The sequence below is a fragment of the Lacerta agilis genome, chromosome 10 (assembly GCF_009819535.1).
Source record: "Lacerta agilis isolate rLacAgi1 chromosome 10, rLacAgi1.pri, whole genome shotgun sequence".
NCBI classification, from domain to species: domain Eukaryota; kingdom Metazoa; phylum Chordata; class Lepidosauria; order Squamata; family Lacertidae; genus Lacerta; species Lacerta agilis.
This window is the reverse complement of record NC_046321.1, coordinates 14,038,149-14,110,237: the sequence shown is the minus strand read 5'-3', so window position 1 is coordinate 14,110,237 and position 72,089 is coordinate 14,038,149. Positions and strand designations below refer to the sequence as shown.

Sequence of the window (72,089 nt, the reverse complement as noted above, 5' to 3'; positions counted from 1 at the left end):
AACACCCGCCTGCTGTGCGTTCTCAGAAGGAGGTAATTGAGGGCCTGAATTTGAAAAATGACGAGGGTCCTCACCAGCTAAATCAGGGCTTGTAGGAACAGAATAGCGCTTTTGCAGGGACCGTTTGAACTAATGACTGCTTTCAAACAAACAATTTAACATCAGCACTTGAAATGATTCCACCAATATTTCCCCTCCAACCCATTTACAATTAAAATTCAAATAGGTTCAGGAATCATTAGCTGTTTACGGAAAAGAAAGAATCTTAAATTAAATATTTTTTTTTGCTTTGTCAACAAGCCAGGTAACCAAAGAGACCCTCAATTTCTTTTAATTGCAGGGGGGGGGGAGAATAAAAAAGTTTTAATACTCCAGGTGGATAAAATAATGAAACAACCACTATGCATTTGGGTGCCATTATTACACACAAAAACAAGGTGCTCTCTCCATTCCCCAAGATATTTCTTTCTAATCCCATAAAAGCATCTGTCTTTGATTTCAAGTGGAATACCTGCTGTGGAGGTTGCAATGCAAATCCAATTTGTGTGTAACAAAACCAAATGGGTTGAAATGAACTCTGCATTCTAAAGATGTTTTTGTTTAATCATTCCCTTCCCTTGCCTTTTATAATGAATGCATAATCAAGTTATACTTCAAGGGGGGGAAATAAGGGAAGTGAAAGGGAGGAAATGGAATGATGAGGTGGGGAGGTGGAAACGATATCTTAGTGAGTATCTGCTACTGGTGATTGTTGCTACTGTCTAGGAAGGAAGGAAGGAAGGAAGGAAGGAAGGAAGGAAGGAAGGAAACGGAAGAACATCAGAGCACAGAGTTGTGTGTCATTTAGAAAGATCTAATAAGAGCAGCAGTTTCTTTGAAACATGGTACAATTTTAGGGAGAGGAGGAGTAAGGTGTAAGAGTAAGTAGCCATATCACTGATGGTGTCACTGAAGGATGCTTGGTCCTCAGGGTTTCGTTCATCAGCTCTCCAGCATCCCATAGCTTGAGACTCAAGAGATGGGTGGTGTCATGTGCAGGAGGGAGGCCAGACGACAGAAGCGTGCAGGGTTCCTGCGTCTCTTGGCTCCCACCCTCAAGACAAAGAACGTGGACTCTCAGCTCAAGGAAACCCAATAGCTGTGTTCAGGAAATCAGTGCGTGGTCTTGGAATATTCACACTCTGGAAAAATAAGGGCAAAAATTGATAGAGTTGTCCATCACTAGAACTTTCTCAAATAAGATGTGGGACCCAGGAAGCTGTCTTATATGGAACGAGATTTGCACCATTTCATTTCACTTTTAATTTGTATACCTCCATTCTAAATTACTACGTGCAAGGCGGTTTACAGCAACAAAATATGCAGCAAAGAACACACACTTTATAATAATCGGACCCAATACATAAAGTCATAATAAAACTTAACTTTAAAATGGAACGACTTAAATAAAGTAGTTACAGGTAGGTAGCCGTGTTGGTCTGCCATAGTCAAAATAAAATAAAAAATGAAAGAAATTCCTTCCAGTAGCACCTTAGAGACCAACTAAGTTTGTTCTTGGTATGAACTTTTGTGTGCATCTGAAGAATGTGTATCTGAAGAAGTGTGCATGCACACGAAAGTTCATACCAAGAACAAACTGAGTTGGTCTCTGGAAGGAATTTTTAATTTTTAATTTTGTTTTAAATAAAGTAATATTCAATAATATAATAGTACACAATAAAATTAACTCTCAAAGCACCAGCAAATAATAATTAAACAGAAATTTACTCCTAACAGTTAGAATAAATAACTACCAAACTATGATTGATAAAAATAACTGCAAGTCACAACGCATGAAACACCACAATGCATACAAAACCACATAAAAGGATCAAATTGAGAAAGAAAGATTCACAACTTATAAATGGTTGTGGGTCATGGCCCAACACTCTGGGACCCTGTTTAGGCATTGAATTCTTGTTCCCTATCTAGGCTGGTTGACTTATTTCTGCTGTTCCTGGACCCAGCAAGGCAGAGAAGATTCTTACCAAATATGTCTTGCCTTGTGCATCAGTCACCGAGACTTACATAGCACTAAGTCTCTTTTGCCCCCCCCCCCTTGGGGTGCAAAGAACCTCACCAGAGTCAACCAAACAGGTTAGCTTCCAAAGCTTGTCATTTGACCAGACAGATGACAGCATGTGCCAATTTGGAAGCTGATTTTTAGCACCACAAACTCATTCTAAATCAGCTGTCACATAGCCAGCAGGCAGAAACTTGTACCTACCAAATGTCCCTATTTTTTGATTAAAAAAAACACCATATCTCACACACCGGCGGAGGGTGGAGGGGTGGGGGCAGGGGTAGAAGGCTATTGTTTTCTCCTCTCTCTCTCTCTCTCTCTATCTCTCTCTCTCTCTCTCTCTCTCTCTCTCTCTCTCTCCAGAATTTACAGTGAAAATACAAACTGAGAGGAAATACGACGTTTCATTTAGTGGTTGCAAATATGTCTAGGCAAACAGACACACTGAAAGCCCAGCGACGGTGTGACTGGATAAAAGAGACACCCCTTGGGAAACAATGTATTGTGAAACTGAGGAACTCGGCTGTAATTAATTAAACCATGTGACCACTGGATGTCCCCACAGTTCCTCCAATGCAGTTTAGCTCTCCTTGTAGTCTTGGCAGATGGAAACCGAACGTGTTCTTTCAAAATCTGTGGACAGGCAGATGATTGAATGTCGCTGGATTTTCAGTAATCTGTAGAAATGCCGGTGCTGATATATATGGAGAACCTTGTGACCTCCGTTGCTTACTATGGAGCTCCTGCCCACACGGGCTTCCTCATTCGGTCAAGGCCGATGGCTCACAGCAGGTATCTCTTTCTGTCATTGAAGCACAAGGGGAAACCACGAATGAGAAAGCCTGGTATATTCACAAACCCACAAAGAAGCAGCCATATTGGGATGCTCGGCTCTAGCTGACAGGAGAAGTGCTCTGGCGTTTGGGCTGGAGGGATCGATTAAGCTGTCATGAAGGAGACATTCAGTGGACTACTCCAATCTGTGCATCTCAGGCTGAGTTCCTAGAAGAAAGACTGAAGGTAAAGACTAATGCACAGGGACTATTACTAAATTGAGGTCTCCTTCACATTATACAGTGGGAGCTTCTTCTCAGTAATGATGATCATGACTAGTGGTGGGTTTTTTTGGGGGGTGGTGGTGGTAAAAAATGAAGTGCCAGTATTTGTGTGCTGGTAAAAGTTCTGTGGGAGCTAGCACACTATGGCTGTTGGAGGCAGCACAAAAGCGAGTTGATGTTACTCGGTACAGTGGTACTTCTGATTGCGAACGGGATCCATTCTGGAGGCTTGTTCGCAACATGAAAAGAGCGCAACCTGAAGCGTCAAATCTGCGCATGTGCATGGTGTGATTTGGCGCTTCTGCGCATGCACGAAGCGCCAAACCTGGAAGTAACCCGTTCCGGTACTTCCGGGTTCGGCGCGTTCATATCCGGTGATGAACGCAACCGGCAGCGAACGCAACCAGAGGTATGACTGAACTGGTGTCATAGGAAATCACTTCTTCCTGTTATTAATTACGATGATGATTAAATTTATGATTTGCCCTTCACCAGCAGGCCCTAGGGCAAGTTGCAACAATTTAAAATTCAGTGCGAAAAACAAATCACAGCAACAGGAATAGTGGAGATGCGAGGGATTGAAACTGGGGGCCTTCCACATGTAGAACATCAGCTCTTGCCATGAAGCAGCAGCCATTCCTTCCCTTCCTCAGAGGCCCAACTCCTTATGACCTCCCTGACCTCAAACATGTTGCGTGGCTACATTGGTAGGACCTTCTTAGCAGTGGTGTTGGAGTAGAGGAGGTGCCTCCCTCAGGATATGTGCTTCACTCCTTCCTCTCTGTCTTTCAAGCCAACCTCTGTCAGCCTGATGCATTCCAGCCATTTTGGACCACAGCACCCAACAGCCCTAGCCAGCTCAGGCATCCATCCTGGTGTAGTGGTTAAGAGTGGCTAAGACTCGTAATCTGGGGAACCGGGTTCGTGTCTCCGCTCCTCCACATGCAGCTGCTGGGTGACCTTGGGCTAGTCATACTTCTCTGAAGTCTCTCAGCCCCACTCACCTCACAGTGGTGTTTGTTGTGGGGGAGGAAGGGAAAGGAGAATGTTAGCCGCTTTGAGACTCCTTCGGGTAGTGATAAAGCGGGATATCAAATCCAAACTCTTCTTCTTCTTCTTTCCTTCAAAAGTAGTCCAGGCCGGCAAACATCAAAATGTGAAAACAACACAATTTAAAGGGGGAAATAAAAACCATATTCAGGTTCTCCATTCCTTTGGTTTCCACCACATTCATAACTGTACTCATACCCATATTTATAATCACTTTTATATACATATTAATAAGGAAGCATTTATTAATAATCATTCCTGATCCAGACGCATTGGAATCTCTAAGTTTTTATAGTGAGAAACCTGCTACTCGAATAATCTTAATGAATATATCTAAGAAATATTGTATGATTTTCAACAAATAGATTCTTTGTCTCTCTCCAGGACTGGTGGCATCAGTCTATAATAGTGATAATAATAATAATAATAATAATAATAATAATAATAATAATAATAATAATAATTTGTACCCCGCCCATCTGGCTGGATTTCCCCAGCCACTCTTGGCGGCTTCCAACAAAAATCAGATTCAAAAATATCACACGTTAAAAACTTCCCTGAAAAGGGCTGCCTTCAGGTAAAAGGCAGCCCTATCTCCCCCAATTGTTTTCTATTCTTTTCTTTCTTCTTCTTCTCTCTCTCTCTTTTATGTTTTCTTTTCTTGTTGATAATTAAATAGCTACCAGATTATAATATCTCAATCACAAATGCTTGTTACTTGTTTCTATATATATCTAGATTGAGAATGTATAACTTATGTGTTGTTATATTGTTAAAAACTGAATAAAAATGATAAAAAAATTAAAACATATTCAGCCATCTAAAAGCAATTTTCAAAAACAATCTAGAAACTTTTAAAGACATCTAAAAAAAAACCCTTTAAAGGCTGATAAAGAAGACAATTGTACGTTTGATGCTGATGGAAACGTGGTACGTAAATGTTAAAATTATTAATAGAGCAGAATTAAAATTCAATGCTAAAACATTGTTTTTATTCATAAAATAATTGTATCAATAATGAAAATGATGATGATGATAGAAGAAGAAAAATGTATATTTCATGCTGAGACCTGAATAGTTTTTCAGAAACAAACAACTCCATCTTGTTCATCTAAACTCTCTTCTCCGCCTCTAGGTAAAAGGTAAAGGTAAAGGACCCCATGATGGTTAAGTTCAGTCAAAGGCGACTATGGGGTGTGGCGCTCATCTCGCTTCTGGGCCGAGAGAGCGGGTGTTTGTCCACAGACAGCTTTCTGGGTCATGTGGCCAGCAGGACTAAACCTCTTCTGGCACAACAGGACACTGTGACGGAAACCAGACCGCACGGAAACGCCGTTTACCTTCCCGCCACAGTGGTACCTATTGATCTACTTGCACTCGTGTCCTTTTGAACTGCAAGGTTGGCAGAAGCTGTGACAGAGCAATGGGAGTTCACCCCGTTGCGCGGATTCGAACTGCCAAGCTTCCTATCGGCAAGCCCAAGAGGCTCAGTGGTGTAGACCACAGCGCCACCCTCTAATGACTAACTGAGGGAAGGCTGATTCTAGCTGCCTACCCCTTATAATGTGCCTTTCCCCTTCGTGGTTGCTCTACTGCCCTGTCAGCCTATGACATTTGGCGCCATCTTGGACCAGGAAGTTCCAATGCTGGTGTCAGAGAGAAGAAAGAGGTTCAAGGGAATGGGCTGAGGACTGGTAGCAGCAAAGGGATGGCTTTATTTGTGCCGTGGTTGCATTTATTTTCACTGTCAAAAATCTTTTAATTGTAGCTCACTTTGGGAATCCAATAGGGTTGAAAAGTAGGCTAAAATTAACCTGAAAAGATAAGTGCATTTTTGTTAATTTCCTTATATTTATAGCTTGCCTGTCATCTACCATGTACCCCAAGGGACACACATATATGTATATGGCTGTCAGGCAGTCACCGGTGAGATCCAGACCTGCAGAGTTTCAGCAGGGTGGTGGCCCAGAGATAGGAACTTACAGACCTCCATGTATTACTGGACTAAAAAACCCATCGGTCTCAGTCTGCATGGCCAGTGGTCAAGGATGTTGGGAGTTCTAGTCTGGCAACATCTGGAGTGCCACAGTTTTCTAATTCCCGCTTCAGATAATTGTCTCGGGCCAATTGAAGCTAGAGATGGGGGAGAAATTTGAATTTCATTTCACATCTAAAAGTGAACCTACTCAATATATACATTCCAAAACAGTATGTGGACTGAGACACAGCTGTTGTTTGAAGTTTGCCCTTCCTTGAATTTTGCAACACAGTTCCGAAGCTGTGTAATGTGTACAAAAATGAATATACTAGGGTAATGTGTGCATAAGCATGCATATATTAGTGAAATCAACATACAGAAATGAATTATATTAGAGGAAACTGGTTTACCAAAAAATGTATATCTGGCAACATATTTAAAAAAGTGTGTATTAGGAGGAACTCGCGCTAAAATGCTGACGCATTTTTATGAGAATTCTGACGATCTTTCAAAAGCAAAGCTTTTGAGTTCAACAGCTTGGCGTCTAGAAGAATATTTGGTACCAAGTATCTCTGCTGTCCCACATCAGCTGCTTTGATTTACCCATCTGATGGCTATTAAATTCAACCAAGTTAAGTCAACAAGGAATTTGGTGCTAAAAATTTACGGAAGATTAGATTAGCGAGCTACAGAAAATAGATTGCCTGCTTTGTAGAAGAGAAAGAAAAAAGAGGAGAGCCCTCTGCACCTGAAATGTATTGACAGAGCCATTTTTACCTAATAAACTCAATTGGGCAGTGGAAAACATTTGGTTGCAAATTCAGCCTCAGCATAAACAGATTGCATTTTGGGTTGTGTTATTATTAGTGCAGGATGGACAGCTTGAATGTGAGGATAATTTATTCCCTGTACACTTCTAATTACAGCAAAGGAGGTTCGATCAGTGACACACTTGTCCATCTCGTTCTTTCTCGTCTTTCAGGCATGGCTGCATGCAGTTAAGGAGACAGACCAGCACAAAGCATATGAGAAACACAACTCTGTCAGGAAAGGACTGAAGTGTTACCGTTAATTATTCTGGACCATGTGCTCGTTTACAACCCATCTAACACGAGAAATTGTCTCCGAGGTGTCAAACAGCATCACTTACGTAAGTGCAGGGGGAAGCGATCACAAAATGTTTGAGTGACTGGATTTGGGTGACCTGCCAGAGACCCTCACCAGAAGCTTTGAGATTTAGCTCCCAATTTGTGTGTCTTCAAGTTCGACGCAGAATTTAAATTGGGACTCACTCTTGAAGTGTCTCTTTAAAAACACACATGCACGCACACACACGCCCAATTCACTGCTAAGAGAGAAGGGAAAGGGGAGATATCTGATTCCATTAAGATTTAAAGGCGAACCTACATAATTTCCAAAATGGGCCGATTTCTTTTTATGCAGCCACCCTTCAAAATCGGCAGCACAGTTTTCCAGTCAAGTAGCTTGCATATACTGGGGTAAATGCATATACTAGGGTAAAGGGGTGTTCTCGAAACGACTGGCATGAGTTTGGCCAAACTGTGGGAGGCAGTGGAGGATAGGGGTGCCTGGCGTGCTCTGGTCCATGGGGTCACGAAGAGTCGGACACGACTGAACGACTGAACAACAACAACAACAACAGGGTAAAGGGTGTATAAGAATGTAGATATTAGTGGAAATAACAAAAAATAGGGGGAAATTGCTTTCCAAAATGTACATATTAGGGAAAATTGCATACAAGTTTGTGCATAGGAGGAGAAATCTGCTAATGAATTTTCATGAGGATTTTAAAATATCATAAATTGGAAACACAACCTGACTGTCAAGCCAGGTGGAGAGAAGCAGGGCAGGGCCCTTCAGACTCCCAGCAGGTCAGTACTGGACCCATCTTTGTTTGGAATTCTGTCCTGCCATGTGACAGACTATTGGCAAGCTCAAGATACACGTCGATCTTCACACACTTAGTTGTCATCTCTGAGAAATGTAGAAGATAACAGGACATACTTATACGATTTCTTCAAACTTATACGACCCCTTAAAACTTAGCTGATGAAGATGACTACATCGAAACAGGGCCCTGTCCTGGTTTCTGATCCATAACTGACTTCTGACTTTTGCTCAACGATTGAAACTGAGATCTTCACATCAAACCTGACTATGGACTAACATGAACTTGTCTCTAATCAAATAGTCTCATTTCCAATACTGTAACAGATTATTATGTTGTACATATCCCTGTGAGTTTGAGTTTGCAATCTCTGTTTGAATTTGTAATCTCTGTCTGAATATATGTATTTGAATGGATTCGTTTTTGTTATAATTTACTATTGATTTGCGAGTAGGGACTACTCCCACTATTGAAACTTATATTGGCCAGAGTTCTTGGTGTGTTTTTTTCTTGGTGCATTTAATAACAAGATCTCCTGGGTTCCAGGCAGGGACCTAATGTGGAGATGCCAGGGTTTGAACCAGAAACCTTCTGCATGCAAAGCAAGCAACTGCTCTGCCAATGAGAAACAGCCTTGCCCTGAACTACCCAGGTAAGTAGCCGTGTTGGTCTGACACAGTCGAAATAATTAAAAATAATTAAACATCTAAAAAATTTAAAAATAGTCCAGTAGCACTTTTAGAGACCAACTAAGTTTGTTCTAGGTATGAGCTTTCGTGTGCATGCACACTTCTTCAGATGCTCTGAAACAGAAGTCCCCAGACCCTTATATATAGTGGGAAGGTGGGGTGGGGTATTTCTCAGAAGGGTAGTAGGAGATGGGTGATTAGCTCAATGGGTATGGTAAACCTGTTGACGATTGTTAACGACTGCAATTAATCCTACAGGAAAAAGCAAGGGATAGTATGCAGATGACCAAAAATAGCTTTAGCTTGTGTAATGAGATATGAATTCAATATCTCTATTCAGTCCAGGTCATTATCAACCGCGCATGCACACGAAAGCTCATACCTAGAACAAACTTAGTTGGTCTCTAAGGTGCTACTAGACTATTTTTTAATTATTTCGACTGAACTACCTAGTCATTGCACTTCCATTGTAACTACAAAAGGACTTGCCATTTCTTCCTGCGTACATTCTGCAATGTTCTGTTCACACCAATGGGCACAGCGTAACTTCCGACTATAATCCTTGTGATGACTGATAATATTATGACCCCTTTATTTTATATCATTTAAGAAATGAACCTTTTAATTATTTCTAAAACAGTTTTCCAGCTTTTTTTTTTTTAATTAAAGAGATGCACTGCTAAAACACAATGCTGCTTCAATGTGCCTGCATTATGGCTCCACATTGCTACGACACCACCCTGCATTAATGCTGTGGCGTTATGTTGTTATAATGCAGAGCCTCTCTTTCTTCATTAAAGAAAATTATAACTGGGGAATTAAAGGATTGATAATTAATTCAATGCCAGATTAAAAATAATTAATTAAAAGATAATTAGCAGATTGGTTAAGGAACAGTAATGGGGTCATAAAATGGTGCTAACTCCAAATTATAATGAACGTGTGCTCAGTTCCGTAGATTTGTCACTGCCTACATGACAGGCACATAGAAAGTTGCCTTATATTGCCTCAGTATTGTCTGCAGTGGCAATGGCTCTCCAGGATTTCAGACAGAGATTTCCCCCAGTTCTACTTACATACGCTGGGAATAGAATCTGGGACCTTCTGCATGCAAAGCAGATGCTCTAGTGCTGAGCTATGGCCCTCAGCTATGGAATGATGGAGGTCTGAGCTCTGAATGATAGGGCTACCAGTGGCTACCAGCCATGATGGCTATGTTCTTTCTTCACTGTTGGAGGCTGTTGCCCTCAGGTCTTGACTTTGGGCTTCCCGGAGACATTTGACTGGACACTGTGAGAACAGGATGCTGGACTAGATGGGCCTTTGTTTGTCCCTCATATCAAGACCTTGACATTTTACATATATGGAAGAGGAGCTCTGAAGGCATTCGCAGCTATGGAGATTGTGCTGCTCTTACATTCTTCTGAAAAGCTTTTTGGTCTAAGAAAAGGCCAAAACACTGAGTCTCCAAAGCACCCTAGGTACAGAATAGAAGTCACACCAGGTAATGTAGTACGCAGCAACATTCTTCTCAGTGGTATCATGCTACAGTTATTTTCCAGTTGCCACCCATGGGATGCCAATGCCCGGGGCCGAGCTGAGGGTGGTGGATGGGAGGGAGGGAAATAGACAAGAGTATGCATGGACATTCAACTGCGTAACAGCATCTGTGTCACCCAGCAGATCACAGTCGCAGAGATCAGAGAAGTCATTCCGTTGTCCAGAGAGGTCAGTTCCTGGTTTGCATGGAAAAGCCATATTCAACGACGCCCAGCAACGGAAGCATGCAGCTGTATTGAGGCAGCACTGGGTGTTGAAATTTTGCACCCCTAACAATTTTGCATCTGGGGCAACCGCCCCCCATGCTACACCCCTGCTGTCACCCATTCAGACTGACCTTCATGTGCTAGCGTGTACCTTCATAATGAAATAGCAAAGGCACCACAGCCTTTGTAGTGCAGCGAATCTGCTTTCTAAAAAGGAAGAGGATATTTTGCTGCAAGAAAAGGGATGGCATATCCAACTGGGAGACATGTGAAGTAACTAACATTTGAAACTGGCATTGCATAACCTCTGCAGAAATTTTGTGCGAATGAATTGGGATGAACGCTCATGAAGCAGAGAGACTTTGCTGACATGAATGTAGCCATAGCCTTGTGGAGGGAGGCAAAGGATCCTCTCCTTTTGGCCTAAGGTCATTCAGGAAGCCTCAGGTCACCTCTCCGAGCTTCCTCGGCAAACTTTCAGCAACACCAGGCGCTGTCCGCAAGCAATCCTTCCAATAAAGAGACCCATCTACCCTCTCCAAAAACAGCAGGCATCAAGAAAGCATTGCTTTCCGCTAATTGGTATGACGACGAGACTACCCTGTTCTTATTTACAAAACTACAGATTTATGTCAAGCAAAGCCAATTATGCTTAATGCTTAAACTATTGCAGGTGCTGAATGACTTTGTTGCTAGGCAGTGGAAATGAAAAATGCTCTTTTAACGCATCTCATTGCAATGGAGAGCATGTGCTCCATCATCAGTGCAAACTCAACAGATGGATAGCTTAATCCCTGCCACTGATCTCTCTGCATCTCTTCCCCCTCCCCTCATTCTACCTGAAACAATGTCCCGCATGCTTTGTCTTGCCCATAGTACCTGGGAAATGGTTCAAATTCTTTTTTTTAAAGAGCACTTCTTAATGTCATCCAGCAGATACATTTAACTCATTCAGAGTAGGTTTGGTAATTTACAGGTTTGGTTTTTTTTTAAATGAAGTTTGTTTTGATGTGCAGGCTGAAGGGGTTTAGCATCTGGTTTGTGGGTTTGGGTTGTGGTTGCTGAATAATGGCTATAACTACACTGGATTAGTGCAGGGCTGTAGCTCAGCGGTACAGCACCTGCCTGTGGATGCAGAAGCTCCAGGTTCATTCCCCGGCATCCTCAGGTAGGGCTGGAAGAGGCACCTGGAACCTTGCTATCCTCTTGGTGCAGTCCAGTACAGAGCTGATTCCCTATTTGTGTTTCCATTGCTTTCAATGTTCTAAATCTCTCTGACTGGCTCTGGGCATTACACAATGCCAATGACAGGGGAGAGGAAGCATGAGACCCTCGGTGTCAGGCTTCAGGGCACTGGCTTCCTCCCCCATGGCAGTAGATAAGCAGAACAAAGGAAAAGGAGCCTTCTTACCAGTTAGAAACTTTAATAATCACAGCGAGAGAACAAAGAACCCATCTCCTAGAAATGGTGGTGCTCCCAATTAAGTTCACTCCCCCCTCTGTCCCAATTAATATATGTCACTCCTACTTCTTGTAATCTGAGCTTGGAGCCGGCGTGTTTTCTGTTCTGCCACTTTCTGAGCTCACTGGGATTTGGGGGAAGGGGGGTTGGTGGATACTATCCAGAGACTGTGAATCTGTTAACTCTCTTTCTTCTAGTGTGTCTTCTGCTAGCCGATCCCCATCCAGTATTTCCCAGCTTCTGCCTTCTGAACTATGCCCCTCTGCAAACCACTGTTCCAAATCTATACTGTCCTCCTGCTCCTGGGAAGATTCAGGATCAGGAGGAGGGGGTGGCTCCCACCATTTTTCCCCAGTGCAACCCTCCTCAGCATGGTCCCTGACACTCGGCTACAGCCTTCTCCAACCTAGTGTCCTCCAGGTATTTTCCTCCCATCAGCCCCAGCTATGTTTCTGCTGCTTCTCATGTGCAAGTGGATGTCTTCCTCTTCCTGCTTTGCATACCATCAGCAAACACAGGTTGGAGTGGTTGCTGAGAAACATATCAGCCACTTTGGCAGATTATTAGTATTATTATTACCACTACTTCGTGCTTCCTACCCCTTCCTGCTGACTGCCCTGCCTCAGTCGCCTGGACTTTTTGCTCAACAGACACAGATTCCCAACCTTCTGGAACAGGAAACTTACACAGCATTGTGTCGCAAGAGACTTTATTATATGTAAACGTCATTTTCAGAGTGAACTCTTGCACACATGTGCACACACGGAACACGAAGTTGTAAGTATTCCTCTTGCCCACTTACAAGGCACCTGTTGGGGGGTGTCTCTGTAAAGGGAGCTAGGCATATGGAAAGCTAAGGGATTGGGGCCGAAGTCTGAATGCTCTCGCTGAGATTTCAAATGTTATCTATCTTATAAGGACATGAAAAGGAGAAACAACAATCCATTTATTGTTAAGTCAGTTCATAAACACAGACGGGAATGTATCATTAAAATCTGACAGACAATACTCTGGTGACTGACTGCGCCGTGTGACCAACCAGTCATTTTCAGAGCAAGATTTCACAGGAGAGTCTCCACGGGAGACAAAGGAGAGGGGCAATCCAGGATGCTGTCATAAAATATAAGCGATTTCTCATGCTGCAAAAGTTGCTCTTGAAGAAGACTCCCTCTGAATCCTTTGTCGTAGTCCTGCTGCAGATTAGTGTACCTGCAAAGCAAAAATCAATTAAATATCCTTTGATGATGGTGGTGGTGGTGGTGATTAATTCTTTGTACCCCACCCATCTGACTGGGTTGCCCCAGCCACTCTGGGCAGATTCTAGCATATAAAGACATTTGAACTGCAATGTAATACTGTTTGGATATACCAGCCGTGTTTAATGCCTTCAAGAGCCCAAAAGGGAAAGAGAGATGATGATGATGATCATTACTATTATTAAATTTGTACACCACCCTTCATCCAAAACTCTCAGCGTGGTTCACAACATAAAAAGACAAGATAAAAAACACCAAATACACAGTAAAAGCAAGAACAAAGCAGCATTCCTCCCTCCCACAACACATTTAAAAGGGCATTGGAGAGCCAGTGTGGTGTAGTGGTTAAGAGCGGTAGACTCGTAATCTGGGGAACCGGGTTCGCGTCTCCGCTCCTCCACATGCAGCTGCTGGGTGACCTTGGGCTAGTCACACTTCTCTGAAGTCTCTCAGCCCCACTCACCTCCCAGAGTGTTTGTTGTGGGGGAGGAAGGGAAAGGAGAATGTTAGCCGCTTTGAGACACCTTCGGGTAGTGAAAAGCGGGATATCAAATCCAAACTCTTCTTCTCTTCTTCTTCTTCAATCAGCCCAAGGCCTGGTTGAAGAGGAACATTTTCGTCTGGCACCTAAAGGTGTATAATGAAGGCGGCAGGCAAGCCTCCCTGGGGAGAGCATTCCATAAACAAGGAGCCACTGCAGAAAAGGCCCCGTTCTCATTTTGCCATCCTCCAGACCTCTTGTGGAAGAGGCACACAAAGACAGGCCTCCAATGTGTTGAACTGTCTCGTGCAGAGTCAAGCCAAAGGTCTAACCATCCCAGGATTGTGACTGACAGCTGCTCGCCTGTTAAACAAGATCCCCATCCCCACATCAGGGGCCTGTATACAAAGAAAGTCAGTATTTCTGTTTGTGTTAAGCCTATTTTGAAAGGCGTTGTTTAAGCCCATCTGATACAGCTGTGTATTCAGGGTCATTCGGCTCTGTTTCCCATCCCTGTTCACTGTAGCAGAAGAATGGGAAAGCCCCAAATCAACATAGAGCACAGCAGCTAAACCCAGCATCCTTTGCAGCAAAGGCTGTGTTTGGTGCATGAAGGACTCAATAGATTGTAGCTGAATTACCTAAAAGCATCTAAAAGACTGAATTGTATGCCCCGGGCCAGCATCTCTGCAGAGGGCTTTCCATCAGGAAGGGCCGCCACTGAAAGGGTCCTCTTTCTAGTGGCTTCTCACTTGGGAACTTGGAGAAGGCCCTCCAAGAGAGATCTCAAGCAGCCGTCTGAGAATGCAGCATCGTATGTGAATATTCATTCCGTTCAGGCTGGTCCGACAATGCGTCAAGATTCCATGTGCTTAATATGCAAGGACTTACCTGTGTGAGATGGTCCAGAAGCCTAAAGTGTTAATCATCATTAGTGAGGCCAAAAAGAAGTAAAACCGCTCAAGTTTACCCTCATTTAGAATATTTGGAAACCAGTCACCTGTTGGGGGAGAAGAAGAAGAAGAAAAAACTGTATTTAGATGAGCTCCAAGAAGCCCATCAGGAAAATAGAGGGTAGAGTGCCACACCCCTCATAGAAGCTTTGAGTTGGAAGGGACCCCGAGGGTCATCTAGTCCAACCCCCTGCAATGCAGGAATCTCAGCTAAAGCATCCATGACAGATGGCCATCCAACCTCTGTCTAAAAAATCTCCAAGGAAGGACAGTTCACCACCTCTTGTGGGAGTCTGTTTCACTGCCAAAAAGCTCTTAGTGTCAGAAAGTTTTTTTGAATGTTTAATCGGAATCTCCTTTCTTGTAATTTGAAGCCATTGGTTCAAGTCCTATTCCTGATATCAGATTTATGTCCATTTACCCTTTGGCATAGGGTTTGGCCTGTTTGTCCAATATAGAGAGCTGAAGGGCACTGCTGGCATTTGATGGCATACACAATGTTGGAAGATGAGCAATTAAATAGTCCTGAGATGGTATGTTTGATGTTGTTGTGGCCAGTAATGGTATTGTCCGGGTTTATGTGGCAGCAAAGTTGGCATCTGGGTTTATTCCAGGCTCTGGTACCAGTGTCCGTGTTGAGTGCTGCTGTTGTATTATTGTGGGTGAGGAGTTGTTTAAGATTGGGTGGCTGTCTGTAGGCGATGAAAGGAGTTAAGCTGTAAGAGCAGCTGGGCCTGTGGGGAGAGGGGTGAGATGTTTCCGCCCTTCTCTTGGACGACTGCAAACACAACTTTGTTAAGCAATTTTCTCCACTGGATCAACAAGAGTAAGCTGTCAGTTGCCAGCCGGGTGCCGGCAGAGTTTGCTCTCGCTCAGTTCCTCAGACAAAAACTGCCTTCATTTGTCAGGGAGCAGAACAACAGCACCTCCTCCTCCACTCCCCTTGTCTCACTCCTCAAAGATGCAACAGACTGAGCCGAACTCCCAGAGCTAGGTTTAAAACATATCATTTAACACTGTCAGCTGACTGAGCACCTAGGAACTATATACTTCCCCCTTTAGTAGCTTATAAACTTTAAGAGCCATCATTCATAATCAAGCAGCTTTTCATTTTACACATCCCAGCGGCTGCAAGGACTCAAGGAGAGAGTAAGTGTGTCTGACAGGAAGGAAGGGTTTTATATGGGTCCCTGTGCTACAGCTTATGGGTGGGAGGGAAATCTATTTTTGTTTGCATATTGTCACGGATTAATGAGAAACGACTTAAGTTGCACTTCTCAAACCAATATGCAAAGCGAAGCACAGCTAGACTTTGAAATTCGCACACTTCTGAACTTTGCAACACAGTTCTCCAACAACAACAAAAGGCATATACAGTGGTACCTCGGGTTACGTGCTTAATCCATTCCGGGTTACAGTACGTAACCCGAAAAGGATGTAACCCGAACAATTTGTTCAACCCCCCAAAAAAACCCCAAAACTGTGAAAAACACTCTGCGCATGCGCAAATCATGTGCGCATCGGGTTGCGCTTCTGGGTTAGCGGAGTTCGTAACCCGAAAAGTACGCAACCCGAAGCGTACGTAACCCGAGGTACAACTGTACTGCAAAAATGTGATCATTAGGAGAAATTTGCACTGATGAATGTTCAAAAGGTGCTTCTTTTTTAAAAAAGATCACTGCAGAAATGCAATATTTCCGCCCCCCCTTCCAGTACCACCTTAGAGATCAACTAAGTTTGTTATTGGTGTGAGCTTTCGTTTGCATGCACACTTCTTCAGATACACACGGGAATGCAGAGAGCTGAATTTAAGACTGCAAAAACGAGAAGCAGAGAGGAATTGAAATGGACAGATTTGCCCATCCTTAGACACAGTTCATTTTGTTGAGTTCAACAGAAAATGGCTAGAATTAGGGACCAGGGAGGAAATAGTTTGATCCACTCTTTGCTGTGGACTGACTGGATCTGACATTCTCAAAACTGCTAGTGGATCAGGAGGCAATTTCCAGTCAGATCACACTTTCCTCCAGATTTTGCAATGCATTTTTCATGCGTCAAAGTCATGCTCAAAAATACATATTTTACGTTAATGTACATGGAAGCATCAATATTTTTTTTTTGAAAAGTGAGTATATTTGATGTTAAACGAGGATATCTTATGTAAAAAGTGCACACGAAATAGATACAATGAACAGACCCAATGCACTGGAACAAACAAGACCCAACAAATTAAGCTTCAATAAGATGAAATTAGGATGGAATTAGATGCCCAGTCCATCCCAAGCTCAAGTTTAGAAATGGGAACTAGAAGCCCCAGGGCTTGGCATGTGTGGAGCAAAGTGGTAGGATCTTCACACCAAGATGTGAAGCCTGTTTGTTACAGACTCACTTTGAGCTCACAAAAAGTATTTGAAACAGTCTCAAAACGCTTATAGGAATGGGCAGCTTTATGGGTGGAAGTGAGATGCATATGCTTGGAAATGTATATCAGAAACAGACCCCAGACTCAAGTTTTGAAGGGTTTCTTAAAGTCAACCAGAGGCCAAAAATTATTGTTCATATTAACTTTGCTCTGGAAGAATCCTTGATATTTGTGGGTGTTCACATACTCCTCAATCATAGTCCTGCGGTGTGGGGACTAAGAGACGGACAAGAAAAGTGGATTCTGTTTGCCCTTATGGTGGCAAAGATACATATACTGTACTGCAAAGCTGGAATGACAAATAATCACCCATTCACTACTCAGTTGTCCAAGGATCTCACTGCCTTTTCTACATTTGAATACAAGGCTTATAATTGCTCATCTGATTTAGACATGTTTGGACATATTGACTTCCTATATTAATCTATGCATTTAAGTTAGGATTGATGGAATATTCCTCCCGTTAATGTCAGATGTTTTTAATCTGGCTTTCTCCCCCTTTCCTTCTGTTATCTAACAACAACAACAACAACAACAACAACCTTTTAAAATATTGTTTTCATTTTTAACCAATCTGGCTTTTTAGCAACCATGTAATTCCACTTTAGGAAAACGCTGGTAGCAAGGATCATTCGGAGGCTGAATGAGAGGATCGCCATCACACATAGGTATATTTTTATTTCAGAATTAACCTGTCATTGTAAATCCTATCAATGGTGTCTCACACCCAAATGAAAAACAATGTTAATCATATTCTCATTTTTTTTAAAAAAAAACCCTCCACACATTATAAAGATTTTAAACAGTAGCAGCTAACACAATACACAGCACTACACATATTATTTATGCGTAGCCCAGAGGATAGCTCAGTTGGCAGAGCATGAGACTCTTAATCTCAGGGTTGTGGGTTCGAACCCCACGTTGGGTGAAAGAGTCCTGCATTGCAGGGGGTTGGACTAGATGATCCTTATGGTCCCTTCCAGCTCTATGATTCTATGAAAAGCAATGGGGAGCCGCTTTAAACCCAGTAAAATAGAGACCACATATACCTCCTTAGGGATGGAATTCTACCGATACGGGGCCACCACAGAAAGGGCATTGTCTATAATTTGATGGATCTTTTTGGTACACCCATGCAGAGTGCTTCTGAGACTGATCTTAATGCCTGGGCAGGTTCATATGGGTGTAGCTGATCCTTCAAATAACCTGGTCCCAAACTGTCTAGGGCATTAAAGGTTACCAGCAGCACTGGAACATAGTAAGCTGCCTTATACTGACTCAGACCATTGGTTCATCTAGCTCAGTGGCTCTGCAGGTTTCAAAGAAGAGACATTCCCAGTCCTATCTGGAGAAGCTAGGGACTGAAACTGGGACCTTCTGTTTGCAAGGCAGATTCTCTACCATGGAGTTGCAACCTTTCCCTGAAATTTAAACTGGTCCCAGAAACAAGCAGGGGCCAATGTACGTACAGGGGCTGCCATACGTCCAGATTTCCCCAGACATTACTGGGATTTCAAAGGTGGAATTGATGTCTGGAGGGAATTTCCGAAAGGCGGTGCTTCATTCTGGATCTTAGGCAAGTCAAACAAAACACTGCATTTTCCTAAAAAATCTCAACAACGAAATATGGCAACCCTAAATGTACCTGGTATGCCACCTGGCCCCTACAAGCACCCAAGCAGTTGCAGTTGGTACTTTAAAGGCTGCCCCATGTACAGTGCATCCCAACAGCCTAGCATGGATGTAATCGGGGCTCTTATAACCAAGGCGAGGTGGAGTCAAAAGGAACCGGTTCAGGGCAGTTTCCTTCACTCTTAACCTCCAACCCAAACCCGAATGTACATATTTGCACTGCAACATTTTAGAAGAAAAAAAAACTTCTCTCCATAACAAGTAGCACAGGGGGATAGGTTTTGTCATGTGTCTCATTAAAATGTCAAGGGAGGTAGAAAGAGCCTTAAGAAATCCACTTCCCCAGCTTGTACTGAAAATATCACTGTCACCCGTCATCTGTTTGCACTCATCAAATTCCCAAGAAGTCTTATTTTATCATATTCACACCATCCTTCATAGATACATTTTAAAAAATGATTAACGCCACTTAAGGCAACGGGTGACTCTCTTACCAACTTTGCCAGCAAAAATGCAACTCTAGACTAACAAGATGCTACGGGGTGCAAATGAGGCTGAAATATCCTTGCCTGAAAGTTCCTTGAAATTCTGCGCCATTGTGGATCTGGAAAATTTGGGCTCCAATCCCCAAACCAGAGTGCCAGACCCGTTGGATGGACTTGGAGACTTGGCAATATGCTAGCATCCCTTCCGTAGCAGGACAACCAACATAGAGTTAACTGGAAACCTTACTGTAATGCATGGATGCATGAATTAATCTTTGGCACTGGTGGCTGGTGACCATTTGTACTGGCAGGGTGGAAGGTAGGGAGATGAATCGTAGGTGGCGCCAGAGCCAATGACATTGTAATTCTAGTTTCCCCCTCATCGTTTTCCCTGCTGAATTCTACGAGATCAAAAATGAGACCAAGGAGGAGGAAGCTTATAGGCAGTGCTATCCTCTGGACTGGTTGCAAGAAGGCAGGCAAGTGGAGGGTGGTTGGAGGTTGGTGGTGCTCCAAAAGATCAGTCTCAATTGGCCTTTGGTTTATCACTCAGCCCTGTCCTCTCCCACCAACAACAGGAGTAATGTATTTATGTTTACTATGGTTCAGGTCTGAAGCTCAACATCAAAAAAACTAAGATCATGGCCACTGGTCCCATCACCTCCTGGCAAATAGAAGGGGAAGAAATGGAGGCAGTGAGAGATTTCACTTTCTTGGGTTCCATGATCACTGCAGATGGTGACAGCAGTCACGAAATTAGAAGACGCCTGCTTCTTGGGAGAAAAGCAATGACAAACCTAGACAGCATCTTAAAAAGCAAAGACATCACCTTGCCGACAAAGGTCCGTATAGTTAAAGCTATGGTTTTCCCAGTAGTAATGTACGGAAGTGAGAGCTGGACCATAAAGAAGGCTGATCGCAGAAGAATTGATGCTTTTGAATTATGGTGCTGGAGGAGACTCTTGAGAGTCCCATGGACTGCAAGAAGATCAAACCTATCCATTCTTAAAGAAATCAGCCCTGAGTGCTCATTAGAAGGACAGATCCTGAAGTTGAGGCTCCAGTACTTTGGCCACCTCATGAGAAGAGAAGACTCCCTAGAAAAGACCCTGATGTTGGGAAAGATGGAGGACACAAGGAGAACGGGACGACAGAGGATGAGATGGTTGGACAGTGTTCTCGAAGCTACCAACATGAGTTTGGCCAAACTGCGAGAGGCAGTGAAGGATAGGCGTGCCTGGCGTGCTCTGGTCCATGGGGTCACGAAGAGTCGGACACGACTGAACAACAAATGGTTCAAGTATAAACAAAGTTAGCTGCACTGAAGATCCGCTTAAATCAATGGGACTCTTTGCTCTAGGCAGGAAAACCAAGTGTTAGACTATTCCCCAACAGATGGGTCTCCAGCCTCTGTCTGAAGACCTCCAATGTGGGAGAGCCGACCATTCCACTAGATAATTGGTGTCAGAATTGCAACAGTAGAGATATTACATGTGCAGCTCAAGGGTTAATTCTTTTAGTGTTAAAGTCAACGAGGTAGGAGGCAGGAAGATGGAGGTGTTGGTTAGAAACCAGCAGTGAAGTAATATTCACAGATGTAATATATAACCTGATTGGCTGTGTAGTTTTGTGAGAGTTTTCCCTCTGTATGTTTGGTTGAATGTCTCCTTGACATGTACAAGGTGTGAAGTAAGAAAGAGGGCTGCATTCCTTTCTGGGCAACCTTCCAGGTTCCGCATGCTAGTGGTGGGTGAGGACAGAGGCAAAAGTGGGCAGAGCAATGTATGTAAATTTTGTACACAGGTGCTCAGCACACTCCTCTCTTTGCTACACCCAGGCAAGCAAAAGGCATTATCAGAGTTCAAGGATTCATTCAAGCTGGAAGAAAAACACTCTAGGAAGGTTGCAATGTTATCCTTCCAATAACAAAGTGAGGTAGGTTAAGCTAAGAGATGGTGGCTGGCCCCTGAACACTTCATGAGCTTCATGGCCGAGTGAGGACTTGAACCCAGTTCTTCTGGGCCGAACATTTGAACAATTACAGTGTAACGGCATGGATGCACACACTGCAATAACTCAAAGCACAAATGGCTCCTCTGTCTCAAATTTATTTTCCCTCTGAAGTGCCTATAGGTATTAAGAATCCTTAATTGCATCAAAGAAAGAATGAATGAATGAAAAAGATTTTGTGACTCGACACATTTGCAGTGCAGCAAAATGGCACCACATTAACATTACTTAACATGTAACATTTGCAACACACGCCCGCTCTCGCTACGCCCACCTCAGCTGGCAGAGGATGCATTACAATTTCTTGGCACCTTGGGGAGATTTTTGACCTTAACATTTAGCAAAGAGGAGAGCAGTAAAAATGATAAATTAATTTAAAGGTAGGTGTGGAGAAGAGGGGTGAAAACAGTTGGGAGCGATCAGGTATCGGAAAGAAAAGAAGGTGAAAAGTGAGTGGGGAGTTCGACATAAATTCTCAGATATTTAAAAAGCCTGCCATAAAGTAGATTCAAAGACAACACTTCCCCCACATTTACTGATCCTTCTTGCCCCAAAAACATTTCCCCTGTTTGGGGAGGGCCATAGCTCAGAGGTAGAGCATCTGCTCTGCATGCAGATGTTCCCAGATTCAATCCCTGGCTTCCTGGGAACTCTGGAGTTGTAGCTCTTGAAGAGCAATAGGGTCCTCTCAGCACACTTAACATACTACAGTTCCCAGAATTCTTTGGGGGAAGCCATGACTGTTTAACACAGTGATGGCCAAACTCGGCCCTTCAGCTGTTTTGGGACTACAATTCCCACCATCCCTGACCACTGGTCCTGTTAGCTAAGGATGATGGGAGTTGCAATCCCAAAACAGCTGGGCGGTCAAGTTTGACCATCGCTGGTTTAACATAACACAGTGCTTTAAATGGATGGTGCAGAAGCAGCTCTTAGGACAACTAGCTGCTAGCCATGTACATAGGCCTGGTCTGATTTGGGACACTTCCCTGGCACAACTCTTACACCAGAGACAGTGTTGTTCAGTGGTCGGTCACACTGTCACACTAGCATACCCTCCAACATCCCGCTGATGAAAATCGGGGCACGACTGGGCCACTCAACACTTTTTAAATGGCCGCCCTCTGCCAACGCCTCTCTGCTTCCTCCTAAGTTACATCCACTCCCCTCAGTGACCCTACCTTCCCACTGGACAGCTCAACAGAGGGACTTCACACTCAGCTCCCTCCTCCCTCGGGGTTCACTCCTCCTCCTGCCTGCACCATCTTGCATCAGTGCTCATGTAACCACTTTGGTTTTGTCCCAACAACTGCTCGCTGGCCCTCTCTCCCACTCCACCCACATGAAGGCTGCTGGGTTTGTTTTGCATCCAGGTGAAGTTTTGACGGGAGGGGGGGGACTTCCGGAAGTGGGTGCCACTTGGGCCACGTGGCACAGAGGAGGAGAAAGAGAAGGGGGCAATGTGCAGGCCCAAGGAGAGAGCATGGCACCCACAACACATGTCTTTTGGTCCCACGCTCTGGCAGGAGCCAACTGACTTGTGTCAGAGTGCAGGAACCCGAATGGGACATCCTGGGAAAGAATCAGAAGCTGGAGTGTACAAATATCTGTTGGAAATGTAAAGAAAAGGAAGGCACTTTCTATCATATGTGGTGGAAGTGCAAGGTAATAAAAGCATTCTGGGAAACCAGGCACATCTACTGGGCATAACAGGAAGTATATCCCACATAATAAGAAAAGATTTTTTTTTTTATATGCCACAGCAGCAGCTAGAATAGTTTTAGCCAGCAAATGGAAAAGCGAGGCAATACCCTCTAAAGGAGAACGGCTTTATAAGCTAAGTGAATACACAGAGTTGGCAAAACTAACAGCAGCCACAAGATCCCAAACAAATCAAATTTTAAAACTAGAATGGAATTGTTTTAGAGAATACATGGAAAAATACTGTCCTAAAAACGTATGTTATTATGCATAGATTAAATATGTAAAGTAGATGTGAGAATATGAATATATGCCCAGTAAGTATAGATTAAGAAAGTAAGTAGGTAAAGCAAAGATGAAAATGAAATCAGGAATGGTTGTAAGAGATGAAGATTCTTAGAAATGCAATGAAATAATCAAATTAAAATTTAAGGAAGTTGAGCTGTGGTGGAGGGAGGTCACCCTGTAAGGTGTCTTGTTTGAGTTTGCAGGGACTATATGTATTATATTTGCGTTACTTGTTTTGAGGTGTATTTGTGTTATTTGTACGCATTATTTTTTCCCCTCAATAAAATTATTAATTCTAAGTGGAAAGAAAGCATTATGGGAAATGATATATAATGAACTGGAAAAAAAATCTTTAAAATAGCTTTTACCAAAAAAGCAAACAAACCAGAACCTTTTTAAATAGGAATTTTAGGTGCTGAAATCCCAAGGGAACAGAAAAGACTGTTTATGTACGCAAAGACAGCTGCTAGCCCAGAGGTGGAAAGAAGACAAAGTCCCTACCAGAGAAAAATGGCAGATTTCGGACTATGCCGAAATGGCAAAAATGACTGGAAAAATCAGGAAGATCAAAATTTTAATAAAGAATGGGAGAAATTTATAATTTACCTCGGAGATGACTGTAAACAGTTAAAATCGTTAGTGAGATCGCAGTAACACTTGTAATGTAACGAGAACTATGGATACAATGGAGATATTTAAAAAAATTGGATTATTATCAAAGATGCAGTAGAAAAGGTTTGACTATGGGACCCACAGAGGGGGAAGAGGGAAGTCCAGAGATTTGTGGGAATCTTGTACTTATGGAAGGTGTTGTGGTATGATTGTAAATTTTAATATGTAAAATCAAATAAACAAATTTGGGGGGGGAAAGAATCAGAAGCTGGAGTTAATTCTGGGGTGCCCCGTTTAAATCGGGACAGTTGAGCGGTATGCACTAGAATGAGGAAGACCCTGGTTGAAATCGTTACTCACAGAAACAAAGCTCACTGGGTGACTGTGCCAGATTCCCCCTCCTCCTCCTTCTCTCTCTCAGCCTACCCTTCCCTAGGCTGAGGAAAGGTCATAGCTCAGGGGTAACACACACACTTTGCAAACTGAAGGTCCCAGGTTCAATCCCTGGTGTCTCCTGGCAGGGCTTGGAAATCTCGAAGAGTCCCTGCCAGCGTAGACAGTTCTGACCTGATGGGCCCATGGCGTGGATACAGTATAAGGCAGATTCCTCTGTTCCTACCTCACAGGGGGTTGGTAAGATAAAACAGGAGAACCATAAATATGTTGCCCTGAGGGGGAAAAAAACGTTTAACAGTTTTCCTCCTAAATCTGTGGATGCCCAGTTTGTGGGGCTGGCTAGAGAAGCAGGTCAAATGGGTGATTCAAGAGGCAAATTGCTGGCAGCGGTTTCACAAAATTGCTTCACATTTTAAAAATAATAGTGTGTCAACAGATATTTGATACCAACAGTACCTGGTACTCTCAAAGCATCGCCTCCTCTAACATTCCACCATGTGAAAACTAGGTAAACTCTGGGTTGCCTCCTTTCCTAGTGCAACCCAACTCCCTGGAACCACTCTGGAAGATGATGTCGAAGTTCAGCATCCAGAGAGTTTAAGAGACAGTGCTCCTCTAAAAGCTATGCAACTTTAAAAAGCTGTTAGTGCTTTTTAATTTATTTCTATAAACCAGGGATGTCCAACCGGATGACTGCGATTGACAGGTCGATCCCCGGATGATTGTGGTCGAGCGTGGGATCCTTATCGCTTGTGTTGTTTAGAATCATGGCTCCGCCTCCCCTTCCCCCTCGGTCTTTTTCTGCGCCTAGTGCAGGCTTCCTCAACCTCGGCCCTCCAGATGTTTTTGGCCTACAACTCCCATGATCCCTAGCTAGCAGGACCAGTGGTCAGGGATGATGGGAATTGTAGTCTCAAAACATCTGGAGGGCCAAGGTTGAGGAAGCCTGGTCTAGTGTGAGGTCCTCTGCTGTCTGCTGTAGCGCTGCGTTCTTCTGTTAGTGGCTGTGTTGTTGGTGAGCCCCCCAAAAAAGCTCAACAACTTTGGTCTGCTCCCCTAAAAAAGCTCAACAGCCCCCCCATGGGTAGATCACTGGCAGCCCCCCCCCCCCCGGGAGTAGATCACAGTCTCTTGGGAGCTGGACATCCCTGCTATAAACCAAGAGTGAAGCTGAAAGAGATGTGCAAGGATATGCTCAAGTTGCTAAATCGCAATGTGACGGACACTTCACGTTAGAGGGAAGGGTCAAAGTTGGCAGACGATGGGTGGAAATCTCCTACGGCATAGATATGGCTACTTTAAATGTATTTACAGTGGTACCTTGGGTTACATACGCTTCAGGTTACATACGCTTCAGGTTACAGACTCCGCTAACCCAGAAATAACGCTTCAGGTTAAGAATTTTGCTTCAGGATAAGAACAGAAATTGGGAGGTCCCATTAGCTAAAGTGGTGCTTCAGGTTAAGAACAGTTTCAGGTTAAGAACGGACCTCTGGAACGAATTAAGTACTTAACCAGAGGTACCACTGTACACTTATTGAAATGTAGAAACCCTCCAGGCATCTCTATCCAGCCGCCAGGACTCTCTTCAGAAGGCCGGCCCCACTTTGCACTCTCAGGGTATCATCCTAACCGACCCCACCCCTTGCCACCCCTTCATAATATTAGCGACTTTAACATAAACCAAGTTGAAAGAGTGATCCAGCAAGCTCTTCTCGGGTTCTTAACACCACCCTTCCTCCTATACCATGGCGATGCTTAATGGATGCTCATCGTTTTTTTTAGTAAAGATCTCCACTCCACTTTTAAAGCTTGTGGTTTTACATTAAGCTGCATTTTGTTGTTGTTAAAAAAACAACCCACCTCTCAAAATACATATTTAAATGTGCATTTTGCTACATCCAAAGTACTAAGAATTGTGCTGCAATATTCAGCGATGTGCAAAACTTGCTCAGCAGCGAAGATCCAATATGCGCAGTGAGACGGGGTACCCACTGTGGTGCTCTCCAAATGTTGAAACTTTGTTGGACTTCATCCCCCATAAGCCCCAGTCAGCATCCAGGGATGGTGAACATCTGGAAGGTACTGTGCCTAAGAGGTGTAGATCAAAACCTTTCCACTTAGGAATTTGCAAACATCCTCCCTAGTTTTTAGTCTAGGGCTATTGCTACTATTTTGGACTACGTCTCCCACCAATCTAGAAGGCACCATGCTCAGGAAGGCTGGCTTAAGTTTCTCAACTTTAGCATCCCTGGTCACAGAAATGCAACTGAAATGAATTAAATTAGAACTGTCTATAATAAATGAATCCAAAATAATGTAAGAGTGGTAAAATGAATGCACCTCTCCAGACTGAATACACCTTCAGGGTAATTTTAGGTTTCGTAAGAAGAACTGAAAAAGAATGTGATTTCTGGTATTTTGTTCACCCTTAGCTCAACTCTCGGTTAAACAATTCTTTGGCAAATAGATATCCTTTGTATACATACGTGAGGGAAAAACCTGCTCTGGTATTCTAGTGTAACCTGATAATCCCTAGCTCATTTTCCAAGTGGAAGAGAAGGAAGTCCTGTATAATATATAAATAAATGCCACCCACACTAATTATTCTACCTATCAAAATAGGAATGATTCATTACATTTTGATGAATCCGGCTGCAACTTAGTGACCTGCCTTAATCACGAAAAAGAGATCAATACACTGCTGGCAGCTAGATTTTGTTATGTGCGTCTAATGGAAGTCAATAGCCAATGGGAAGAGGGCAAAAATCCCTACTGAGAGAGCAGTGCTGGGTGGGGTGGGAGAGAGGGAGAGAGAGAGAGACGCCCATCTTCACTCAGCTTAAAGGCTGTTTTACCTTGTGAGGTGGTGTAAGCAGCTTGAACAAGTAAAGCCTCCATGATGCAGCCAGCTCCATTGAAGAAAGTCAAGGCTTGCAAGGCAACTCCACGAATTCTGCCTGGCACAAACTTGTACGTAATGAAGGAACCTTTTGAAGAAGCATGAAAAGAAATAGGTAGGAAATGAATCTCTGGTTGGGGTGCAATGACGCATTATCACAACTGCATGCTGGGAGCGATATTCTATGTATTGTATTCATATCCCGCCCTTCCTCCGGAAGGGGCCCAGGGCAGCAAACAACCCCCCAATTTCAGAACAAATACCCAATGCCCAAATATTGCTTAAGGTAAATTAAGCTCCATGTACTCGGGAGGGGACAGAGGCAAAATTGCGATGCAGGGATCGTTCTGGGTGGGGGCCTTTTGTTTGCTCTTGTCAGGGCTGGAGTCAGATGCAGGTCAGCCGAAAAAGCAGAGCCAGTGAAGTTAACTTTTTATTTAAGGCAACAACCATACACTCAGCAACAGTCTCAATAGGTCTTGCCCTGTGGAGCAGTTGCCAGGACTGACTGTCCCTGCCTTCTACCCTCTTTAAGGCTCCTCCTCCGCCAGATGTTTCCCAAGCTGTCTCAAACTGCGTCTGGGCATCTCCAATCTCTGTTCCATCCTAGGCATCACTCTGCAAATCCTTGGAGACAAGTGAGGAGGGGAGCTTGTCTCGATAGGAGAGGCAGGCTCCCTGTACTCTTCAGCAGCCTCTTGTTTCCTTCTCTGCTTCAGCCTCTGAGTCAGAACTGCTACCTGTCACAGGCTCTCCCTGCTCACTAAATCCTGTTGCCCCTTCAGCATCCAACAACTACTCCCACTCTTCTCCCCTCTGATTTCTCCCTAGTGTCCCACCACCAATCCCCAGCCCCTGAGCCTTTCTTAGGGTTGCCATGCATCCAGAATTTCCGGGACATGTATGAAATATGGCAACCCTACCTTTGTCCTCTGGGGTTTCCCTTGGGGGTTCCCCGGCTGGTGCCTCCCACCACTTCTCATCATCCAGCCAGTCCCTGACAGCTCTTAACTTGGAACGTGTCCCACCATTGGCCCTTAGAAAGATCAGGAATGAGGAGCCTGCAGCCCTTTGTATGCTGTTGGACTCCAAGTCCCATCAACTTCATTCAGCATGGCCAGTTGTCAGGGATAGAGAAGCTGTAGTCCAACAGTTCCAGGAGAGCTACAGGTTCCCCTAATCCTGCGTTAAATCCATAGCATTCAAGATGGGTGCCGCTGTGTGAGACTGACCCATAGGAAAAGCCTCCAGGTCAAGCCACTGAACTATTACACTCTACTTGGGACTACCTCTGAAGATGACTCAGAAACCACAACTAATCCAGAATGTGGCAGCTAGACTGGCGACTGTGCGTGGCTGCTGAGATCTTATCATACCAATCCTAAAGGATCTACATGGACTCCTAGTATGTTTCTGAGCACGATTCAAAGTTTTGGTGCTGATCTTCAAAGCCCTAAATTGCTTTGGCCCTGTATACCTGGAGGAGCATCTCCACTCCCATTGTTCAGCCCTGACACTGAGATCTAGCTTTGAGGGCCTTCTGGCAGTTCCTTCACTGTGAGAAGTGAAGTTACAGGGAACCAGGCAGAGGACCTTCTTGGTAGTGGCACACACCCTGTGGAGCGCCTTCCCATCAGATGTCAAGGAAATAAACATCTGACTTTTAGAAAGCGTCTGAAGGCAGCCCTGTATAGGGAAGCTTTTTAATGTTTGATGTCTTAAAGGTAAAGGTAAAGGGACCCCTGACCATTAGTTCCAGTCGTGTCTGACTCTGGGGTTGCAGTGCTCATCTCGCGTTACTGGCTGAGGGAGCCGGCGTACAGCTTCCGGGTCATGTGTCCAGCATGACAAAGCCGCTTCTGGTGAACCAGAGCAGCGCATGGAAACGCCATTTACCTTCCTGCCGGAGTGGTACCTATTTATCTACTTGCACTTTGACGTGCTTTCCAACTGCTAGGTGGGCAGGAGCTGGACCGAGCAACGGGAGCTCACCCTGTCGCGGGGATTTGAACCGCCGAACTTCTGATCAGCAAGCCCTATGCTCTGTGGTTTAACCCACAGCGCCACCTGCATGTTTTACTGTGTCTTACTGTGTTTTAATTTGTTGGAAGCCGCCCAGAGTGGCTGCAGTAACCCAGTCAGATCATATAAATGACTACTACTACTACTACTACTACTACTACTACAGGGAAGGACATCTTCTTGGTCACTGAGCCCCATGGGGTGGCATCTCTGAACTTGCTTTACACTCTAGCATGGGAGGTCCTGCCTTTTTCTAAATGGATGGAAAGTCCCACTGGGGGTAGTAAATGAAGGATTTTCTCATGACCGCAAAGAACACTTGTTCGGCGAGCAGCAACCACAAGAATGACAAATTAAACTGTTTCCATGCCAGTGATGAATGAGACTGCTCAGAGAGGCTGTGGAACAGCGCCAGGGGCGAAGATTGCGACGGAAGGTGTTTTGGCAGTCCCTGTTCAAACAGATGTCATTCTGTGCTGAAGCCGGTTGCTTTTTAGGCTAGGAAACGAAACAAAAGAGTCTCCTTACAGGTGGGAGTCACCAGAGCTTCTGCCAAGCCAAGGAAGATGTATTGTGGGGCCAGATGGATGCACGGCATGGAGGAGACGAGGAGAACTTTGCCTGAAAGAGTCTGTTCCACCAAAGGGAAATGCTTCCTGTGTACCTCTAAAAACCCAGCAACCATCACAGAAAGGGTGGCAGATGCGTAACCTACAACTGGGTACAAAAAGGCACAAAGCAGGCACAGAATCATTTATAAAACTATACCTTGCTTTTGGAATTGCACCTGATATACAGGAAGACAATGAACACACTCCATTTTGTACTCTGATAAATATTAGAAACGCAGAACTGAATTTCTGCAATCCTTGATTTTCAGCCTGCAAAAGGAGGTCATTTCTCATCAAACAGGGCAACCCTAGTCACATGTCTACTTGCATGTAGGCCACCCATGGCTAGCAGGAGTGGGGCCTCATTTCTGGTTGTGTCCCAAACATCACATCTCCATGGCTAAACACCCTCTGACCTTCACCTGCCTATCTACCTATCTATGACTTTTTTTTTCATCCAGAACTCAATGGAACTGAGTTCCGGCACCACTATGATGCGTTTCAGCACCTCTGCAGCATTGCGGAATGGTGGCACGGCACTTGGGGCTGCACGAAAGAGACTGAGTGGCATGATTGGTGTGGCTCAGTGGAGGCGTAAGAAGAGAAGGTTTTTTTTTAGGGCTCTCCGGTAAAAAAAAGGGTCAACTAGTTCTGGCAACTTTTTTTCTAGAAAAAAAGCCCTGTATCTATCTGTCTAACAATTGATAACAAATACAAAACGATACAGCTTGTAGTTATTTTCTTGCATCTATTATTCCATATTCAGTCAGAGGACACAATTAACAATTGATTATTTATTATTATTATTACTATTACTATTATTATTATTAGCAATCTTCATAATTTTCTTTACAGAAAGAGGAGCTGGGACGGGGATTAAAGTAGCTTCCAGGACCCCTCTGGGAGTAGAGGCGCTGAAGCTCATAGGGATGTCCTAAATAAATTAATAATAAAATAAAATAAAATAAAATAAAATAATAATACCCATCTGCATACCCAGCCACAAACATATACAAAAACATAATAAAACATTAAACATTAAACACCTCCTCATATAGGGATGCCTTTAGATGTCTTCTAAAGGTTGTACAGTTACATATTTCCTTGGCCCAGGGGTCACTTCCATACCCTCCAATGTTTCTCTGATGAAAATAGGGCCAATGTAAGGAAAAGTGGGACATTCTAGGCTCAAATCAGAAACCAGGATGGCTTCTGTAAATTTGGGACTGTCCCTGGAAAATAGGGACACTTGGAGGGTCTGGAAGCTTAGGCTTCATTAGTTTCATAGTAGATCTACCCCTGACCCTCCGTGGGGGCTTTTGCCTGACTGGAAGGTAGAGACAGAGGTGTGTGCAAGTATGTGTACACACATACTTGCCAGTTGTACACATCCATTGCCCCACCCACATTCTCCTCTGGCTCCACCCACCACATGTATGGGGCTCCCCAATAAGGACTGTGGCCCTTGAAGGGAAGAAAGGTTCCTCACTCCTGCAGTAGCATAACCTAGATACTTGCCAGTTGTACACATCCATTGCCCCACCCACATTCTCCTCTGGCTCCACCCACCACATGTATGGGGCTCCCCAATAAGGACTGTGGCCCTTGAAGGGAAGAAAGGTTCCTCACTCCTGCAGTAACATAACCCAGATAGGGTGGTAGGACCAGATTCCTTCCATCTGAGCCACGACAGCTTGACAGAGCATCACATCTTCTCTTGAAGGTCCACAACTTTCCCCAGATTCTTCCACTTAACATACCAAAGGAAGCATTCCAGGGATAGCTTCTCTTCCTATGCCCATTAACTTCAACCTCCCAGACATTCTTTTATAAAAAGCTTTTGCGGTGCCACGCCAGATAGCTTTTGAAATGCTTAACCTTCCAAACTTTTGCAGCATCATAAGACTTCAGAACTTCCAAGCCGCAACTTGGAGAACCACCATCATTGCTATCTGAACGTTCTTTCCTATGGTTCAGTGGAGAAACTGTTTTATTTTAAAATCCCAAGAATTGCCACCTTCTGTTTCATGTGCTTCTACTTTGCACAAAGCTTTACAACAAACTTAATTAGTCCAATTCTAGTCCCATTAATACTTCCTGTCTTTTGGCACTGGCTGCACCACATGCAATTGGGGTCCTGAATTAAATGCTAGGAGAACAGGAAACATCAATTCCTAAGTGTGCATGTCTGTTTTAAACTGCAAGGCAGGATGGGAAGAGTTTCAAATTGGACGAGCAGATCAGTTGTTAAATTCAGGCAGAAATGAGGAAATTCGCATCTCTTCCCTGTGTTCACTGAATATTAGCACTGAAGTCGGAAGGGGCCAAAAGGAATCCCTTTTGTTGGAAACCTCAACCCATTATAGAGATAGGTCAGACAATGCAAGGATGAAAGTTCATGGTCCAAACCAGTGCTTGGAAGGCTCATCTTATTTGATAGGTATGGTTCTCTTTCTTAAATTTCTGTCCCACACTTCCTTCCAAAGGAGACCAGGGTGGCAAACACACAAATGACAAGGCATTTTAAAAACAATTGCAGCACAGATGCAGACTGGTGAAGATCTCTGCTTAAAAGCTTGCTGGAAGAGGAAGATCTTCACAGTAGGTGGCCGAAAAGTCAACAGAGATGGTGCCTATCTAATATTCAAGAGGAGAGAATTCCACTGTAAGCCCAATTCCTACATTGTGAACAGTGGGCCCTCCAGCATTGCAGGAGGGTCTCACCTGCAGAATGCAGTGATCAGCTGGGTATATAAGGGGTGAGATGATCTTTCAGGTATGCAGGCTCCAGGTTGTATAGGGATTTATATACCAGAATCAGCACCTTGATTCCAGCCTAAGGGCTCATCTACACTTCTGCATGTCGCACACATAGAAAGCATGGGTCCTTGAGGTTTACCGCTTGTCCCGTGCTCTCCATGCATGGGTCCAAGCATTTTCCTGTTTGCCCTGCCACTTCCCTTACTCTTTACCGCTGGATCGGAGCAAATATCAACCCATGTAAAAAAAATGACTGATGTCCGCTCATCAGGGCTGCTCGGAGTGGCTGGGGCAACACAGTCAGATGAGCGGGGTACAATGAATAAATTGTTGCTTTTGCTGCTGCTCTTGTTATTGTTCCGAGTCAGCAGCAAAGAGCGGATTTTCCCTGGGAGAAAGCAGTGGGGTGAGCAGAAGTGTGGGCAATGTTTTCAGAAGTCAGAGTTAGGTAAGTTCCTATTAAAATTCAAAGTGAATTTATCTCCCATCCCTACCTGTAAGTCAGGTCAAGGTTATCCTCAAATTGCAGACAGTGCTGGTGGAAATTGAAACTGAGTCTTTGTCCCAAGGGTCACCTTGTGATCATGCAGCAGCAGCAGGATTTGAACCAGGGACTTGGGTGCCTTTGCCACTACCCTATACTATGCATAGGCGTTTGATTGCACCTGTATTGGAGGCATTTCCCCCACCTCCAGTTCAACAGAACATTGCTTCAATTGAAATTTGCCGAATTATCGCTTTCCCCTCCATACTTCTCCTTCATAACTCAACAGAATGGGATGAGGATTCTTTCGTGTAACAACCTTGGTCAACAGCGCAGTTGAAGACTAGGAAGCAGGCCACAAATAGAATCCTATTCTCACTCCCAAAGCACACAGCTGTGCCTAAATATTCAGAAGGTTCCAAATTGGAGCAAATATATTCGGCGCTTTAGGCAAGGTCTTAATGTGAAAATTACATGCAAAAGACTGTCATGCCCTTTGGAGTAGGATCAATTGTCTTTCAGTGGATGACATGGTAGTGCTGGGGAGGCAGTGCAAGCATATTTTTTTGAGAACAACCCCACCCCCTCCCCGGCAACCACCCATAGTTTCCAATCCAAAACACACATTTGCTCCCTGGTGGAGCAGCCGGCTGTGTGAAGAAGAGATCAACAAACGGTTTGGTGAATCATTGAATCCATAGAATCACAGAGTTGGAAGGGACCCCAAAGTCATCTAGTCTAACCCTCTGCAATGCAGGAATTGCAGGTAAAGAATCTCAGACAGATGGCGGCCCAACCTCTGTTTATAAACCTTCCATGAAGGAGAGTCCACCACCTTCAAAGGGAGCCCATTTCACTATTGGGCTGCTCTTATCAGAAATGATGGGGAGGTATGGGGTGGCAATCACCTCCTCACCCATTTTGTCTACACTATGCTTGAACAGGATTGTTGACTGGTGCCCATTGGGACTGATAGGATGGAAGATAGGGTTGCCAATGTATTCTAGGAAAGTCTGACCTCTGATGCCAATTCTGCTTTCCTGAAATGTGTTAATGGGTCCCTTTTCAGATGATGTTCCCCCCCACCCCCGTACTTCTCTGCTCAGCTGTGAGTTTGCTGGATGGCTTGGGACATCTCTCAGCCTAGCCTACCTTGCAAGGATTGTTGTGAAGGTACAAGCTGCTTAGGATCTCCTTAGAGGAAAGAAAAGCTGCAAAATGCAATGAACAAAATAACCGCAATGTTTTGCCAGCGTAAAACCGCACATTGCTCAGGTACTGAAGACGTGCTTAATAATGAAGGCAGCACCTTACAGATATACTGTCAAGGAAAGGTAAGAATCAATGAAGCCACGATCAATTATACCAAAGCGTTTTCGTTAACAGATCCTCCGCACTACCTCAAAACAATTCATTAAATTTACAAATACTGTTTGGCTGCCAAGAAACACAAAACCAATAGCTCTTGCACATGAAAATTAGCGTATATTAGTACTCACCAATACAGACTGCAGGGAATCGTCCACTTGTTTCAGGACTAAAGAGACAAGTGTTGAGACACTCCAGCACAGGAGCCAGAATTAAGAAGGGCAGGATGCTTATCACATTCATGGCTGCTACTGGCAAGAGAAACCCATTCAGATTCAAATTTGAATTCATTGCCTGCAGATAATATCCTGACGGTATCTACGTCAAAAGGGGGGAAAGACCATAACATTTGCTTGTTGGCACAATCGGCTTCTGTTTATAGGGGGAACAGTTCTCTCAGTTTTGCCCATGCCCATTTTAAAAGGTGGATGTTTTATTCTAGGTTGATATAGGAGAAATGAGAAGGCTATGGTTGAAGCGGGCACGATTTATTTTTTATTTTTTTGTAAGGATCGCCAAAGCAAGGGGCTGTCTCCTCCTTCCATTAAAGCGAATTCTATAAATTCAGATTATGCACTGTGTGAAGAACATCCTTTTCTCAGTTCTGAAGTCACTGCCAGGCTGCCTCAGTGTAGGACCCCAAATTCTAGAATTAGGAATGGAGGACCCTTTCTCTATCGCCAGCCATAATCCTACAAACCAGAAATCATCTCAGTCTTTGCTTTTGTTTTTCTGTACTAAAAAGCTGCAAGCATTTTCGCCTTTCCTCACCGGGAAGATGCGCTCCAACCTCTTGATTATTTCATTCCCTCTTTTTTTCCTATAACCATATTGCCCTGCAGAGGGCACTGAACAATTCAGTTCCAAGATACTTCCAAGTACTTTAGAATCTGCTGCTGCATAGCCCCAGCCGCATCTCCAAAGAGCCTGCAAGGATAGTACCTGGTAGAACCACAGCCATTGCCCGCTTTCAAAATTACAAGGCTGTGAGTGGTCACCTTTCAAATTTATGAAAGTAGTTTTAGATTGAATCAGACACAGCGTTGAAATACGACAGGATCCTGTGGTACAATGACCTATAGTGGCCGTTATACCCCTCAACTGCCCTGGAAAAAGAGGGAAATCTAATTTTCCCCCCACAAGAGAATGGCGGCCATTTGGGGTATCACAATTCCATGCCATGATCTCACCCCAGAAAAAAATGCTTTTTCCGGGCCACAATCTCATGTGGCACCCCAAAACACATGTTTTTGGGTGCCATGCCTGGAAAAAAATTTTTGGGAGTGGTTGCGATCTCATGTGGGTCATGTGACTCATACAGAAGTCAGGCCCTGGAAGCTGGCATTCCCAATTTTCATTGCGACGTGTTGGAGGGTGTGCATTGTATTATAAATCTCTGCCTGCTCTGGGATTGTATTTCGAGAAATGGATTTGGAACTACGAGGAGCCATATGCTTACCTGTACAACACATATCCTATAGAGGATTTGGAAGGCAATGAAAGGGAAGAGACGGACAAGCAATTTTGTGCTTTCCACTTGAGTTTCGCTGTACTGGCCACCGTAGTTCTCCTTGGCATGGTCTAGCCAGTTTGTGACATCCCCACTGAAGTAGCGGCATTTTACACAGCATACTCTCAGTGCATTAGCAACGACGCCACAGACTGTCAACAGGCCATTACCTATGGAAAAGTGAGAGAAAGCAATGAACCACAACAGAGTCATTGAATCATTGAATTGTAGAGTTGGAAGGACCCCTGAGGGTCATCTCACCCAACCCCCTGGGGAAATTATCACATTTTCTGAGGTTGCAGCTCTGGGAAGGAACTGAGGTCTCCTGAAAACACCAAGGACCCTTAACAAACCCTTGCAAAGAATTGTACGAATAGTGGTGCTATGGTCTAAACCACTGGGTCTCTTGGGCTTGCAGATTGGAAGGTTGGCGGTTCGAATTTGTGCGATGGGTTGAGCTCCCATTGCTCTGTGCCAGCTCCTGCCAACCTAGCAGTTTGAAAGCACGCCAGTCCGAGTAGATAAATAGCTACCACTGCAGCGGGAAGGTATACGGTGTTTCTGTGCGCTCTGGTTTCCGTCACGATGTCCCGTTGTGCCAGAAGTGGTTTAGTCATGCTAGCCACATGACCCAGAAAGCTGTCTGTGGACAAACGCTGGCTCCCTTGGCCTGAAAGCGAGATGAGCACCACAACCCCATAGTCGCCTTTGACTGAACTTAACCATCCAGGGGTCTTTTACCTTTACCTTTATAGCTCCATATATAAATTGGAGTTGGATCTGGAGTAGCAAGTATATATGTGTAAAACATACCTACCCAAATATACACTCAGTTGTTGGACGTTGGTGGCTACACTACAGGAGCAGATTAAAATGTTTTGCAAGAGATAGTCCTCTCTTCTTGCTCTTTCTCCTGGAAAATCTTGGCTCCAGTATTCTATTCCTCTGACCTTGAACTAATCTATATTACTTAATTGCGGTTCTTAAAAAGTCTACATGGCTCTCTAGATGATTTCCCTCCCCTTCTCCCAATCTTTGGTCAACTGCCAATTGTCAAAATTATAGCTAGGTGAAGAAATGCAAATGAAATCCCTGCTTGACATATGCATGGCCCACATTTGGAAAGGGAGAGTAAAGCTACCTTAAAATAAAATGCAATCATTTCTTTAAGGTCACCTATGGACTTGAATTATTGACTTGGGGGGAAGAATTCCAGACGACTCATCTGATTGGAAGAAGCCAAAATAAGGTTATAAACTCAGCTATTAAGGAGAGGGGGGACAGGAACTAGCCATGCAGCACTCTAGCTGCATCCTAAAAGGGAAACAGTGAAGCAGGAGAAGAATCCCAGCAACAACAAAAAAGTGCAAACCAAACTGCAGCGAAAATGAAGACTTGTGCAATCTAGAGGAAGTAGTGTTGAATGCATACCTAGGAAACATAAATCCCAATGCCGATACAAATCCGCAGGCTGATCTTAAACAACTCATTTTAAAAGATGCACTATTATTACCATTTGTGCATCGAGGCCCTGTGACCACCCTGTTCCCTAAGGTGAAAATAAGTAGACAACACGCGGCATATTGGTTTGGGATCAAATAAGGCCACAACTTTATTGGCTACAGATGTGAGGTTTGGCCATAGGCATTGAAATATACTCGGAGTCAAGTGTGAATTTCATGCTCTTTATTCAGCTCATGGTAGCAAGGAATGAGTCTTTCCCCAAAACATCTGCTATATATACATTATTTAGACAATGGGCCCCACGTGATTGGCTAATTCCGGGCTACTCCTGTAGGCCAATCAGGTTGCGGATTCACTTCCTCCAGGAGCCTGATTGGCTGCTCCTGCAGGCCAATCAGGTCACTGATTCACTTCCACCTGGAGTTGGATTGGGTGGCTCCTGCGGACTAATCAGACTGCTGCATTCTGGACCCTATTGTTCTCGGACCAATCAGGCTGCTGCATTCTGGATCCTATTGTTCTAGGATTCAGCTCAGTACATAACAGGCATTGTGGTAAGCAACTGCACATGTCACTCCCACTCGTCCACTCAGAGTGTTTCTAAGGGTGAAGGCAGCCATACTTGCCTATGAAAGTTGCACAGAAATTTGCTCCCCTCTTTCATAATTTTTCCAAAGCAATCTCTGTTCTCATAAGCTTATGAAGAATGGTTGAAATAAAATGTGCAAGATTTATTTTGATTTTCTTTTCTTTTTTTGGCACAGCACTGTTTGTTTGCCACAATAAACCTCCAGTATCTCTTTCCTATATGCCCTATTCTGGCTGTAAGGAACACAGGCGCCTTTGTTAGTAGCAGAATTGAAACTGCTCATTTCATCTGCTATACTGTATATAACAAAATACCAGATTGAAGGTAACCAAGGGGTGGGGGGTGGGTGGGAAGAAAGAGTGGTGTTTTCTCAAGAAATTCTTGTCCTGTTCTTAGTGGCCAAGATATACCCTACTTGCTGTCTTGAGAAATTAACAGAAATTGACAAGATTTATTTTTAAGCAAATATGGGGAAGAACGCCAAGACATTAGCATACTTGCCGACAGTCAAAACAACACAATACACAGACTTAAGGGCCTGTTCTGCCATAGAAGTTCTTACTGCCTTCTCTGTCACCCCAGTATGCAAACAGCAAAAGCATCCAAAAGGTAAAGGCAGATATAATGATATTAAATGGATTGGAAGCAGTCTGGTAATGAACCTGGTCAGTCCAGCACCACTTTCACTCAAGGCCGGCCCTACAATATTGAGGCTGAGGCTGCTGAGGTGCGGGGAAGGGACAGAACAGTGAGTGCCTGATACCCCTACCCTAGCCTACTGCCCAGAAGGACAGTGAAGATATTCTCCTTTCACCAGTATCAGAATAAGGTTCAACTGCCATTCAAATTGGCTTCTGTACACGCCTTATGGGAGGGTGCCATCTTATCCTTCGCCTCAGGCAGCAAAATGTCTTGAACCAGCCCTGCTTCCATTGATGACACCACCAGAGTGACTGGTCGGAAGTCCAGAATGTATTGTCACACTGTGACTAGGTGGCCTGTGGCCCTACTTAGTCAATTGTCCATGTCCTCCCTCCATTGTTAGGTTTCTTTATCTTTGAACTGGACTTGGGCCAGACTGTGTTGTGAAATTCTACTCAATATTGAGCCAGAGCAGAACTCCAATGTATAGTTAGCAGAGTAAAAACTTAAACACATTGCAGGATTCCCTCCAAAATAGACCAGAGGCAATTAGTATTTCATCCAGCAGAGCTTTACTGCTACTGAAGGCAAATGAGCATAATGGTCACAAATCCAATACATTCAGGATTGGCACTGTCCATAAGAAATCCAGTTGCAGCAGACTTAACTTAAATTTGCAATAACTTAAAATAAGTCTAAACATTAACACTAAGCATACTTTGTACAGAACACCACATCAGAAGGAAAAGAGATCGAAAGAGAAAGTGAAACAGAGGCTCCTTCTGGCCTTACTTTTATAGTCAGCAAGACCTTGACTGAAGATATAACAAAACCAGTTTAAGCCAGCAGTACTCAGCTTCTCTGAAGGAATAACCCAAACATCATGAACCTTCTGCTTCTTTCTTTCACACAGAAAGAAGCTTCCAGAACCCTCTTGAATTAATTAGAATAGGAAAGATATCTATACATCAGATCAATGCTTTCTGCACCAAGTAAATGCAAACCGACAGACTGCCCTTCAAACACAGGACTGTAATGTAGATACATGGCCATCTTAAGCTATTGGCGATACTCAGGGCCTTCGGGACTATCCCAGGTGCCCTTGATATGCCAGACTGCAATACATACCCTGGCAATAATATATCACACTGGAATATATGCTTTTGGACACCCCTGAGTACAAATTAAATAGATTCAAACCAGCAATTTTTAGAACTTCGAAGATTTTCTTTCTTTCCCGCGCCCCAAATTTAACCACCACCACCAAGGATTCTTCACATGATTTAATGGCTTACCTTTTGGAGGCTGGTAAATCATTTCACTGCGCGCCATATGGATGGTGATCAGAGCCATCAGGACAGACACAAAGGGGATAAGAAAGCCAAGGTTTTTGGCTACCGACTGCTGGATGTATGAAATGATGACCAAGACAATGGCAGAACTTAAATTTTCCAGCCAATAAAACCTACAGGAGAAATGAAAAGAAAAGACATGCCCGCAAGAGTCATTTTTGGAGGGATGTGAAGAAGAACCACTATTCATTAGAAGATACCAGTTTGTTTAAAAATTACATTCTTTCTGGACTATAGTTTTGGGGGGAAATCAGGTCCATTGCTGGTAATGCCCTGTGCCTTCCTTTCCTTATTTAAAAGTCCCAAGCTACACCAAATACTCCCGTTAATTAACAAAGTCCATCGTAGAAGCTCAGACAGAATTTTGTTATTTCAAGACCTTATAAGTGTACTCCATTTTTGTGTGTGCATGGACATTAATAAGTGCCTCTGGGTTCCCTTCCCTGGATGGCTGTTTTCATGTATCCTCTCTGTTTATAACCAAGAAACTGAATGGTTTGGCCAAAGAGTCACAGAAGCGTTGAAGAAAATAATTCCATGTGCACTGAAGTCAAATATTTATTGGCATCACCAAATCACACAATAAAAAACCCCAAACTAATAGCATAATCTATTGCAGTTTCTAATCCACTGCAGCATTCATTTTACAGTAATGATAAGGATGATAACAGTAACTGCAACACCCACTACATTATAAGATGATCCTACTAATTATGGTGCTGGAGGAGACTCTTGAGAGTCCCATGGACTGCAAGAAGATCAAACCTATCCATTCTTAAAGAAATCAGCCCTGAGTGCTCACTAGAAGGACAGATCCTGAAGTTGAGGCTCCAGTACTTTGGCCACCTCATGAGAAGAGAAGAATCCCTAGAAAAGACCCTGATGTTGGGAAAGATGGAGGGCACAAGGAGAAGGGGACGACAGAGGATGAGACGGTTGGACAGAGTTCTCAAAGCGACTAGCATGAGTTTGGCCAAACTGCAGGAGGCAGTGAAAGATAGGCATGCCTGGCGTGCTCTGGTCCATGGGGTCACGAAGAGTCGGACATGACTGAACGACTGAACAACAACAACAACAACAAATTTAGAATTCATCTCAACACTTTAAAAACAGAGCAAACTGTCCCCTACTCTCTGACATTCATCTGCCTTCATTGTTCGAAATCATGCAGGCGATATGGGGTGCAGATGCAATGAAAAAGGGAGAACCTACAAAAGAAATATATTTTTAAAATTAACAGATAGATGGATGATAGATAGATTTATTTATTTCTATGTATCTCATGAATCTCTCAAGTATGTAGAAGCTCCTACCATTTTGTGGAGGATATTTTCCCATCCAAACAGTCAGATGCCCAACCACCAGAGTTCGCTATTAGAGGAAAATATGCTGATCTGCTGCAATTTTTAGTCAATCAACCAGTGAAGAAGAAGAAGAAGAAGAAGAAGAAGAAGAAGAAGAAGAAGAAGAAGAGGAGGAGTTTGGATTTGATATCCCGCTTTATCACTACCTGAAGGAGTCTCAAAGTGGCTAACATTCTCCTTTCCCTTCCTCCCCCACAACAAACACTCTGTGAGGTGAGTGGGGCTGAGAGACTTCAGAGAAGTGTGACTAGCCCAAGGTCACCCAGCAGCTGCATGTAGAGGAGCGGAGACGCGAACCCGGTTCACCAGATTACAAGTCTACCACTCTTACCACTACACCACACTGGCTGCAGTGGTGCACACCCAGCAGCTGTATGTGGAAGAGCGGAGACATGAACCCGGTTCACCAGATTACAAGTCTACCACTCTTACCACTACACCACACTGGCTCTCCAGGTGCCCCAGTTTTAAAAAATCAGGCACTGGTGCTTTTTTTTTTTTAAGTGTTTAAATTCAAGAATTGTGACAGTTGCCACCTAAAGAAGAGGCATTCCCTTTTCCTCCACACAGAAGAGAATGCCTCTTAGCATCTCTGACACAGACGTCAAGCTACAAAGAAAGTAAGCTTCCCTTCCTCCAGAACTATCTTTTTGTTCCTATGGAAGTTCATCCAATAATCAGTCAATTAAAATTCATACAATTAATCAACTAAAATTTCTTTAATCATACTGACAGCCATAATTCTGAAGCTTCCCCCCCCCACCTAGTAATTTAAGATCAAGAGTTATTTAAGGACTCCAAAGGTCAGGGCAGAACCTTTACAAGTTGGAAGCCCAGAGAGACCATAAGAATCCCCAGGTTGGCTTTAACTTTGAGCAAAATCATCTTTCATCTTGTTATAGCAAAGAATGACAGCGGATGAGTCAGAGCAGAGTAGAACATCCGCACAGAGAGCCTGGTGGAATACAGACAGCAAGCAGCCAAAGGGGGAGAAAACAATGACAGATCCAATTTGAGTAAATGTAACACTACCGAGAACCCTTTGGCGGCTGTCAGGGGTGGCAGCAAAATGTCGGGAGCACCAGGAAACTGAGTTTTCCCAAGGTCACCACCGAAAGCTCTGAAAATTTCAACGCTGTTTATTTACTTGGGACCATTTCGGCTCCCATTAAGCACACGTACACAGAGGCACAAATTTGTATTGAAAATAAGCCATGTGAGCTTACCTCGTTTGGCTTGAAGGTGGCTCAAGTTTGCCACAAGGAACAAGGAGGAGTAACAGTTCCGACTTCGCTCACAGAAATGAAGAGAATATATTGCATACTCAATTTAGAGCCATTGTGGTGCCGTGGTCAGAGCACTGGACTAGGACATGGAGGGTCGGGTTCAAATCCCCACTTGGCTGTGAGGGTGACCTTGAGCCAGTTACACCCTCTCCGCCTAATCTACCTCACAGGGTTTTTGTGGGGATTAAATGAGGAGGGTGGGAGTCATTTGAGACCCTTGGAGAAAAAAGGGGGGAATATAAACCCAATAAATAAATAAATACCGGTAAATACATTGTCACCAGGGGGTAATTTAAGAGAGAATAAGACATTACACCCACCCGCACATAATGTCAGAAAAGAGGCACCCTCTTTTCTGCACATCTTCCCCTCCCCACAAATGTGAAATAATAGAAGGGATGTGCCTCCCACTTTCCCAGATGTGGGTTGGTGGTAGTCAACCGCAGTTTACGCAGAATAGACCAACTGAAATGAATGAACACGACTCAGGTTGCGTCCCCCATCAGAGTGCAGCGAGGTTGTTTTTCCGGTGCATTTCACAGCCTTTCCCAAACTTAGCTGTTCACACCAGCCTGGCTTCATTTGTTTCTGTTTACCCCAGGGGGAACACCGCACCTTGACTAGAGATGAACTAGGAATGGTTTACAGACCGAAAAAAGCATCTGGGGACTTCCGGGATAATGGCGTCAAGGCAAGCTACTGTCAGGAAACTGGTTTGAAGATCAACGCAGCAAACAAAAGTATTCTGCAACAAAGCGCAGGATACATATGCGTTTTGGAAACGTGAGTGCACAGTAGACAGGGGTGTCAAAGTTAAAGCTATGGTTTTTCCAGTAGTAATGTACGGAAGTGAGAGCTGGACCATCAGGAAGGCTGATCGCCGAAGAATTGATGCTTTTGAATTATGGTGCTGGAGGAGACTCTTGAGAGTCCCATGGACTGCAAAAAGATCAAACCTATCCATTCTTAAAGAAATCAGCCCTGAGTGCTCACTAGAAGGACAGATCCTGAAGTTGAGGCTCCAGTACTTTGGCCACCTCATGAGAAGAGAAGACTCCCTGGAAAAGACCCTGATGTTGGGAAAGATGGAGGGCACAAGGAGAAGGGGACAACAGAGGATGAGATGGTTGGACAGTGTTCTTGAAGCTACTAACATGAGTTTGGCCAAACTGCGGGAGGCAGTGAAGGATAGGCGTGCCTGGCGTGCTCTGGTCCATGGGGTCACGAAGAGTCGGACACGACTGAACGACTGAACAACAACAACAACACAGTCTAAGTCATGTCCATTCAGTTCAATGGACTACTCTGAGAAAATATGTAGTTTAACGATCACCCTGCGAGTGTAGAAACCTATTAGTTTTGATTGGATGAAATGTAACCAACCGTACGAAAACTGAGAGTCACATCCCTGTCTACTCTTGCCTCTGGCCCTGCTCATCACTGGAACATGGCTCCCAGAAAGTTCTCTACGAGGGAATGTGGCCCTTAAGATGAAAAATCTCTTCACACACAACCAGTTCAAAGCAAACTATGCTGGTGGCCATCACCAGAACTCGGGACAATGAATTACATACATTAAAATTATGGGAAAATGGAAAACCTTACGGGACTTGCAGCTCTCGTTGTGGTATAAAATATATGGAGTTCAGTGCTAGCTGAAAAAGCAACTCATAAATTACATGTTGCCATAGGCTTGGAGGATCCTGAAAAATTCCATGCTGTTTGATGAGATTTTATCATAGATGCAACCAATACATAGGAGTCTCCCTCTCCACTGCACAACAATAAATTTGGTTTTCCTAATGGTCTAAAGTACTTTAGTTACCTGATTTAAATCTCTTCTATTTGCATTTGTACTTCTATGCTTCAATGGAAAAAAATGGTTCTGAGGGTACTTTCTTTGATCCATCCAATTTGTTGTGATGGGTGGTATTCAACATTAGTCCTTCTCAGAGCAAACCCACTGAAGCTGATGGGCATGACTAACTTAGATTCAGTAATTCCAAGGGGCCTACGGGTGAGATTGACCCAACCAGTTCTATCAGGAGAAGCCCTGCAGAAGGACTTCTGCTTGTGCAAGAGGGCGTTCCTCCCTCTCCTCCACTCATGTGCCTACTGCACCCCCCAAATTGGGTAAAGGGGTCAGGGGAACCCCCAGGACAGCATGCACGGGGAGCAAAGGGGGGTATTGTTCCGTCTAGGATGCTTGCACAGAAAAAATGACTGGAACAGAAAATATGAATTCCACCCTATATCAATATCACTACCCCATGTTACAGGTGAGAGAAGGCAGTACTGGGCAGAGGACCACTGCCTTCAATTACATCCCTGTGTTTTTCAGAATATCTAATTTCACCCTTACTGTTTTGTTTTGCCTTTAAAAATACTCTCTATCAATTTCCCCCATAGTTTAGAAAACAATAAAACATAATCGAGTGAATTACATTTTGATGGAAAGTAAATATAAATAATATAGGTAACTAATGCATCATGGGGACGCAGGTGGCGCTGTGGGTTCAACCGCAGAGCCTAGGGCTTGCTGATCAGAAGGTTGACGGTTTGAATCCCCGTGACGGGGTGCGCTCCCGTTGCTTGGTCCCTGCTCCTGCCAACCTAGCAGTTCGAAAGCATGTCAATGTGCAAGATAAATAGGTTCCGCTACGGCGGGAAGGTAAACGGTGTTTCCGTGCGCTGCTCTGGTTCACCAGAAGTGGCTTAGTCATGCTGGCCACATGACCTGGAAGCTGTACGCCGGCTCCCTCGGCGCCGCAACCCCAGAGTCGTCCACGACTAGACCTAACCGCCAGGGATCCCTTTACCTAATGTATCATAGTTCACAGAAGGAGTGCAAACATAGGACATGAGCTAAAAAGAAGGGAAAACCGGGAGGCATTAAAAAACAAAATCAACAGAACTCTACAGAAATCATACAATTTTCACGCATTCCATATATCTGCCGAGACTGCTGTCAAGGAGTGTGGCAGCTACATAGTTTCTTACTACTGAACAGGGAGAAGAACAAGGAATGCTGTATTGGACCAATTACTTATAATGCTGCTTAGTTCTTTCATTGTGTCTTTAAGATTGCTAGCCTAAGAGCAGGGACTGACTTGTTTTTATTGGCCATTCATAAGCCAGACCAGGAGACTTCTCAGTTGAAGGGTGGGTTAAAAACCTTTTCAACAATATATAAGTATGGCACTGCCAAGCAAGACTTCCAACAGCTAAAAATTAACCTGAAGACAATGATATAGGATTCAAAGCCCAAGGTTTGCTCCAAGTGGTTGGAATCCTTGATCCAGCAACTATGACTCAGCAATTCTTTAAAAAAGGGGGGGGGGGTGCAGCTTTCTTTTTCAGAGAGAGAAAAGGGAGAAACTCCCCTTTAAGATTATGCTTAGCACCTTCAGTTTACATAAGCATTAATTTAGCAATGTGCTTGCCAATTCAAAAGACTGTTTTTTATTTATTTTACTATTACAATTTTCGCTTTTCAGCTAAACTGAGGCGTGTCATTTGAGACAGCCATTACACATGCTCAGACAACAACAACTTCATGAACAGGTATCTGAAGGGGGTTGCAGGTGCAGGGAAGCCAAACAGGTAATGCACATCAGGTGAAGCCATCCCTGGCTCCTCTCCGCAAATGCAATGTGAAAGGTGGCAGACAAATACAATCTCACTGCGTTTTAAGCTTCTAAGCTGCACGTAGCCTATGGGTGCATTCAGACTAGGAGAATATTGCATAGTTTCCCCCCTGATTATAATGCTAGTGCTTCTATCCTGTTTTCCAACATTGCTTTCACATTTCAGCACTTTTTGTGCTATGGAACTCTGGGGATTTGACCGATATTCAGGCCTTTACCTTTTTAAGTGCTGCTGGTTTTTAAAAGGGTCTTCCAAGGTTTCCAAAGGTTTAGAGAGTGTTTCAGGCTTTTCCAATTGTGCTTCAAATATACACGATTTCACGTAAACACACAGTGCCTCGGAACGTAACCCCTGCGTAAATGGGGAGTTTCCTATACCAGCATGTCGTGCCCAATTTCATTCGCATCACTGAGCATGGTGTGGCACAACAACGAACATCATTGGATAATGCCACTACTACCCCCCGAAAACAGAAGGAAAGAGCTGCATGCCAATCTACCACCCAAAATTTCATCACTTTACCCCTGCAATTTTCTGGGTTAAGGGAGCAGCCAATGGATTTTTATGGAATCGGGTAACACAGAAATAAGCTCTAAACATGCACTTACACCCCCATAGTTTTCTGACAGTGACTTTTGGCTCAAATAAAAATGCAGAAATTAACAGATAGAGAGGTGTTGGGGAAATGGAACAAACTGCGGTGTGGATGCAGCCTATGTCTGAGCTGCAGGCCTGCACGCGAGGGGACCAGCCAATACCTCATCGCCTCCTTTCTCCTTGACTTGGTGATCGTAAAGGCAGACAACACTCTGGATGCAGAATTGATAGTCAACGTAAAGGCCTGCATTGCCAGTGAATTATCTTCTCAAAGCATATAGCTAAATTAGACAGATCCTTATGACCGGCTATCAAGTAAAAAAGAACGCCTGAGCTATAATTACGTGCACTTACAATGAAGAGGTCAAAGACTAAACTTCATTATGCTAGATTTAAGATCGGAGCCATATGTCCTTTCTTCAAACCACACACTGCCGGAGAAATTAGCTTTTTATTGCCTGCCTTTCCTTTGCCAGCAAAAGCCCCAAGCACCGCCCCGCTCGGTTTACCCCAAGGGTACATTTTATATGCATTAATCTTTCCCTTTGTAATCAACACCAGAAAGTGTCACTTTGATTAAACAAAAAGGAAAAAAAGGGGGGGGAGCCTCCTCTGAATTACTAGGACTGCAGTACAATAAATTCTCTTGAGCTATCGCTCAGGTTGGTCTTAATTCTCCAGAGTCTTACTTAATCAAAATGATGTTGCTAATTAAGGATTAAAACCTGGAATTTTATTTATTTATTTATTTATTTCAAAAGGGAAGGATTATTTATTTATTTTTTTGCTTCCTTATTCTCTCCTTCAGGTAGGTCAAGGAGGAGGAATTTGCTCAGAGGAACCAAACCATCTTGCTACCTTGCTATATTTAAGAATGTTGTGATTTAATCCAAAGACGGAGATATCAATATAATTGGGGAAGAGGGGTGGCTATGGAAGCACTGAAAATATGCTTAGAAAACTGTCCCACAATGGAAGAAAGCCAATATATTTCTACTGATAATTTAATTATCAATATTAAAAAAGTTCAGCGCTGTTTGTGAGCATAGATACGCAATTTTAATTACGCTATGGATATTAATTGACTTGACAACGCCAGGACACCTGTGTGGCCAACAACTGTTTTGTGAATGGCCATAGTTCAATCATGCAATTGTCACTATATGTACTTTTCTGAATTTAATTTTCATCTGACTCCACTGCTTACAATTCCCACCCCTCCCCAGCCATGTGTGCATGTGTTGACAAACTCAGCTGTAGCCCATGAAACTTATGTCACGATAAATTTGTTACAAGAAAACAGAATAGGGGGCCCCCAAATTATAATAACAGAAAGCCCAAGTCTCGGGGACCCAGTTACAAAAATAATATGCTTTGTAATTGGGTTCCTGTGACTTGGTCTCTTTGTTATAATAAATCTGTGAGCCTTCGTGGTGCCACAAGGCTCTCTGCTGTTGTTTTTAAAAAATGGCATGCAGACGGTAACGCCTTTGGGAAAGTATTTTAATCAGAGGTAACTAAAATGTATGTGTTTCATATCAATGCAGATGAGAGCTATGCAGAGGAATAGGCATTTATTATGACCTCTGCAGGAAATCTATATGGAGCTATTCAGAGTTTGTAAGTCATTGCAGCTAGGCTCCCTGTACTATTTATTAACCCAGAAAGAGGTTAGCTAGTGTTCGACAATGCGATCATTCATATCTATAAAATTATTTCTCACATTTATGTCCCAGCTTTTCTCTAAGGAGCTGACGGCGATGTATGTGGTTTCCCAACTCCCATCTCACTTTACCCTCACAACAGCCCTGTGAAGTAGGTTAGATGGGAAGATATGACCGAGCTGAATGGCTGAGAGGAAGATTTGAAACTACTGTACTTAGTCCAGCACTCTAACCACTAGTAAAAAAAACAAAAGAGGTAAATGTAAAGGATCCCTGGATGGTTAAGTCCAGTCAAAGGTTACTATGGAGTTGTGGCGCTCATCTTGCTTCCAGGCCAAGGGAGCTGGCGTTTGTCCACAGACAGCTTACCGGGTCATGTGGCCAGCTTGACTAAACCGCTTCTGGTGCAACAGAACACTGTGATGGAAACCGGAGTGCACAGAAATGCCATTTACCTTCCCGCCGGAGTGGTATCTATTTATCTACTTGCACTGGTGTGCTTTCGAACTGCTAGGTTGGTAGGAGCTGGGACAGAGCAACAGGAGCTCACCCCGTCACAGGGATTTGAACCGCTGACCTTCTGACTGGCAAGCCCAAGAGGCTCACTGGTTTAGACCACAGTGCCACCCGCATCCCTATCCTCGCTTAACACAACAATGGTAGCCTTGCCTCATGCGCACCTTCCCAGAGCTGCACCAGAACAAAGGTGGTTCTTCCTTCCCTTGGTGAAGGTCTATAGCTCAGTGGAAGAGCATCTGCCTTGCAAGCAGAAGGTCCCAAGTTCAATCCCCGGCATCCCCAGGTAGGGTTGGGAGACCACCCCTGTCCTCACTCTAACCGCTACAACTGTGCCAGCTCTTCCACATCTTTCTATGCCAATGCATCTCTGTTATGATCCCTCTTCAGTAACATCTGCTTGTTTAAATGATAATTAATTTGGCCTGCAAGAACTGTGGAATTATTAGCTGTTATGTTGCTATGTTCTCTGATGTTGCACTGGTAGAAGGCAGCTCTGAGAAAGCAGAGTGAGTTGCTTGTGAGGAAACTGTGGCATTTCAGATGTTTCTGGACTCCTTGCACTACCCTGGGATCAAGACGAGACCTAGGAGAAGCTAGTAAGCCACAATGTATTCCCTGGATTTTCCAGAATGTTTCCAGAAGGGAATATACAGTAGTACCTCGGTTTAAGAACAGTCCTGTTTAAGAACAATTCGGTTTACTAACTCTGGAAAAGCGGAAATAGTGTCCCAGTTTGAGAACTTTACCTCGGTCTAAGAATGGAATCCGAACAGTGGAAGGACACCGGCAGCAGGAGGCCTCATTAGGGAAAGCGCGCCTCGGTTTAAGAACGGTTTTGGTTTAAGAACGGACTTCTGGAATGGATTAAGTTCGCAAACCGAGGTTCCACTGTACTAGGAATGCAAGAATCCACCTGGTGCACGCTGGGTACACAGTGGAGCCAATATGGCCATGTGCCTCTGGGAACTTACAAGAAGGATATGAAAAGGATGGTCATCCCCAGTCATTTGCCATTAGCATCTGGTAACTGAGAAGTATGCACCCTCTGAGCAGGGATGTTGCACTTAAGGGCCAACTTTCATGCAAAGCTGAACACTCAAAAACCCCAGTGCTCAACAGCCAACCCAATATCCCTGTCAACAATTGTTCAGTGGAAATTTTAGAACCACCCCTTCCAGTGGGGCAGTCTCACCACAGGAGCATCTCAAGCACAATGGAGGGAATAAAGGTTTAAAACACATGGGCTGTGTCCCTGCAGAAGTTGTTGGACTACAACTCCCATCACCCCTGATCCCTGATCATGCTGACTGAGGCTAATGGGAGTTGGAGTCCAACAACATTGGTGTCAGGATATTTCTTCAGCTACCGAGATCTTTCAAAGCAACACCCTCTCCTCCCCCCCCACTATTCCCCCAATTGCAACAGCGGCAAGCACTGACCAGTTGAAAAACGACAGAAGCTCCTTTTCTCTGTATGCATCAAGGTCATAAACGCTCAAGGGGCACACGATTGCTCTTATTCCTCCTGAGCCAAGGCAGGTGGCCGACAGCCCCACGTAAAAGAGGACCTGCTGCTCTCTTCTAGCCAAGGTGTGGAGGACGTAGTGCTTATCTATGAAAAAATCTTCAAAGGGGAAGGCAACGACAGGTAACAGGGCTGTACCTGCAACATGAAAGGCACTGTGTGTGAGAAGGGCAGGATGAAAGGGTAACAAAGAAATGAAAGTATTCCTTATGACATTTTTTTAAAAAAATAGGGGGACAGTTGTGTAAGCAGACAGTGTTAAACACCCAAAAGGATTTGCCAATTCTGTCTGCCCCCACCAGCATCATCGAAAGGAATATCAGACTGTGTACACACTTTTATACCTTTAAAGTATATATGCTCTTCCAAACCCACGTCTCAGCGTCATCTACGCTGGCTTGGTTGGTCTTGTCCACAGCATGGAAGATGGAGGGGTCCCCAAGGATGTGCTCTACAAGGAGCTGGCTTCAGTCACCAGCCCTATTGGCAGATCAACTCTACGTTACAAAGGTATATACAAAGGCGACATCAACCCTTCCGTGGGGGAATCCCTTGCAGACAACTGCAGTGCCTGGAGACAGGCAGTCAAGTTGTGTATCCACAGCAGTGACCAGAGGAGGCATGACCGCTGGGCGCAGTGCAGAGAGAAGAAATGCCATGGTGCATTTGCAGTAGCACAACCGGATGCCTTCATCTGCCTCTGCTGCGACAAAACATGTCTCTCCAGTATCGGTCTCTACAGTCAAAGGCACACTCCTCCATTGCCTCCCAAGACAGAAGGATGCCAATTATAAGATGTACATTCTTTCCCTCAAAGGATTCTGGGCACTGTAGTTCACACACACACACACACACACACACACACACACACACACATCCCACACAGAGATCCAATTCCCAGAATTCTTTGAGGAAGAAAATGTGCTTCAGGTGTGCTTTAAATGTATACTGTGTACACAGCCACAGTTGCAGGCCATTCTATATCCATGGCAGAAGGTGCTCTATTGCTGCACCGCCGTTTTTGTCCAGAACCACCAAAAATAGTTTGGGAATCCATCATCTACATAAATGACAATCAAAGAAAACAAATAAAGTACCCCAATCAAGTTGCAGGGATTGGAGAATATTTTCCATTCTTAAGTTCAGTTGTCCACATTTCTACAATAGTGGAAATCACTTTCTTTCTTTCTTTTTTAAAAAAATCCTCATGAAAATTCACCAGCATTTTAGTTTAAGTCTTCTAATACACACAATTGTTTGAAATTTCCCCTAATATACATACCTTTGCAAAGCAATGCTCCCTATACAACAGATTGTTGCATGTTATTTCCACTTTCATCTTTTAAACACAATATACCCAAGCGCATGCATTTAGTAGACATTAGCTGCAGAACTGCCTTGCGAAATTGCAAAATTCGGAGATGCGCAAGTTTAGAGAAATGGCCTTGTTTCGGTTTGCGTATTGATTGCAGAAAGCCCGAATTGGGTAGGTTCGCCTTTGAATGCTAACTGTGTCTGATTTCACCCCCAACCCTGGGAAGTGGCGCTGCCAGATACCTACCTACGAAATGCAGAAACGCACAGATATACGCCAGTGTGCTCCTCTCCACCAGGCATTGGGCAAGCCAGCCCATCAGAAGCGGAGTCACCATGCAGGCGCCTACAAAGCAGAGATTGATCGTGGCCGCCTGGTGGTTGGGGTAGCCAAGCTTGATAGTGCAGAAAAGGATCATGTTGCAGACGATGCCAAAGAAAGTGAACTTTTCGCACAGCTCCACGAGCAGCAACCAAATTGTCGTGTGGATTTCCTTCCGTGGCTTAGAGCTGGAGACGCCATCGCTGCCTTGCCTGGCTGTGGGCTTTCTGCCCTCCTTCGTGGACACAGGGCTTAGAGGTTGCCCATCTGGCACGAGTTTCATATCTACAAGAGGCATCACTCGCTGTTGCTGGAGGATAGTAGCTCGAGGCAAGGCAATCTTTTCTTGTGTGAGCGCACTTCGGTCAACCGCTTCTGTAACCGGCACACAAGTGAGACCGTTGCGTTAAATTCCACATCTCGCCACAACAATTCCCAGATCCTCATCTTTTTACAGATCCAAGCCGCCTATACTAACTTATTTGAGCACGCAGGTTTTTCAGAAACCCATCGGTTTAATTAGCTCGTTATGTGGCAAACACGACCTCCCCCCCACACACTCCGACTGCAAAGCAACAATTGCCTATTAAAATTATGTGAATCCAATAGAAAGTGCAACAAACTTTATCTGTCCGCTACAGATAAAGGTTTAAATACCGAGGAAGGCTAAAGCACCTCGGCAAAATTCAAGTATTGGGATCAAGGAAAAAATAATGCAGGGCTAATATTCCAACACTTTTAATTAAGCAACCACGGATGAAACTGGGAGCAAAGCGATAAAGACAGGAAGGATGCACATAAGCAAATGAACAATAGCTTATCGTTATAACATTTCTTGTTATTATTCGAGTTAAATTGAGATAAGAAAGTTAATTAGGAGGGGGGGAGTATACGCCACTATATTTAAGTGCAGTAAGTCCATCAGCACCCCTCCTGCCAAATAATTGCAACGGGCTAATGAAAACAGGGTAGGGGTGGGAATCGTAAGGGAAATCTCTGTGCAAAATTTATCTGTTTTGACTGTGTTCTGGTCGCAACTGTTTGCTGCGATTCAGAAGGGAGAAAGTGCCTCTTTTGGAGGGAAGCAATGGTTAGTGGCTAGCAGACAAAAATGAAAACTAAAACTAAGAAGTGAATTTCATGCAGAAGGGCAGCAGCCATCGTGGGCTGGCTGGGGCAGGCTATTGTATTTGTTGCAAAGGCTGGCTCCTCCTGGACTGTGAATGCTGTCCCCCCCTCTGCCCTACACTCAGTGTTGTGCAGATGTGCAAATAAAAGTATATATCAATGATATATTTTAGTGTATTTGAAACAAATCTCAATTTACCAAGCTCATCATCAACCAATCATAAAAATAATTGCAGATTTGGATTCCTCATGCGCAATAACATATTTTTAGAACCCCTCATTGAGCAAATTCGCAAAAGAACATTTCCCGTCCTTAAATGACACGCCCTATATCATAGGGCTGTCATATGTCTGGGATTTCAAAGGCGGAAGTGATGTCTGGGGGGAATTTCTGGAAGGCAGCGGTTTGTCCTGGATCTTTGGCAAGTAAACTGGGGGGGGGGGGAAATCACAGGTTTTCCTTTTGGCTCAATAACTTTCGTGGTATCCTGGTTTTTACTTTTTGTAATATGGCAAAAGATACCATAGTCACATACACTGCAGACATATGAAGCACTACGATACTAGTTTAATAGCCATGGAGAATCCTAGGAACTGTAGTTTGTTATGAGTGTAATAATAATAATAATAATAATAATAATAATAATAATACCCTGCCCATCTGGCTGGGCCTCCCCAGCCACTCTGGGTGGCTCCCAACAGAATATGAAAAACATGATAAAACATCAAACATTAAAAACTTCCCAAAACAGGGCTGCCTTCAGATGTCTTCTAAAAGTCAGATAGTTGTTTATTTCCTTGACATCTGACGGGATGGTGTTTCACAGGGCGGGTGCCACTACCGAGAAGACCCTCTGCCTGGTTCCCTGTAACCTCACTTCTCACAGTGAGGGAACTGCCAGAAGGCCCTCGGAGCTGGACCTCTGTGTCTGGGCTGATCGATGGGGGTAGAGACACTCCTTCAGGTATAAGGAGTGCTGACTTTATAGAGCAGGAGTAGGCAACTTAAGGCTGGATCTGGCCCAATCGCCTTCTAAATCTGGCCCATGGACGGTCCGGGAACCAGTGTGTTTTTACATGAGTAGAATGTGTCCTTTTATTTAAAATGCATTTATGGGTTATTTGTGGGGCATAGGAATCCATTCATTATTTCCCCCCCAAAATATAGTCCGGCCCACCACATGGTCTGAGGGGCGGTGGACCGGCCCACGGCTGAAAAGGGTTGCTGACCCCTGTTATAGAGCTACAGTTCCCAGAACCTCTGACAATCTACAGTTCCCGTGGTCCTCCATGGCTGCTAAAGTGGCATAAGACTGCTCTAAATGCATGGTGTGAATGTGATATGAGGCTCATTGGTCTCCAAGAGTCAACGAACTGCTGGGAAGGTACAAAGAGGGCAACATGGGAGGCAAGGGCTTTGCGGAGCCAAGAAATGAAGGCGCAGCATCTTTGCACAGTGAAAAAACCATGCAGGCTGCCCTACACATTCAAGGACATCCAAGACACAGCCCCACCACTCACCACTGGGCAAGCATGTAATTTTTTTAAAAAATATATGCATTTCATACATGCAATTTTATTGCACACGCTTGTTTTAAAACCACTGCTTTTGTTTATATTTTCAATACGTTTTGCGTCAATTTGTCTTCAATGTTTGATTTACATGTGTTTTAAATAAATGCTGCCTATTGGTTGTTGCTTTTTTGCAAGCTGCTTAGAGGCTTTTGCTGAGGAAGTGGTCTATGAACCTTGACAACTAAATAACAAAATTAAATTGCCCTTTTTGCAGGGGAGGGGAAGCAAGAGGCTAACAAGGAAATCTAAAAGGCCCCCTCCCCAGTTCCCTTCCATTTTAGTCAAATCATAAATTTCTCATATATATATATATATATATATATATATATATATATATATATATATATATATGTATGTATGTATATGGAGCTAAAGGGACTCATCACAAAATCTAAGGGGGTCACCTGCTGCCCCCACATTTTAGGCACCTTTACTCAACTCTTAATCTCAGACATATACTTCTACACATTTAAAAACAGATACAATTCTTGCTGAAGAACCACCAGTCTTAACAAACAACCATGTCAGGCCAGGACTAATTAACAAGACAATAAGAATCCCTGAGTATTTTTATTTTTTTTAAAAAAAAATTGGGTCAGGGAGATATCTTTGGTGGAACAAACAGGGGTCTAATCCTGCTTCTAGAAGTTACCCAGTACCTGATAACAAGCAGCAGTTGTGGTCTGGCCTTTCTTCTTGCTGCCAGTTTCAGCTTCTGACAGTCGGAGCCTTCAGTTCCAAGACACTTTCCCCCAAAAGGCCTAATCCTGCACTGCTTTAAGCCTCACTAGGGGAAGATTTAATATTGACTTGGGAGTGAGCCCCAGTAGGACTTCCTTCCAGTAAACATGGCAAAGGTCAGAGCACTCTTACCAAACCCGCAGCATGAGACCCGAGAGAGTCAGCAAGCCGGGTCAAACCACCCTCAGGATTTACATTCCACATTTATAGCCCCTGATACCACATAGCAGGCTTACTCCAAAGCAAATCTTGTGGAACTGAATGAGGCTTGCTCCCAAGTAGGGGAGATGCACTGAATATGTCCATTTTGGTTTCTCTCAGTTTCTCTCTTTTCCACTCTCAGATTCCCACATTAGTTTGCAAATTAATTCATTAGCATTTGACTGCAGATTTCATGCGATATACTCATTATTTGTATGCTGTTTTGTCCAACATGTACATTTCTCCTAATATGTGATGCATTTATCTCTGCTATTTTTTAAAGTAATATATTCATTTCTATACGACATTTACTTGAGTATATGAACATTTATATATACATGGTACTCGACTGCAAAATTTGATGACGTGCGGATTTTGAGACGCAGCTTCGGTTTTGGTTCACATATTGTTTCAGAAAGTGTGAATTAGGTGGGTTTGACTTTAAATTCAAATTGAAACAAAATTTGACTTTAAATTCAAATTGAAACAAAATTCTCCTCCATCCAGACTCGCAACTAGCGTGCGTGGGATTACAGCAAAGGGCTATAATACATCCACATTTGCTCGGAAGCAACCTATCGAATTTAAACATTTTAAATCATTGCTTTTAACTTTTCTGTTAATAATTTCATTGTTGCGTTCTCTTTGTAAACTGCTTTGAGGTTCCCCTCCCCTACAATCTATTGCTGCAGCATAATTCCCAATCTGAAAAGAAAACATCGGTGAGCAACTCTTGTGTATATTTGCAAGAAGAAAGATGTGAGCTATTTCGCAACAGTCTTGCAAGTCTGTTTGAATCAAACGGGGAGGGGGGAAATTAGGTACAGAGGGATGGGCGATAATTGCCATAGACAAGAGATATGTGCTAAATCCTTCCTCTTTGATTTCTAGGAGCCCTGTTCTCTGGTTACGGAGATTTCATTGAGGGGACAGCCTGTGTGTGTCTTGAGTTTTTATTTGGCGCCCGAAGGTCTAGAAACTCTTAAGAAAAAAAGACTGGATCTAATGATGCCCAATTAACATTTTTCCAACATTTCTCCGATTAAAATATGGACATCCTATTCTAATAATAATAATAATAATAACCACTAATAATAATAATAAACCCCGTCCATCTGACTGGGTTGCCCCAGCCATTCTGGGCAGCTGGGGCAGCCAACATATATAAAAACATAATAAAACATTAAACAACTTCCCTAGACAGGGCTGCCTTCAGATGTCTTCTAAAAGTTGTATAGTTACTTGGCTTAACTCCATACCCTCCAACATTTCTCCAATGAAAATAGGGACGTCCCAAGGAAAAGTGGGACATTCCAGGATCAAATCAGAAATCAGGATGACTTCTGTAAATCCAGGACTGTCCATGGAATATAGGGACACTTGGAGAGTCTGTAGATGGGATGATGGGCAATCTCACATAGGCTTCCACTGATTTTTGTGGTCCTCTATCCTTTCCCGAGCCTTCTCAAATGGGAGAATCACCAAAAACAAGAGGGTTAGGAGGATCCCTGGCTGTCTGATGAACTTGGGAGAAGGAGGTTGGAAGGCTGGCTAGCAGTGGTGATGATGGTCAAATCCAGATAGGAGCCCAGGCTCTGCTTTGGAAATGTCTGGGTTTGCCTCGCTGGGCATGAGGAAGCAGGGATTTTCCCAGTCCAGACTTTGCCCCCAGTGCTAACAAGGAGCAAAGCCCCTTTCCAACAAACACACACAGTGCTCATAGTTGGATCTTTGCTCATAGTTACTGAGAAGCAAATGCCACTAAGTTTGAAGATACTTACTTCCTAGTCAGTGGGCTGTGTTGCCTCAGAGAACAATTTGCCCTGCTTATCTTCACACAATGCAGCTCTGGAGGCAGAAAACTCAAGCTCCAAACCCTGGTCTTTGCACAAGCTGTTGTGGCAGAAAGAGCAGGCAGACACAAGCAGGAGAAATACTTTTTTCAGATTGGCTAGAAACATGTTTACAAACTGAGTCCTGTGGGGCTTACTCCCAAGTAAGTGTCTGTAGTATACCACTACGCAAGCAACGTGTGTTTCCCATCTGCAGACTTTCCGCAGCAAAGCTTGTCTAGCAGCCAAAATCATACAGGTAGGGTATCCCTTCTGTCAATCGGTTGTAGACACAGAGATGCCAAGTATTTTGTTCTGATAAGGCTCCTGTGCTTTTAACACATATCTGGCATGCAGCTGGTGGAAGATTTCTCCGTGTCAGGTAACTGTTAAAGGCACACACACAAATTCTAAGTGGTTGTATGGGTCCACAGGAGCTAATCTAAACTAATCTATGGTAGGAAAATACTGAGCAAGCTTTCAGATCATTCAGAACTCCTCATCAGGTTGGCTGGAAACTTTCAATGAACTCAAATGTTTGCTCACATTTTGGTTGTGTATTTTTGTAAGAATTCATAAAACCTGGCAGAAGTGAGATATGGGAAAACTGGAAGGTTTTTGGAGTATCTGGAAAGTTTGTCTATTAGGTGAAATCAAGGTCCTAGCTCATAAAAATAGTGAGCAAGGCTTTTCAGGAAATGTGATGCAGGCTAGCTCTTTCTTTACCTAGAATCCTAGAACTGCAGAGTTGGAAGGGACCCTGAGGTCATGTAGTCCAACCCCTGCGATGCAGGGATCCTGCCCACAGCCGTCCCTGGGTGGGCTCGAACCACCAACCTTCTGGCTAACAGAAGGTGGCACTGACGTATTGCGCCACTTATTTGAATATGAGAAATTCACAATTACCCTGCCCAGCCATGAGGTTCTTGGTTACATTCACACCATGCATTTGAAGTGTGTGATTTCTCCCAAAGAACCCTGGGAATTGTAGTTTATGCCTTCACAGAGCTACTATTCCCAGCACCCTCAAAAACTACAGTTCCCAATTATATATATATTTGGCAGAAGCCATATAATTGACATATCTATTGTGGATGTGACCCTGGTCTTTTGGTCCAACCATCTACGTAGCTGGACTGCTATGGCAGAAAGAACAAAGACTATGGTCCCAGGCAGACTTAATAGAAATGGATATAAGTTCTATTGAAATGAGAAGTACTTCTTAACATAAGAGTGCACTCTGAGCAGGTTGCAGGGAGAGATAAGATGTTAATAAAAAGAAATAAAAAAATATGGCTATAGAGGTTCTCTTTATTTATGGCTATAGGGACAACACATAATAATTAAGCTTTTTTAATGATGTAATTTAGACAGAAATGATATTTGGTCACAGATCATAAATCCACAGTCACTGAAGGATTCTCAGGAAGCAAAATACCACCTCCAGAAGAGTGATTTTCCTGAGGACTGCAGCAGGGAAAGAAGGGGTTAAGCCCTTCCTCCACATGCCTGCTCTGATACCATTATTGATTATTACCCCCTCCCCCACAGCTGATGCAATTTGCATTTTTAAAAACATGCATGTTAAATGCAAGGATGCACTGGACTTCCTGTCTACTTTTCTCTTCAAATACTCAACTATACCTCAGGCCAAGCAAATGCCAGGCACACCTGGCAGCATTGTAATTTCAGTGAAATTCTCATGGGTGGGGTGTAGGTTCCCCCCCCCCCATGCTTACCACAGGACAGCTTCACAGTACATAGTTATGGCTTCCCACAAAGAATCTTGGGAACTGTAGTTTGTTAAGGGTGCTGGGAATTGCAGCTCCCTGAGGTGGAAACTGCAGTGACAGTAACTCAAACAGTGACAAGGTTTAAGGCCAACTGCAAAAGAACAGACTTTCAATGGGAGTGGGATGGAAGTAAAGAGGAAGAGGAATTAAATCAGGCATGGGGAATCTTCAGCCCTCCAGATGTCGTCACACCACACCCCATTGCTGATGGGGGGGGTTGATGGTTTTTTTTTAAGTCCAGCAACATCTAGAAGGACACAGGTTTATCCAGCCGCTCATGAGGCAGGGAGTTCCATGTACAGGACACTGCTGTGGGAAAAGGTCTCTCATCTCTTGTCACTAAACAGTCCTCAAAATATGCACAGGCGGTTCTTTCTTAAAGGACAAACAGATACACAAAGGTGGAAAAAGTCACTCAGACAACGTTATCTTAAGCCATTAAAGGCTCTAGAACAGGGTTTTCCAAACTTGGGTCTCCAGCTCTTTGTGGACCACAATTCCCATCATCCCTGACCACTGGTCCTGCTAGCTAGGGCTGATGGGAGTTGTAGTCCAAAAGCAACCGGAGAACCAAGTTTGGGAAAACCTGCTCTAGATATCCTGGCCACCACTTTCCATTGTACCAACCATCAACACCAGGGGTCAGCAACCTTTTTCAGCCGTGGGCCGGTCCACCGCCCCTCAGACCTTGTGGTGGGCCGGACTATATTTTGAAGAAAAAAAATGAACGAATTCCTATGCCCCACAAATAACCCAGAGATACATTTTAAATAAAATCACACATTCTACCCATGTAAAAACACCAGGCAGGCCCCACAAATAACCCAGAGATGCATTTTAAATAAAAGGACGCATTCCACTCATGTAAAAACACGCTGATTCCCGGACCGTCCGCAGGCCAGATTTAGAAGGCGATTGGGCCGCATCCGGCGCATGGGCCTTAAGTTGCCTACCCCTGGCCAATACAACAAGGGTGTCACATGATCCCAAACAGCTGGCTTCGGTCAAGCTTTTGGCAGCATCATTCCGAGCCAACAGAAGTTTCTGAGTAGTGTTCAAGGGCAGCCCCACACAGAGTGCGGTGCAGTAGTCCAAAAACGTAACTGAAGCATGCAAAACCATGGCTACATCTGACCTCACCATGAATGGGCGCATCTGGTGCACCACTCTAAGCTGACTGAAAGCACTTTCTGGGGCTATAAACACAGGCACTTATGTTTTGGCACATATTCATATTCAGCAAAGGTTGAAGACCATTCCAGCGTTCTGTGATTTTTGGCACCATTGTGCTTTCCTCTCAACTGGCACCTGCTTTATTATTTTACGTCTTTGCTCCCTTTCTCTTTCAGCCTCAACCCAAACATATATAATTATATCTGTGCAAGGCAGTTTTTCATATGTTCACAGGCTCTTGTCTTATTGCACCTATTTGACGGTTTTATAATTCAGAGGTAATTGCATTGCAATTATTTTTCATGATGCATGGTGAAGTTTTATATCGTGGAGTTGGCAGATATTCTTTACGATGTTGTTTTCTCTAATGGGTAAATTAGACCTAGTTCTATCATATAGAAAGATGGCTTTTTAAAAATCCTATGACAAACTATAGATTGGAGAAAGCACTCAAGACCCCTCCCCCCTTGCATCTGCCAAAAAAGGGGGAGGGATATGTAATTATGTGATCAAGTAGTGCCTACAAGTAAAATAATACGATATGTGCATCTGGTTCCACTTGTCATCTGATAATGATGGATAGTGTCCATTCACAGGTTGCTCTCATGTATAGAACTGGGAAGGAAAATCTCCTTCCATTGCCAGCTACGTTACTTTAATTAGGTTTACGTCAAGCAGGTACCAATCCCTGGGAATCGTAATTGGTCAAGGACTGTTGTGTGTGCGCCTCTCTTGCTTGTGGGCTTCTGATAGGTATCTGACTGGCCACAAGATGCTGGTCTGGTCCAGTTCTTATGAGAGACAGTGTGGTGTAGTGGTTAGAGTGTCAAACAAAACAGCAGGACAAAACCTGAGGTAAAAGAATAGACTTTTTAGAAGCACACACATCACCCAAGTCACATGTCCAGCACTTAAGGTGGAATGGAAGAATTACAACACTTAAGAGGCATCTGTCTTCTGAAACCTGGAGGTGGCATCTAGCCATCATGGCTAGAAGCCACTGCTCCCCTTATCCTCAATGAACTGGCCGCATTCCCTTTTCAACCCACCTAAATCTTGGTGGCTTAATGTAACTAGAATACCTGTCAGTTTCTGAAAATCATGCTATGTTTCCCAAAGCTTCCTTTTTATTATTTTGATGCATATGATTTCCAAAATAAAATAAAAATAAATTGTTTGTTTTTGTCGGAGATGTGAATGTTTGATCTCTCTCTCTCTCTCTCAGCAATAGGTAATTTAAGCTTGGATAAAACACAAGAGCAATTTATTGCTTTTAGTACAAAATGGTTTATAATTAGTTCTGCACTTGGCAGCTCTATGGTAGATTGAAATAGATAGATCTATATTTACCAAGTCTCCCACAACATTTTGCAGCCGGGTAAATGCATGTTTACTCAGAAGTAAGCCCTATTGCTTTGAATAAGGTGTCCGCTCAACCCACGCATAGATCTGTCACCTTAGGAAGCCCATTTCCCTGCTGACAGAAGCAGAACTCAAACTTGGATGTCTTTTTCTGCCAAATTCTTTAATGAATGAGACATAGGCATTGCAAGGTTTAAAGGCACAGCAGGTGAATTGCATGGCTAGGCATGAATGGAGACACGGGCCTCACATAATGCATGCCCCCTGCTTCTTCCTTTGGATGAGAACGGTGGTCACAAGCCTTAGTGTGGCAAACTATAGGCCTCTCTGGTCTTGGCAAGCAAATGGGCATGCTATGAGCAGGCTGGTCCTGTGAGGCTTGTTTCTTCTGGCATTGGAATCTCCATGTCCTTGGTAATGAAGGTTCCAGCTCAACATCCAACTTACTTTCAGGCTCCTCCTCTGGAAGAAGCTCCTTACTGATAGGAGTGACAGGGGGAGCTCCCGGGAGGCGTCTGATATCAGGGTGCAGGGCACTTTTGTGATGACCAAGCTTGAAGCTTTTCAGCTAAGATTATGCATATGTCGACTGTAGAGAGTGTGTGTCCTAATGGAAATGCTCTTGCAGACTCTTCTTTTTTTAAAAAACAACAACAACTTTATTTTATTGTTCATCAATACATTGAGAATACATTCACATGTTACAAATAAACAAACAAAACAGACATACATTCTACACATCTTAAAATTCACCTGCACTCATCTTTACATCTCCTTCTTTTCCCCACCACCTTTCTATACCCCACACCCCACCCTGTGCTTGACTTCCATTCAACTCAGTTGCAATTCCTTTCCATTTATCCTTTTCCCCTTTAACACACTATTATTCCAATTTCTTGTTCCTTTACAATTCCCCATTATTATCCAACTTGTTTAACTTCCAATATTTATAACGGAACTTGTTTATTCTAATAGGAGTTCTGGCTTTTCAACATAATTTTGCAAATACCTTTTAAACACCTTCCAGTCTTTGTCTGTCCTTTCTCTTGTAGACCTTCCAATTTCTTCCATTGTTTTGGACGTATTGTAGTACTCTAGAAGTTTGTCAAGCCATTCTATTTTTGTTGGAATTACCCCACTTTTCCAATTTTTTTGCTATCAGTAGCCTTGCGGCTAGCTCTTGCAGACTCTTCGAAGTCTGTCCTATAATGCATTACTGAACAATGCCTGACTTGGAATTTGGTCTGGTTAGGAATTTGGTGTGAGCCTCCGTACTTGAAACGCCAAGGGGAATTTGCCCCACCATGCCCCACCAGTGTCGAAAGGAATGCAGAGTTCAACAGGAAGAAATGTTTCCCGCTCCTGCCCTGCCCGGCCAGCCTTATCCCTTCCTGTCCTTCAAGTTTCTCTCAAGGTTTAGTGTGGTGCTGCAGTTACAGTAGTACCAAAATAGGGCTAAAGGAAGTCAGGTTAAAATCTCCAGTTAGCCATGAAGCTCCCTGACTGACCTTTATCCACACGTTATCTCTCAGCTTAACGTAACTCAAAGGGTTGTTGTGAAGTGGGTGGAGGAGTTCTAATTGACTTATTGCGTAATTTAAGTGTGAATATCTCCATATAAATAAATAAATGAACAAAAAAATTAAATATTACACGGATACTGCCAGCAGTTTCCACATGTTGCTCTGGTGCCAGCAGCTAGGTTGAAAAATGTTTTGCTAGTAGATTCCAATCTATAACCTTGCACTGTAAATGAAGCAATAAAATCTGGCTTATGCAAGGAAGGGCAATTGTATCAGGAGTTTGAGCCAGGACATGTATTAGTAATTGCTTTGTAGAAAGAGAGGTGTGGCCCAGGTTACTCAAAGAAATCCTGCAAGTTCCGCGCACACCCCACAGTGCTTTGCAAAGTGCTGTGCCAGACCCACTTCAGAAGCTCCTTTCAAAGAGCCATTTTGCACAGCTCTTTGCAGAGGTTTTGTTTTGTTTTGTTTTGTTTTGGTTTTTTTAGGTCTGCTGATCAGCAGTGCCTACAAACTCCCTTTCTTCTGAGCAAGATTTTTTACTTGCCCCAAACCTAATGACAACCGTAGCATCAGGTGTAAGGGTGGAGAGTGTGGCTTGGCCAAAATGACCTCGCAGGTCAAATGGGGAGGTGTGGTGGGCCTAATTCAGCCTCCAGACTCACCGCCCACTAGTGTAGACAATACTGAGCTACATGGACAAATGCTCTTGACAGCTTCCTATGTCCCTGATTGCAGTTTCCGGTGTTAAAATAGCACTTATCTGTTTATGTTGAAAAGCAAGGTTTGGGAATGTTGGTGTTATTTTTTTGGTGATGCCGGGGAGCAGGTCTCTTCTGACTTTTCTTGACACTCTATGTGGTGGTCTGTTAAACAATAGACATCAGAGACCCACAGCTGCGGGAGGAACATGCTGCACCTTTATGTTCATTTCAGACCAGATCATGCACCTATGTCCTCCAAATGGAGCTTATTGCTATGTGGACAAACGCCGGCTCCCTCAGCCTATAGAGCAAGATGAGCGCCGCAACCCCAGAGTCGTCCGCGACTGGACCTAGCAGTCAAGGGTACCTTTACCTTTTTTAGGGCTGTGCAAGCCCTCATCCCCAGTTAGGTATGGACAGGTTCAGATCCAATCTAATCTAGTTTGGACCTTCAATCCAAATTCGTAAGTCTTCACCTCCATTCCTCCCACTGACTTACACTGGAAAACCACAATGGCAATGATGTTTTTGCTTTTCCACTTAAGCACATGAAATTTGGAGACATGGGAGCTGCTCCAGAGGGGATTGATCCCACCAAAATGCAGATAGGTCCAGGGGATTATGTGCTAGCCCAGAATTACATTATTATTTTTAACAAGAGCATACAGCCAACTGAGTGCCCAGTCCTGCTGGCTCTCATGCTTCTATATGGCTGTGATGTAGATGTGAGAGATGCTACCTAGATGCCTCATGTTAGCACTAAGGATTATGGCTTATACACTCACTGTGTGTGTGCTTCTTGTGCACAAGTCAGAGGCACACAAGTGCTTGGTGTGAGTACTAATAAAGACAGATACAGAAAACAGCTGTATATAAAATGCAAGCCTAACCTTAAAAACTAGACTGACCAAATCAGGTAGCAAACAATTATTTATTTATTTATCCATTTATTTATCAGGATAAGGATGAGCCTGGGATTGAGTGGGAAAGGATGGAAAACAAGCAGGTATATAAGAATGGCTGGGTACTGCTATCATCTATAAACAAAAGACAAGCTGAGCAAATGAACAACGATGGGATTGATTGGGAAAGGATGGGAATGACCGCTCCCCACATCAAATGGGGGGGGGCGACGTTTAATCCCATAACATGTTGTCTTGTGTCATTATTCCGCTCAGGGGTCGCCTGGGGTTTGGGGGGGACTCCGCCTGTCCATGCAATGACCGCTCCCCACATCAAATGGAGGGCGACGTTTGTGTGGTCACGCGCAGCCCCCTGAATTCCTGGGCGACACCTGGAAGTTCGGTTGGCTGCGCCCTCCGCCAGAAGGGATACTTGGGGTCTCCGCCTACCCCAGTTAACCGTCCAATCCCACCTGGGGGGAGGCGTTGCTAAGGGATTGGCCAGGTAAGGGGAGGGACTACCCAGCCCACACAATAGAGGGTATAGCTTACCTGGGAAGCAGCAGTCGGCTCCAGAGCTTCTCCCACCCTCCACTCCCTCAATTAATGCTTCTTTTGCAGGTTAACCTCTTCTCCACAGGTACGCAGGCACTGCTATGTCAAGGCCGCTGTTGAAGGGCCAGAAAGGAATTTCCCTGGATTGGCAGGTTTCACCTTTCCCGTAGCAATTCATCACAACTTTGGCGGTTTCAGGCCTTGGGCAGAATCCTTTAGTCATCTTCCTAAATAGGGGGGGGCTGTGGGGCAGTGACTCCACTCCCCCAGTGCGGCGGGGATAACAGGGATCCCTGTTAAAGGGGTATTGGAGGAGGCTTTGGCCATACGCCAAGAGGTTGTCATTGCTCTCCCCACCAGTGGTGGCAAACGGGGGGCGGGCTCTCTGCTTGAACATATGTTCTCAAGAGCCAGCCCAGTCCCCACACATTCTGGATAACCCTGATGTTCCCCAGATGCCTGGCTGGGGGCTGTGCTGGGTAGGAAAAAACGCCCAATGCCTGAGCCAAGGTCTCCCTACATCTGAATCTTAATAAAGTTGTGGCCAATTTTAATCCCATAACACGTTGTCTTGTGTCATTATTCCGCTCAGGGGTTGCCTGGGGTTTGGGGGGACTCCGCCTGTCCATGCAAACAAGCAGGTACATATATAAGAAAGGTTGGGTAGGGTCGTGAAGGATAAACTCAAGACAACCTGAACACCTGCCACCAGTTAAATTCATGTTAACATTCCAAGAACTTAAAAAAGGGGGAGAGGCAGTAAGAGAAGTTGCTTTAAGAAAACAACACACTTCACAATCCCTCCCCATCCCTTCCCAACCACTGAACAACATTTCCATGCATTGGCTCCCAAATTCAAAGTGTTGGTGCTGACCTTTAAAGCCCTAAGTGGCCTTGGTCCTGTATACCTGAAGGAGTGTCTCCACCCCCATAGTTCAACCCGGACGCTGAGGTCCAGCGCCAAGGGCCTTATGGCGGTTCCCTTACTGCAACAAGTGAGGTTACAGGGAACCAGGCAGAGGGCCTTCTCAGTAGTGGCACCCACCCTGTGGAACGCCCTCCCATCAGATGTCAAGGCAATAAGCAACTATCTAACTTTTAGAAGACATTTGAAGGCAGCCCTGTTTAGGGAAGTTTTTAATGTTTAATGCTGTATTGTGTTTTAATATTCGGTTGGGAGCCACCCAGAGTGGCTGGGGAAACCCAGCCAAATGGGCAGGGTACAAATAATAAATTATTATTATTATTCCAAAGGAAACATGAACCCTGTGTAAAGCGTGCCTGAAACTCACTGGAATCACCACCGTGGGGTGGGGTGTAACAATACAGAAGTTACAAGCAGAATAGCAAATGTGTCTTCCATTGAAAGCGGCTCAAAGCTCATAGTATGAGCTCCTTTCTTAAATTGCCTCTACAATGAGGACCATTTCCCCATCTATCCAAAATTCAGTGGATCTCATGCACCAAAGGAGTAGCAGAAAGCCTGAAAATTCAATGCCATTTGGATGGAAAACACTGAAGCTACAAGCAGCAGAGGAGTGGTATTGGAAATTATAGAAAAGAATTAACTTGTTCCGAATCAACGGCAAAACCAATTGAATTGAGGAAGGAAATAGTAATGAAGAGATTATTAATAATGAAAATGAATTGAGAAACAAAGGATTCCCCTCATACACCTATGTAAATGACAATCAGAGACCCTAAGGGTCAGAACAACTCAGCAAATAGTAACTCGTCCTTTATGGAAAAAGAGAGAGAGAGAGAAAGATAGGAGAAGGGGAGGGTCAACCATCTCAACAGACCTTCCCAAGTCTTTGGATGCTGCTTAAGAAGGCGTTATCAGCCACTTGGAGTCAGTGGGTGCATTCAAATTTTGAGAAAGTGCTGCGGGAACCCACCACAAAATGGCTGCTGCAAGGGCTGTGGCATAACACAAAATGGTTACCACAGGGAAAGGAGCAGAATGACATGCCCCCCAATCAGTTTTATTTTTTGTGTGTGGGGGGGGGAGGCAACTACATCACCCCCCACTGTCCCCACTGACAGAGAATCTCCTTGTATCTCTCTGCTGTTCACAACAGACCGGAGTGTGGGTCTCCATTTGGAAATAAGTCCAATCGAGTTCAAGAGGGCTTGCTTACTAGTAAGCATGCGTAGGATTGCAGCCCAGATTTTTCTGCTTCTCCTTTGAAATACAGACAATGAATGCACCACACGGTCACCTCTCTATTTTAAAGGTTAGTGGTTGTGCGTGCACGTGCTTTTACTTAAAAAGCATTCTTTTTAAGCATCGGTACCTAAGGCTTGATCTTTCCATTTGACAGCAGGATGTACATTTCAATAAAAATCATTTGCCATTTCCATTCCAAAGTTTCTAATTTTCTCCCCAGGATGGTATCTTGAATTTCTTTTCATCTGTCATGTCAGCAGAGCAGCTGACAGCCCCTCGCTGTTCTTTTCAACCTCCTTGTAAACTTTTGCTGCTGCTGCTGCTGTTGTTTGAGAGAGTTTGGTGGCATCTGCCTCAGCCAAGGTTCCCTTGCTCATCTCTTTAACTTCATGGCGACCCTTTATACGAGGTTATGCCATTGGCCCAAGTAGCTCAGCATAGTCTACCCCAGGGACCGCCAACTTCTCTGAGTTTGTGGGCACACTTGTGAACTGGAGAAGCTCTCGAGAAGCTGGAGAAAAACAGCTTGCAAAAAATATGCTAGAAGTGCATACAAAAAGTTGTTATTAGGGAGAAATTTGCACTAAAATGCTGATGAATTTTCATGAAGGTTTAAAAAAAACAACAACACGCGAATTCCTGCAGAGCTGTGGAATAATGAATTTAAGATTGGAAATGTGAGAAACCTCACCTCAGCTCAAAAAGGATATTATTGAGTTGGTAAAGATTCAGAAAAGGGCCACCAAAATGATTGATGGGATGGTGTGACCTTCCCTATGAAGAACAGTTGAAGCATTTGGGGCTTTTTAGTTTAGAGAAAAGGAGAGTAATAGGTAAAATGATAGCCTTTTATAAAATTATGTGGTGGCGTGGAGAAAGTGGATGGAGAAAGGGTTTCTTCCTCATCTTTCATAATACCAGAATTCGTGGACATCCATCCAATGAAGCTTCAGGTTGGAAGGTTCAGGACAGATTTTTTAAAAGTACTTATTCACACAATACACAGTTTAAACTGTGGAACTCACTGCCATAGGAAGCAGTGATGGCCACCAAGTTAGATGGCTTTAAAAGAGAATTAGACAAATTCATTCAGGAGAGTGCTATCAATAGGTGTCAGGCCACAGCAAAATAGTGAGCTCTCACAGCTGTCCGACTTGGCCGACAGCCCAGACCAGGAAGGGAGGACTGAAAAGAGAGCTGCAGAGGAGGAGGCAGAACAGAGTGCTTAGCTCAGAGAGACCCAGGACGTATCAGAATATAGCTCTTCGGAGCCTCATACCCCTCCCCTCAGCGTGCTGGAGCGTCGGAGGGTGGGTTACAAGAGAAGGGGAAGTTAACGTCAATTAAGCGACGTCAGAGGGTGGTGTTCTCACGTGGTGTTAAAGTCAGGAGGAACCATGCTGTACTCTCAGGTGAGTCATCAAGCGAGTAGTCAGAGGTTCTGAGAGCAGGGAGCTTGGTTGTTTTCTTTGCATAAACTCAACTTCTCTGAATTAATGTGTGCACGTCTTGCTGCTGCTACAATAGGTAAAGGTAAAGGACCCCTGGATGGTTAAGTCCACTCAAAGGCGAATATGGGCTTGTGGTGCTCATCTCGCTTTCAGGCCAAGTGAGCTGACGTTTGTCCACAGACGGCTTTCCAGGTCATGTGGCCAGCATGACTAAGCCGCTTCTGGCACAACGGAACACCGTGACAGAAACCAGAGTGCATGGAAACACTGTTTACCTTCCCGCTGCAGCGGTACCTATTTATCTACTTACACTGGCCTGCTTTTGAGCTGCTAGGTTGGCAGAAGTTGGGACAGAGCAACAGGAGTTCACTCCATAGCTGTCAACTTTTCCCTTTTTTAAGGGAAATTCTCTTATTCTGAATAGGATTCCTCGCAAGAAAATGGAAAAGTTGACAGCTATGGTTCACTCCATCATGGGGATTCAAACCGCCGACCTTCCGATCAGCAAGCCCAAGAGGCTCAGTGGTTTAGACCACAATGCCACATGTGTCAATGGATCAATGGGTACTAGCCATGATCGCTATTGACTGCCTCCACAGTTGGAAGCAGCAGTGCTTGTGCCTCCACAGTTGGAAGCAGCCAGTTGCTGGAGACCACAGAGTACTCTTGTGGTTGGGTCCTGCCTGCAGGTTTCCTACATGCATCTGACTTGCCACAGGATGCTGGACTAGATGGACCTTTGGCCTGATTCAGAAGGCTGTTCTCATGCTAACCAAGAGAACTGAAATTGACAGATCCACCCATCCCTACCTCGGAGAAAACACCATCACTTCTGAGTAGGATTGTGTTGCATGATACTTCCACCTGCCGTCGAGTCTCCCTGCTATTCCTAAACACAAAGAAATAAGAGGGTCTCATCAGGCACTCTGCTGACAACCCAGAGATAGGTAATGATAGCAATCTTGCTGATAATGATCTGACATCCATTTAATGTCTCTTGTTCTCAGATCGCTGCACATGTTGCACAACTTCATCCCTGGGAAAAACCAGCTTCTTTACATAACGTTAGGCAATATCGATAGAATTTCACAAGCAGAGGGCTTTGGTTTGATATTTTAAAGATTTCCAGGCAAAAAGCCCCCACCCCCAAGAAGGGTGAGTTTTAAAAAATAAAACAGAACTACAATCCAGTTTTCAATAAAATACCCATAATTTATTACAGTAGTTAGAAAGATCTCAAGCGTCTAGCCAAGTGATCCATAAAATTGAATAAGGCTGCAATCCTCTTAATGCTTCCATGGGAGGAGGCTCCTATTGTACACAGCGCAACTTACTAGCGAGTAGGCATGCATTGTAAACCATAAAAAACCCCAATACTTAAAACCATCATGAAGATAGCAGATAATAATCCCAAACCAGGATGTATTATTACCAAGTCCTACGGTCATGGACTGGTTCGATGCAGAGGAATGGTGAGAGGAACCAGCTGGGGAACCACCATGGGAAGAAAGTTCAGAGCCAGGGGATTGGTGGTGGGACAGCAGTGAGTGGTCAGAGGGAGAAGAGGGAGAAGACTGGGAACAGGAGGTGTCTGAAGCTGAAGAGGTAACGGAGCTTAGTGAGAGTCTGTGAGTCTGGCAGAGAGAGGTCCAGAACCAGAAGCTGAAGCAAGAGAGTGGGAAAAGGGAGGCCAAGAGGCAGAGATGAGTCCAGCTGTGAAAGAGGCATGGGTGTCTCCCCCTCCTGCTCCAAAAAGCTCCCCTCATTCATGGTCTCCCGGAACCAGAAGAGGCATGAGAAGGACAGAGGAGAGATTGGCGATACGTAGACACAGTGGTCATTTTTTATTTTGATGTTATTCTTTTTGGAAACTGACCTGGAAGCTGTGCTGAAGAGTGGCATATAATTTTTTGAAATAAACACAGCACATGGAATGGAGTACAGCCGTACCTTGGTTCTCGAACGCCTTGGTATGCGTACGCTTTGTCTCCCGAATGCTGCAAACCCAGAAGTACCGGTAAGTGTTCCGGTTTGCGAACGTTCTTTGGGAGCTGAACATCTGACACTTCTGAGTGCAGGAAGCTCCTGCAGCCAATCGGAAGCCACACCTTGGTTTTCAAACATTTTCGGAAGTCGAACGGACTTCCAGAATGGATTCCGTTCGAAAAACAAGGTACGACTGTACTCCAGAAGAGCACATGGCTGGCTGGTGGCCACACTGAACAGGAACACTCCATCCCACGCCGCCTGATAATCCACTTTTGCCGCCTGACGGTCAGCATTCCATGCCCAACGAGCATGAACAGTTCTCTTTTGCATATTTTGCAGGTGTGGGGGAGTCTTCTGGAAAACCCAGCCAGATAGGCGGGGTAGAAATAATAAAATTCTCCTCCTCCTCCTCCCCTTTCTTCCTCCTCCTCTTAGATTCTTTCCCCTTCAGGTTTTTTTGTACTTCTGCAATCCTGAGGATCCCTTCTTGTACTTGCCTGTAGTGCCATTTTGGACATGTAAGGATTCACACTTGGAGAATGGTTTCACTGTTCGTATACACAATACAGCCAGGGCCGGATTGAGGTTTGATGAGTCCCATAGCTACTGAAGGTAATGGGGCCCTTTATATGTCCAGCTATCCTTTGTCAACAACAAATTGTCACTGTTTTTATGTTGAATATATGCTATATAGTAATTTATAGACCTAATGGGTACCTAAAGCCATTTGCACATAGCAAAATATGTATTTTATCAAAGTAATTGTTGACAGAAAGACAATTAAGAAGAAGTATATTAATAGTGAATTTTGGGGGGCCCTAAGCTTTAGCTTGTTTAA

At 44.1% G+C, this 72,089-nt stretch overlaps 1 protein-coding gene across 2 annotated transcripts; it reads right to left on the bottom strand.

Moving 5' to 3' along the window:
• Nucleotides 1–12,900: 12,900 nt before the first annotated feature.
• SLC15A5 (solute carrier family 15 member 5) lies at nt 12,901–52,526 on the bottom strand. Of its 2 annotated transcripts, XM_033163135.1 has the most exons (9): nt 52,078–52,526; nt 50,432–50,654; nt 39,858–40,027; nt 35,817–36,037; nt 34,489–34,675; nt 29,663–29,851; nt 27,069–27,200; nt 14,603–14,711; nt 12,901–13,183 (listed from the first exon to the last, which is right to left on the bottom strand). In XM_033163135.1, exons 1-9 carry the CDS (start codon nt 52,448–52,450, stop codon nt 13,036–13,038), a joined length of 1,752 nt encoding a protein of 583 aa, XP_033019026.1. In that variant the 5' UTR covers nt 52,451–52,526; the 3' UTR covers nt 12,901–13,035. The 2 variants fall into 2 exon arrangements, with proteins under 2 accessions (XP_033019026.1, XP_033019027.1); XM_033163136.1 differs by lacking the exon at nt 29,663–29,851.
• Nucleotides 52,527–72,089: the final 19,563 nt, after the last annotated feature.

What these genes read in the sequence shown, in the direction of transcription:
- SLC15A5 (XM_033163135.1), bottom strand. Translation starts at nt 52,450, where the DNA reads ATGCCTCTTGTAGATATGAAACTCGTGCCAGATGGGCAACCTCTAAGC. An exon ending in CTTCTGTCGTTTTTCAACTG is followed by an intron (nt 40,028 to 50,431) that starts GTCAGTGCTTGC and finishes TTTCTCCTGTAG; the next exon opens with GTTTTATTGGCTGGAAAATT. An exon ending in ATAGGATATGTGTTGTACAG is followed by an intron (nt 34,676 to 35,816) that starts GTAAGCATATGG and finishes CTTTTGACGTAG; the next exon opens with ATACCGTCAGGATATTATCT.